General features: G+C 42.2%; 5 protein-coding genes across 5 annotated transcripts; 4 read left to right on the top strand and 1 right to left on the bottom strand.

Moving 5' to 3' along the window:
• The first annotated feature begins 7,047 nt into the window (after window positions 1–7,047).
• Window positions 7,048–19,023, top strand: LOC115170158 (zinc finger protein 2). The gene is made up of 2 exons (XM_029726500.1): window positions 7,048–7,421; window positions 16,665–19,023. Exons 1-2 carry the CDS (start codon window positions 7,256–7,258, stop codon window positions 17,981–17,983), a joined length of 1,485 nt encoding a protein of 494 aa, XP_029582360.1. The 5' UTR covers window positions 7,048–7,255; the 3' UTR covers window positions 17,984–19,023.
• Window positions 19,024–20,145: 1,122 nt separating this feature from the next.
• LOC115170157 (dnaJ homolog subfamily C member 1) lies at window positions 20,146–31,957 on the top strand. Its single transcript, XM_029726499.1, has 12 exons — window positions 20,146–20,436; window positions 21,289–21,390; window positions 27,010–27,056; window positions 27,278–27,443; window positions 27,968–28,065; window positions 28,399–28,492; window positions 28,728–28,827; window positions 29,338–29,510; window positions 29,908–30,027; window positions 30,205–30,253; window positions 30,657–31,144; window positions 31,456–31,957. The coding sequence occupies exons 1-12, from the start codon at window positions 20,281–20,283 to the stop codon at window positions 31,522–31,524; spliced, it is 1,662 nt and encodes a 553-aa protein (XP_029582359.1). The 5' UTR covers window positions 20,146–20,280; the 3' UTR covers window positions 31,525–31,957.
• Window positions 31,958–34,394: 2,437 nt separating this feature from the next.
• Window positions 34,395–45,741, bottom strand: riok1 (RIO kinase 1 (yeast)). The gene is made up of 17 exons (XM_029726498.1): window positions 45,593–45,741; window positions 44,454–44,676; window positions 44,111–44,201; window positions 43,241–43,310; window positions 43,087–43,129; window positions 41,014–41,106; window positions 40,553–40,665; window positions 39,997–40,077; window positions 38,760–38,846; window positions 38,146–38,283; window positions 37,723–37,826; window positions 37,120–37,226; window positions 36,872–36,937; window positions 36,616–36,735; window positions 36,318–36,371; window positions 35,926–36,045; window positions 34,395–35,539 (listed from the first exon to the last, which is right to left on the bottom strand). Exons 1-17 carry the CDS (start codon window positions 45,646–45,648, stop codon window positions 35,429–35,431), a joined length of 1,677 nt encoding a protein of 558 aa, XP_029582358.1. The 5' UTR covers window positions 45,649–45,741; the 3' UTR covers window positions 34,395–35,428.
• Window positions 45,742–51,651: 5,910 nt separating this feature from the next.
• Window positions 51,652–53,715, top strand: lyrm4a (LYR motif containing 4 a). Its single transcript, XM_029726497.1, has 3 exons — window positions 51,652–51,776; window positions 52,474–52,594; window positions 52,980–53,715. The coding sequence occupies exons 1-3, from the start codon at window positions 51,691–51,693 to the stop codon at window positions 53,049–53,051; spliced, it is 279 nt and encodes a 92-aa protein (XP_029582357.1). The 5' UTR covers window positions 51,652–51,690; the 3' UTR covers window positions 53,052–53,715.
• Window positions 53,716–59,237: 5,522 nt separating this feature from the next.
• On the top strand, window positions 59,238–67,328 carry rpp40 (ribonuclease P/MRP 40 subunit). The gene is made up of 8 exons (XM_029726496.1): window positions 59,238–59,481; window positions 59,626–59,770; window positions 59,890–59,958; window positions 61,000–61,095; window positions 61,253–61,378; window positions 61,713–61,911; window positions 66,435–66,569; window positions 66,962–67,328. Exons 1-8 carry the CDS (start codon window positions 59,365–59,367, stop codon window positions 67,158–67,160), a joined length of 1,086 nt encoding a protein of 361 aa, XP_029582356.1. The 5' UTR covers window positions 59,238–59,364; the 3' UTR covers window positions 67,161–67,328.
• Window positions 67,329–71,329: the final 4,001 nt, after the last annotated feature.

Genomic DNA, 71,329 nt, shown 5'->3' with positions numbered 1-71,329 from the left:
TTTATCTGCCAGCTCAGGGATAAGCTATACTATTCACAGCCCTGTGTAATGTTCAATGTAATTGCATTGCTGGACTTTATGAAAACATAATTTATTTGTATTGTTTTAAAAATGTACAAATAAAAGGAAATCTATGGTTTAAACATGTATTTAATGTTTATTTGTTTAGCTGTTAGTGATAATTCCTTAAGTGTTAATATATTTGTGTTTACATCACTAAGCCTTTTATGTATGTTATGAATGACCAAAGGTGTCTGACTTTATGGTAAGTACAGCGTCATATAACAGAAGGCATTTATGTATGCGTTATAATTCAGTGGTTCCCAACCAGGGGTACTAGGACACCTGGGGGTACTTGGCCTATCCACAGGGGGTACTTGAAAAAACTAATGAGGGCTACTGGTAAAATGCACATGAGGGGATACTTTATGGGTACCCCGGGCAGAGCAAAATTCAGGTGGTGGTATGATAACCAAAAAAGGTTAGGAACCACTGTTCTAAATTACCAAAGGGGTCTGGAGTTAAAACCTACAGGACAGTAGCTCTCCAGGAACAGGGTTGGAGTTAAAACCTACAGGACAGTAGCTCTCCAGGAACAGGGTTGGAGTTAAAACCTACAGGACAGTAGCTCTCCAGGAACAGGGTTGGAGAGCCCTGCACTAGTCCAGCTTCAGCCGCATCATTCGAGCTGTCACAATGTATCAACAATGTCATGTTGCTAACTAGTAGGCTGCTGTTAATCACAAATATATAAAATGAAAAATGTAATAGGAGCCGAACCACCGCTCCAGTAGAAAACGGATGAGCAGACCTGAGGGCGTTCCTAAATTATTTTAACAATTTATAAAAGGTAAAGTTCTGTTTTACTGTCCATTCAGAATGTTCTGTTGTCCTCCCACGGCAGAAACGCTCTGAAGGCTCCAATCCAGTGCCTGCAGTAGGCCTCTCCTGGGTCATATCGTACTGCGTGGAAGACAAATATTCTGTCAGCAGGTGGCGCTGTATAGCACAACAGTGCCATAGAGACAAATACAATAGATCTCAACCATAGGCCGTATATTTTAAAAGTACCTGACTCTCCAAATATGATTTTAAAAAAACATTGTAATGGAATGGAGAAGTACTTAACTTTTGTTAAGGCTACCTCTGTCTAAACTCTGGTCCCCGTTCGTTTAGAGTTGAACATGTCTGTCGTACCTTTCTAGAGGACAAATCATACAGTGTGTGAAATAGGGGGTAGGGTGGTTTCCAAAAGCAGGAATACAATAATGGAAAAGCAGGAATACAGTAATGGCAAAGCAGGAATACAGTAATGGCAAAGCAGGAATACAGTAATGGCAAAGCAGGAATACAGTAATGGCAAGGCAGGAATACAGTAATGGCAAGGCAGGAATACAGTAATGCCAAGGCAGGAATACAGTAATGGCAAGGCAGGAATACAGTAATGGATAATAGTAGATAAATCCACAACCCAAAAGGGAAAAACAACAAAGCGAGATCAGGTCATTCAAAATCAAAGGTCAAGGTTCTCTCCATTTCAGCTACAGCACGAGTGGTCTAGTTACCTCAACGATGTCGAGACCCCAACTCCAGTAGTACTTAAACACATAGATATATCTCTGAACCCACCGATGGGCCATACACCTTGAGACTCTTTGTTAAGGGTTGAAGATGAATGTAGTACTTTTATAGAGACCAAATCATACAGTGGGTGAAAGAAGGGGTGCGTTGCCTCGGGAACAGATTCTGTGGAAGGAGGAGGACATTTACAAAGCTCTGGTTGAAGAAGAGTTCATTGATGGCGGTGTCCTAATTGGTGGTGTCCTGATTGGTGGTGTCCTAATTGGTGTTATAAAAATGAACTGATTCAAGGACTGAAAAAATATGAGTTGTTAACATTTATATATAAAAAGTATTATAAAAATTAACTGATTCAAAATAAAAATGTACATAAGTATTCAGACCCTTTACTCTACTTTGTTGAAGCACCTTTGGCAGTGATTACAGCCTTGAGTCTTCTTGAGTATGACGCTACAAGCTTGGCATACCTGTATTTGGGGAGTTTCTCCCGTTCTTCTCTTCAGATCCTCCCAAGCTCTGTCAGGTTGGATGTGGAGTGTCGCTGCACAGCTATTTTCAGGTCTCTCCAGAGATGTTCGATCTAGTTCAAGTCTGGGCTCTGGCTGGGCCACTCAAGGATATTCAGAGACTTGTTTCGAAGCCACTCCTGCATTGTCTTGGCTGTGTGCTTAGGGTCATTGTCCTGTTGGAAGGTGAACCTTCACCCCAGTCTAAGGTCCTGAGCAGGTTTTCATCAAGGATCTCCCTGTACTTTGCTCTGTTCATCTTTCCCTCAATCCTGACTAGTCTCCCAGTCCCTGCCTCTGAAAAACATCCCCACAGCATGATGCTGCCACCACCATGCTTCACCGTAGGGATGGTGCCAGGTTTCCTCCAGATGTGACACTTGGCATTCAGACAAAAGACTTCAATATTGATTTCGTCAGATCATAGAATCTTGTTTGTCATGGTCTGAGTCCTTTAGGTGCCTTTTGGTAAACTTCAAGTGGGCCGTCATGTGCCTTTTACTGAGGATTGGCTTCCGTCTGGCCACTCTACCATAAAGGCCTGATTGGTGGAGGGCTGCAGAGATGGTTGTCCTTCTTGAAGGTTCTCCCATTTCCACAGAGGAACTCTGGAGCTCTGTCTGAGTGACAATCGGGTTCTTGGTCACCTCCCTGACCAAGGCCCTTCTCCCTGATTTCTCAGTTTGGCCGGACGGCCAGCTCGAGGAAGAGTTTTGGTGGGTCCAAAACTTCTTCCATTTAAGAATAATGGAGGCCACTGTGTTCTTGGGGACCTTCATTGCTGCAGAAATGTTTTGATACCCTTCCCCAGATTAGTGCATTGACACAATCCTGGTACTCGGCCCTCTACGGACAGTTCCTTCGACCTCATGGCTTGGTTTTCGCTCTGACATTCACTGTCAACTGTGGGACTTTATATAGACAGGTGTGTGCCTTTCAAAATCATGTCCAATCAATTGAATTTACCACAGGTGGACTCCAATCAAGTTGTAGAAACAGCTCAAGGATGATCAATGGAAACAGGATGCACCTGAGCTCAATTTCGAGTCTCATTAGTAAAGGGTCTGAATACTTATGTAAATAGGGTATTTCTGTTTTTAATTTTTCATAAGTGTACCAACATTTCTAAAAACCTGTTTTTGCTTTTTCATTATGTGGTATTGTGTGTAGATTGATGAGGTGAAAAAATAGTCATATTTTAAAAAAAAATTATGTTTATTGTTTTCTTTTTTTACCCCTTTTTCGTGGTATCCAATTGGTCGTTGCAGTCTTGTCCCATTGCCGCAACTCCCGTACTGACTCGAGAGAGAGGCGAAGGTCGAGAGCCGTGCATCCTCCGAAACACAACCCAGCCAAGCCGCACTGCTTCTTGACACAATGCCCACTTAACCCGGAAGCCAGCCACACCAATGTGTCAGAGGAAACACTGTGCACCTGGCGACCGTGTCAGTGTATACTGAACTTTTGAACTCCAAGAACAAAATATCTCCTAGAGGGAAATTGTTCTGGAATGCATATACTGTACAGTGCATTCCGAAAGTATTAAGACCCCTTGACTTTTTCCACATTTTGTTATGTTACAGCCTTATTCTAGAATTGATGAAATTATTTTTTCCCCTCATCAATCTACACACAATGACAAAGCGAAAAAACAGGTTTTTCGACATTTTTGTATGCATCTGAATACTTTCAGAATGCACTGTATTACTGAAATTGAATGGAAGAAAGCTTGGTTGCTCCCTCACAAATTCTGTATATTAAATAAAGTAAAATCTTGCACAAAATATACCCAATAACTTGTTGTCGAAATTCATGGACTTAGAGGACATATGCCTTTTCTGTGATAAAGAAGGGGAAACTATTATACACATTTTTTACGAGTGTGACTCTTAAGTTATTTTAGAGCGAGTTAAGTAATTACATTTTTAATTTCATTAAGACCCATGTATTTTTTCAATTAAAGATGTAATATGTTATTATTCAAATGAAAACAAAACTACTGAATTAGTCATTCATTTCTTCATTCTCTTTGGTAAATTTTATATACACGAGAAAACAAATATTTGAAATCTGTCCCCAAATACAATATATTTTTTCCTTGTATTCTAACAACTCTATCATACAATAGTCATTTACAACATTAACAATGTCTACGCTGGATTTCTGATCAATTTGATGTTATTTTAATGGACAAAAAATTGCTTTTCTTTCAAAAACAAGGGTATTTCTAAGTGACCCCAAACCTTTGAACGGTAGTGTATATATTTTTATTTGTTATTTTATGTTTCTTCAGAGAAAATATACGTGTAGTGCTGTGCTATGTTTTTTTTTTATTGTAATTTGAAATGTAATTTTTTTTAAATTAAATATTCAGTACCAGTCAAAAGTTTGGCCACACCTACTCATTCTTTATTTTTACTATTTTCTACATTGTAGAATAATAGTGAAGACATCAAAACTATGAAATAACACATATGGAATCATGCAGTAACCAAAAACAGTGTTAAACAAATCAAAATATATTTGAGATTCTTCAAAGTAGCCACCCTTTACCTTGACAGCTTTGCGCACTCTTGGCATTCTCTCAACCAGCTTCACCTGGAACCAGGGATTTGTCCCAAATACAATGCTTTTAGTTGTAGAAATATTGAGGGCTAACTTATTCCTTGCCACTCACTCTGAAACTAACTGCAATTCTTTGTTGAGTGTTGCAGTCATTTCAGTCGCTGTAGTAGCTGACTAGTGTATAGTGTTGAGTCATCCGCATACATAGACACTCTGGCTTTACTCAGTCAGTGGCATGTCGTTAGTAAAGATTTTAAAAAGCAAGGGGACTAAACAGCTACCCTGGGGAATTCTTGATTCTACCTGTGTTATGTTGGAGAGGCTTCCATTAAAGAACACCCTCTGTGTTCTATTAGACAAGTAACTCTTTATCCACATTATAGCAGGGGGTGTAAAGCCATAACACATATGTTTTTCTAGCAACAGACTATGATCTATAATGTCAAAAGCTGCACTGAAGTCTAACAAGACAGCTGTGAAATTGTTAGATATTACTTGTTAGATATTACTGCACTGTCGGAGCTAGAAACACAAGCATTTTGCTACACCCGCAATAACATCTGCTAAACACGTGTATGTGACCAATACAATGTGATTTGAACACCTTTTTATTGGTGCTTTGGTCCGAAAATCACAACTCTCCACTTCAGATCCTAATCATTTATAGAGCCAGGAAATCAAAACAAAACCACTCCTAGTCACTCTGGCTCTACCTTTCCTAATGCCTTAACTATATTTGTGACCACTAATAGATCTCCAAGAAATACATCATTGTTGATGAATCGCACTCTTACAAGAAACTGATGTTATTTTACAACTTTCCCTCTTTTGGCTCCATTTCCCTTTTGTCAGTGTCTTCCATTCATTCTCACCAACTTCACTCATCAATCAGCACTTCCACCATCTCCCTCCTCCACCATGCTGCTATTGTTGTCAGCTAGCCAGCATAAACTAGCTTGCTGGGAAATCAGAGTTGACTTGACTTGAAACAAATTCATTAGTCTCCACTTGACTCTGAGCTGCTCGTCCTGAGCTGCTCGTCATCAAAGGTGTGTTCGTATAGCTTCTCCCTATGAAAGGGGACAATCTAGTGATTTCAGCAATCGTGGTCTCATCCAAAGATTATGGATATACTGACAAGATACATGTCTCTCCGCCCTAACAATGAGAGTCGTTGTCCACAAAGCGGCACGGAGAAGCTGTCTAGCTCCAGCCTAATCTTTCTTTGGATTGCTGGATACATCTCATTATTGTAGTCCTTTTTTGAATACTCAATGAGGGTTGTTGACGTCAACCGCCTGTATTAAATGGAGAGAGATGCTATGCTACTAGCCTCATGTCATGAATATTATTATTATTGTTATTTCTCAAAGTTGCCGGGATGTCACATGTCCTACTTATATCAGCATGCTCGTAACAACTTAAGCATTACAAAACTTTTATTCGATCAAATAAACCTCACGTAGCAAATAAGCCATTAATTTTTTCATTGACCAAATTCGATGTTCTCAATGACATCCATACAAAAAACACCTTGCTTGGTGGGCGAAACAACGAAAATACGCCATCTGCTGGAGGGAGACAGATTTTCCACCGAGTTGGGCCTCTCTCTTCCTCTCATCTCGCTGTAATATTCTCAGATGGATTTAGAGCTCACAACATGGAAAAAAATACTAAATCCCTTTGGGCGTAAAGCTGAAGTTGTAAGGAGTCTGCAGACATTCGAATGGTGTCTCAGAAATGCTCAGAGGTTTGGCAGAAAATGGTCTGCTGTGAGTTATAGTAAATGGGGCCAAATTTGTACTGTCACTAAATATAATCATATTTATTTTACAGGTGAAATATTATAGTAAGTCGTTTATTTTATTGTAACTATATTTAGAAAGCATTAATATTATTATAATATTTGTATTATGCACTTGAGTTTGTGTCCTCAAAAGTGAGTACACCTCAGAAATGATTCCTATTTTTTTTACCAGGAAGGTGCGTTCCAGACCTTTCTAGAAGTGCCCTGTGAGGAAGCGACAGGTTGAAATTGCGAGAGTTCGAGCGGGGCAGAAAGTTTCCTATGCTGAGGCAGTGAAGAGAGTTTAAGATAGCCCAGGGGTGAGTGATTCGCCTGGCAGCCCCCCAGTGAGTAAACCCGAAGAGAGACATACAGGGAGGATACGTTTTAGTAAGGTTGAATTTGTTGCGTTTATAGCCATACGATCAACTTTACTGTACTGATGGAGCCGAAATCACAGAAGAAAGCTTTGTTAGTTTTAGCAGCAGAAATATTTGGGTGTGAGAGATTGTAGTGCAGAACATCTACAGGGAGTTTTGAGAAAAGCAATTCGAAAGTAGTTGGATGATGGGGTTAGATGTTGGTGCAATTTAAGATTTTCCCCTCATTTTTGTGACCAAACGCTTCATCCGCACTCCGACCAACGAAAGGCAGCAGCGCGCAGCACCGCGTCTAATCTACCGGCGGAAGAAAAAAAAAATCACACAAAGAAGACAAACACAGGATTGTGGGAAATCTCGCACCTTGCGAAATGTAGGCTACATGCACAAATTTGAACGGAATATTACATATTTATCGACTTTTAATTTCGATCAAAATGTCTAAACTACAGTTGTTCAATGCGTATCTGACTGAACGATTAACGGCAGCGGCTGCGGAGATATCAGCGGCAGTAGAGAGAACGATAACCGATTACCAGGAAGAGAACGAACGTCTGCGACGACTACTTGATTTGTTAACCAAACCAAAGTTTCATAGAGCAGGTCTGTATTGAATCAATGGGACAGCTAACTCCAATGTGATATCCTAACATTTGAAATAAGGCACACCGCCTAGGTAAGCTAACGTTAGCTAGCTAGACCCAATGATGCGTAATAACCCGGGATTGTTGATGCTGTGGAATTGGACAATGACGGGCTTTGAAGGGTAATGGCTAGAAGGGATCCAGGTTTTGTTGAAGGGTCATGGCTAGAAGGGATCCAGGTTTTGTTAAATGAACGTCCGATTTTCCTACCAGGTTAGGATAATTCACGTAGTGGGTTAGGATAATTGGGTTAAGGTTAGGGCTAGCCAAAATGAAAAAAAGAATTGAACGTTTGACCTTAATTTGTCAAAAGCTGGATCCCTTCTAGCGATCCATGCTGCTGGCTAGAAGGCCGCCGCTGTTCTTAATCCCAGAAGGAGCACTTCTCGAATGAATGGAATTCTACAGTATATCAATAAAAATACATGTATTTAAGTATTTATTTGTTGTAGTGGGGACAATAACATTACTACTCAAACTGTTTTAAAGAATAGGTTTTTATATATATATTTTTTTTAAATAACATTTTAATGTTCAGTTCAATTATGGCTCAGACACAACAATAGTATTTGCTGGCGGAGAGTACTTCGCAGCTCTGAACGTAACTTGCGAACCGAGTGCACACTGATTTTACATGTAGAATCGTGTGAAAATGTCGTCAGTCAGACGTCTACAGCCGGTGGTCCCTAAAACACAGCGCGCTGAACAACCGGCAGACGCCAGAATCGCGTTGGGTGCGATGTGTAACTGTTCCTAGCCTTTCATCCTAGTCTTTCATATCCTAGCCTGTCATATCCTAGTCTTTCATATCCTAGCCTGTCATATCCTAGCCTGTCATATCCTAGCCTGTCATATCCTAGCCTGTCATATCCTAGCCTGTCATATCCTAGCCTTTCATATCCTAGCCTTTCATATCCTAGCCTGTCATATCCTAGCCTTTCATATCCTAGCCTGTCATATCCTAGCCTGTCATATCCTAGCCTGTCATATCCTAGCCTGTCATATCCTAGCCTGTCATATCCTAGCCTTTCATATCCTAGCCTTTCATATCCTAGCCTGTCATATCCTAGCCTGTCATATCCTAGCCTGTCATATCCTAGCCTGTCATATCCTAGCCTGTCATATCCTAGCCTGTCATCTCCTAGCCTGTCATCTCCTAGCCTGTCATATCCTAGCCTTTCATATCCTAGCCTTTCATATCCTAGCCTGTCATATCCTAGCCTTTCATATCCTAGCCTGTCATATCCTAGCCTTTCATATCCTAGCCTGTCATATCCTAGCCTGTCATATCCTAGCCTGTCATATCCTAGCCTTTCAAGGCGACCACCAGAGAGGGCAATGCTCAAATCAAATTAGATGTGTCACATGCGACGAATACAACTCGTGTAGTAGACGTTACTGACAATCCCTTAACCAACAATGCTGTTTAAAGAAAAATACCACACAAGAAAGAAAGTAAGAAATAAAAGTAACCAATAATTAAAGAGCAGCAGTAAAATAACAATAACGAAGCTATACACAGGGGGTACAGGTACAGAGTCAGTGTGCAGAGGCATGGGTTAGTCGAGGTAATTGAAGTAATATGTACATGTAAGTAGAGTTTTATTAAAGTGACTGCATAGATAATAACAGAGTAGCAGCAGCAGTGTAAAAGGGGGGGGGGGGGGGGGGGGCAATGCAAATAGTATGGGGGTAGCCATTTGATTGGAGCCTTATGGCGTTGTGAGTAGAAGCTGTTTAGAAGCCTCTTGGACCTAGACTTGGTGCTCCGGTTCCGCTTGCCATGAGGTAGCAGAGAGAACAGTCTATGACTAGGGTGGCTGGAGTCTTTGACAATTTTCAGGGCCTTCCTCTGCCTGGTATAGAGGTCCTGAATGGTAGGAAGCTTGACCCCAGTAATGTACTGGGCCGTACGCACTACCCTCTATAGCGCCTTGCAGTCAGAGGCCGAGCAGTTGCCAAACCAGGCAGTGATGCAACCCGTCAGAATGCTCTCGATGGTGCAGCTGTAGAACCTTGGGGCAGCTGGTAGCCTAGTTGTTAGAGCATTGGGCCAGTAACCAAAAGATTGCTAGATCAAATTCCCGAGCTGACAAGTTAAAAATCTGTCGTTCTGCTCCTGAACAAGGCAGTTATAACCCATTGTTCCCCGGTAGGCCATCATTGTAAATAAGAATTTGTTCTTAACTGACTTGCCTAGTTAAATAAAGGTTAAATTAAAACAAAAAAACAAAAATGTTTTTGAGGATCTGAGGACCCATTCCAAGTATTTTCAGTCTCCGGAGGGGGAATAGGTTTTGTCGTGCCCTCTTCACAATTGTCTTGGTGTGCTTGGACCATGCTAGTTTGTTGGTGATGTTTCCTATTTTTCATACTTTTTAACCCAGGAACTTGAAACTCTGAACCCTGCTCCACTACATCCCCGTCGATGAGAATGGGGGCGTGCTCAGTCCTCCTTTTCCTGTAGTCCACAATTATCTCCTTTTGTCTTGATCATGTTGAGGGAGAGGTTGTTTTCTTTGCACCACACGGCCAGGTCTCTGACCACCTCCCTATAGGCTGTCTCATCGTTGTCGGTGATCAGGCCTGCCACTGTTGTGTCATCGGCAAACTTAATGATAATGTTGGAGTTGTGCCTGGCCGTGCAGTCATGAGTGAACAGGAAGTACAGGAGGGGACTGAGCACGCACCCCTGAGGGGCCCCGGTGTTGAGGATCAGTGTGGCGGATGTGTTGTTACTTACCCTTACCACCTGGGGGTGACCTGTCAGGAAGTCCAGGATCCAGTTTCAGAGATAGGTATTGAGTCCCAGGGTCCTTAGCTTAGTGATGGGCTTTGAGGGCACTATGGTGTTGAACGCTGAGCTGTAGCCAATGAATAGTATTCTCACATAGGTGTTCCTTTTGTCCAGGTACACTATTTCTGCCACTATTTCGAAGTAATTCCTGCTGTAGAGCGGAAATGCTTGTTTAGGGTCTACCTCCGAAGAATGACGGAGGCCAGTTATACATATTCGCAAATTGGGGGTGGGAAAGAACGTCATGGTGATTTCCACATTGAGTGGAGAAACATGAATAAATAGGGAACTGACAGCTGTCAGTGTAGCTAGCTAGAGTGCTAACCTTATCTAGCTAGAATGCTAACCTTATCTAGCTAGAATGCTAACCTTTTCTAGCTAGAATGCTAACCTTTTCTAGCTAGAATGCTAACCTTATCTAGCTAGAATGCTAACCTTATCTAGCTAGAATGCTAACCTTTTCTAGCTAGAATGCTAAGCTTTTCTAGCTAGAATGCTAAGCTTTTCTAGCTAGAATGCTAAGCTTTTCTAGCTAGAATGCTAAGCTTTTCTAGCTAGAATGCTAACCTTTTCTAGCTAGAATGCTAACCTTTTCTAGCTAGAATGCTAACCTTTTCTAGCTAGAATGCTAACCTTTTCTAGCTAGAATGCTAACCTTTTCTAGCTAGAACGCTAACCTTTTCTAGCTAGAACGCTAACCTTATCTAGCTAGAACGCTAACCTTATCTAGCTAGAACGCTAACCTTATCTAGCTAGAACGCTAACCTTATCTAGCTAGAACGCTAACCTTTTCTAGCTAGAATGCTAACCTTTTCTAGCTAGAATGCTAACCTTTTCTAGCTAGAATGCTAACCTTATCTAGCTAGAATGCTAACCTTATCTAGCTAGCTAATGTTGTCTTTTTTTTTTTACTACATCATATTCAAAAGATTAGCCAGCTGGTTCTGGAGCTGGATTTGTCATGAGCATTTCGTTTGCCAAAGACCAGTACCGGTACTTGTATGTAGTCTTGTTATTGTTATTTTATTGTGTTACTATTTCCTTGTTTATTTTCTGCCTACTTTTTAACTTTGCGTTGTTGGTAAAAAAGGGCTTGTAAGTAAGCATTTCACGGTAAAGTATACACCTGTTGGGGCTCCCGAGTGGCGCAGAGGTCTAAGGCACTGCATCTCAGTGCTAGAGGCGTCGCTACAGACCCTGGTTTGATTTCAGGCTGTATCACATCCGGCCGTGATTGGGAGTCTCATAGGGCGGCACACAATTGGCCCAGCATCGTCCGGGTTGGGGTTTGGCCGGGGTAGGCCATCATTGTAAATAAGAATTTGTTCTTAACTGACTTGCCTAGTTAAATAAAGATTAAATAAACCTGTTGTATTCAGCGCATGTGACAGATAAAATTTGATTTGATTTGAAATCAGTATCTTCGACTTCGCCATCTATTGTTATCTCCAAAGTTTTAGCATCTTCCATAAGAGACATGCGTTTTTCTACATTGTATTTGAGGCGACGGTCGGAGCAGGGTTGCAAAAATGCATTCATATCACGCAATTATAGTATTTTTAAAACGGTTGTGTGTGTGTGTGTGTGTGTGTGTGTGTGTATATGTATATACATACATACATACACTGAGTATACAAAACATTAAGAACACCTGCTCTTTCCATGACATAGACTGAATATGGTAGAAGCTATGATTAGAGTTGCACATATTGGGGAATATTCAGAGGTGGAAACTTTCCATCGGAATTAACGGAAATATATGAAAATGAATACCATTTAAATGTAGATGTTTTTTGCATTGGATATATTTACCATATCATATGGGGACATAAACCTTTTACCTTATCATAAGTAGACATAATTTCAAATGATTAAATCCTTCCAATATAAATTTAAAAAACAATTTAATGACTAATTGAACTTTAATTAAATGAGTTGACTCTTCACATGGGATGATTTCACTGAACAACGAAAGAAAGGGGAATATTGAATTATCCCCAATGATCCGTCGCATCTTCCAAAAAAAACGTTTTCAACATACATCTGTAAAATGATAGGAAGACAACCAAAGCTTTAGTTTCTAGACTATCAGGCTTCCATGTCTTCTGCCTGGACCTCCTCAATGTCCACATCTTGAACATCAGACTCTGAGGCCTCATCTTCACTGTCACTTTCCAACCTTGTTGAGGATGGCTTGTTGTCAGGCTCAAAAACCCTCAAATTTGCCCGGGTGGCCACCAATTTTTCAACCCTTGTATTGTTCAGCCTGTTGCGTGCTTTGGTGTGTGTGCTCCCAAACAAGGACCAGTTGCTCTCTGAGGCGGCTGATGTTGGTGGGATTTGGAGGATGATGGAGGCATCAGGGGAAAGAGCCTCAGATCCACAAAGTCCCTTCCACCAGGTGGCTGATGAGATATGTTAGCACGACTGCCATATTGCATCTCCATCTGGACAGGATGCTCTTGCCAGCATACTTGGGGTCCAACATGTACACTGTGGCGTGTATGGGCTTCAGGCAGAAGTCTTCACGATTTTTTATGTATTTCAGAACTGCAGTTTCCTCTGCTTGGAGAAACGGTGAAGTGGGCAGGGCAGTACGGATTTCTTCTCTTACATCTGCAAGCAGTCTGAACATCAGACAGGATGGCATTGTCTCCCTCAATCCGTGTAATGGCTACTTCTATAGGTTTCAGGAGTTTCAGGGTGCTTACCACTCTCTCCCCAAATACATCATCCAGGAGGATCCTCTTGATGGGGCTGTCCATATTGGCAGACAGTGATATGGCCATTTCTTGGAGAGACTCCTTCCCCTCCAGGAGACTGTCAAACATGATTACAACACCACCCTAATGGGTGTTGCTGGGCAGCTTCAATGTGGGGCTCTTATTCTTCTCACTTTGCTTGGTGAGGTAGATCGCTGCTATAACTTGATGACCCTTCACATACCTAACCAATTCCTTGGCTCTCTTGTAGAGGGACTTTTGTCAGAGGTTGCTTGTTGTGAGCGCTGATGGAACTTTATGCACTTGGCCAGATGATTCTGCATCTTTGTTGCATTCTTCACAAATGATTTGTCACAGTATTTGCAAATGTACACAGATTTCATTCTACATTAGCTGCAGTAAAATGTCTCCTCACGTCAGATAGTGCCCGTGGCATTTTCCTGTAAAGATTAGGGGAAAAAATACAATTCCATGTACAGATAAATACACTGCTCAAAAAAATAAAGGGAACACTAAGATAACACATCCTAGATCTGAATTAATTAAATAATCTTATTAAATACTTTTTTCTTTACATAGTTGAATGTGCTGGCAACAAAATCACACAAAAATAATCAATGGAAATCCAATTTATCAACCCATGGAGGTCTGGATTTGGAGTCACACTCAAAATTAAAGTGGAAAACCACACTACAGGCTGATCCAACTTTGATGTAATGTCCTTAAAACAAGTCAAAATGAGGCTCAGTAGTGTGTGGCCTCCACGTGCCTGTATGACCTCCCTACAACGCCTGGGCATGCTCCTGATGAGGTGGCGGATGGTCTCCTGAGGGATCTCCTCCCAGACCTGGACTAAAGCATCCGCCAACTCCTGGACAGTCTGTGGTGCAATGTTGGTGGATGGAGCGAGACATGATGTCCCAGATGTGCTCAATTGGATTCAGGGCTGGGGAACGGGCGGGCCAGTCCATAGCATCAATGCCTTCCTCTTGCAGGAACTGCTGACACACTCCAGCCACATGAGGTCTAGCATTGTCTTGCATTAGGAGGAACCCAGGGCCAACCGCACCAGCATATGGTCTCACAAGGGGTCTGAGGATCTCATCTCGGTACCTAATGGCAGTCAGGCTACCTCTGGCGAGCACATGGAGGGCTGTGCGGCCCCCCAAAGAAATGCCACCCACACCATGACTAACCCACCACCAAACCGGTCATGCTGGAGGATGTTGCAGGCAGCAGAACGTTCTCCACGGCGTCTCCAGACTCTGTCACGTCTGTCACGTGCTCAGTGTGAACCTGCTTTCATCTGTGAAGAGCACAGGGCGCCAGTGGCGAATTTGCCTATCTTGGTGTTCTCTGGCAAATGCCAAACGTCCTGCATGGTGTTGGGCTGTAAGCACAACCCCCACCTGTGGACGTCGGGCCCTCATACCACCCTCATGGAGTCTGTTTCTGACCGTTTGAGCAGACACATGCACATTTGTGGCCTGCTGGAGGTCATTTTGTAGGGCTCTGGCAGTGCTCCTCCTGCTCCTCCTTGCACAAAGGCGGAGGTAGCGGTCCTGCTGCTGGGTTGTTGCCCTCCTACGGCCTCCTCCACGTCTCCTGATGTACTGGCCTGTCTCCTGGTAGCGCCTCCATGCTCTGGACACTACGCTGACAGACACAGCAAACCTTCTTGCCACAGCTCGCATTGATGTGCCATCCTGGATGAGCTGCACCACCTGAGCCACTTGTGTGGGTTGTAGACTCCGTCTCATGCTACCACTAGAGTGAAAGCACCGCCAGCATTCAAAAGTGACCAAAACATCAGCCTGGAAGCATAGGAACTGAGAAGTGGTCTGTGGTCACCACCTGCAGAACCACTCCTTTATTGGGGGTGTCTTGCTAATTGCCTATAATTTCCACCTGTTGTCTATTCCATTTGCACAACAGCATGTGAAATTTATTGTCAATCAGTGTTGCTTCCTAAGTGGACAGTTTGATTTCACAGAAGTGTGATTGACTTGGAGTTACATTGTGTTGTTTAAATGTTCCCTTTATTTTTTTGAGCAGTATAGTTAAAAGTTAGATTAAACAACTCCTTTTGTAATAAATGTTTTAAAATGAGACATGTATGGAAACAGGTGAATTAACACTCAGTTAGCATGGCTCAAGCAAGCTAAAACCCACATGGTAGCAAAAACTAACTAGCAGAAATTGTTAACAAGTTAGAAATGATTTAAACACACTGCTGTAGACTACTATTTACTAGTTAACAAAAAGTCATATAAAATATATTCACCCCACCCAGTATTGTAATCAAAACTTACCAGAAAGCATGTAGTCCTTGGCTCAGACAGTGTAGTAGTGTGGGCTCAATAGCATCTCATTAGTGTGCAAGATCTTGAGAATCAGCTGCACACGTGATGGAAGAATGCACTGCACATGCAGAGGGTTGCAATTCCTTTGAATTTTGGATAGTTTAACCAAAATATGCCACAAGACCTAGAATTGCTTTATGTGTATCCCACAAAAAATGTTCACTGTTATAAGCTATTTTTTGGATGAATTTAAGCAAAATTCCCCAAATTCCCGGGTTTAACTTCCCATGGAAAAATTCTGGAACTTTACCGGAAAGTTTCCAAAGCTTTGCAACCTTAGCAACGATCTCTTATTGATGTCACCTGTTAAATTCACTTCAATCAGTGTATATGAAGTGGAGGAGACAGGTTAAAGAAGGATTTTTAAGCCTTGAGACAATTGAGACATGGATTGCGTATGTGTGCCATTCAGAGGGTGAATGGGCAAGACAAAAAATGTAAGTGCCTTTTGAACAGGCTATGGTGTAGGTGTCAGGCGCACTGGTTTGCGTGTGTCAAGAACTGCAACACTGCTGAGTTTTTCAAACAGTTTCCTGTGTGTATCAAGAATGGTCCACCCCCCAAAGGACATCCAGCCAACTTGGCACTACTGTGGGAAGCATTGGCGTCAACATGTTGCCAGCATCCCTGTGGAACGCTTTCGACACCTTGTAGAGTCCATGCCCATGTTAATAAACAATGCCATGCTGACGGGTGGTAACATTAAAATAAAACCCAGTCCTGAACAGAAACATTGACTGAAAAGTATTAGCGCGTCATATGATAAGGGAAACACCACATTGACACAAAAAAACAACAACAAAAAGTCCCCACTCGGATTTCCCACTTCAAACCAAGCTATATCATACTTTGACTAAAACAATTACTTATTGACGTCAATCTTTGTGCAACGTCATGGGTATGCTTTGGGGATCGTCTTTCAGTGGGGGGGAAAAAGTGAATTTCTGTTCTTGTGGTACTTTAATATAATTGTAATGTATGCATTAAGGTGTCTAGTAGAATACATCTGTCAAAAAAAGAAGGTAGACATTAATAAATGCATTTTAATAGCTTCCAAAATCTTTTTTTTACAATGGAGTACCTAAGAAGTTCTGAAAATGTATGCATTCACTACTGCTAAATGAAATGACAGCGTGGTGGCTGTCAGGTTAATACATAGCATTGGCTACACAACTAGCTAGCTTACAGTTAGCTGCAGACTGTAGTGATGGCAGTAGGACATTTCTTCTGCAGGGCATAAGGGAGCTGAATGATACACTTTTATTCTATTTTAAAATATGAAATTATACAGCAATATTTCCCGTCTGTTTTCTTTTCAGATCCCCAGCAACTCACTCTCCTTGTATCTGAAGAGGAGGAGCACTGTGAGCAGGAGTGGAGCCCAAGTCTGGAGCAGGAGGACCCAGAGCCCCTACACATTAAAGAGGAACACGAGGAGTTCAGGACCAGTCAGGAGGAAGAGCAGCTTCAAGGGCTGGAGGCTGACACCAAAGACTCCACATTCACTCCTGCCTGTATGAAAAGTGACTGCAATGATCAGGGCCCACCTCAGCTCTCACATCATTACCAAACTCAAACTGTGGAGAACAAGGAGAAGCACTCTATACCCACCAACACAATTGAAGAGATCAAAACAGAACCTAATGGACAGGACTATGGAGTACCAGAACCTACTGGTGACTCTCATCCCCTCTCTGCAGTAAATCCTGGTTGTTCTGCAGCTCAGAGTGAAGCCAATGACAATGGGATGGAAAGTGAAGAACAACTGCCAGGATCTACACTACTCGAATCAACTAGAACATGGGTAAAACAAGGACAAAGCTCCCATACCAGTACTGATGACAAGACAGCCACACAGTTGCCCCAATTTAAATCCCCCAATCAAAGACATTCTGTTCCTTTTTCTTGCAAGGTGTGTGGAGAGACTTTTGTTTTCATGGGGCATTTCGTCCATCACGTGCGAGAAACACACACAAATAACCAAGACTACATGTGTGGTGTGTGTGGAGAAGACTTTGAGTCCACAGAATGTATGATCGATCACCTACAAACTCACACTACAGAAATATATTATTGTGACATTTGTAGCAAACGCTTCACCTTTGAGTCTCATCTGAAACAACATATGTTGGTTCACACTGGGGAGAAACGATATCAATGCAAAGAATGTGGCAAATGCTTCATTCATAGTGGACAGCTGAATACACATATGAAGATTCACACACGGGAGAAATTGTATCAGTGCAAAGAATGTGAAAAATGTTTCCCCAGTAAGCATAACCTGGACAGACATATGGTGATTCACATATATTCTAATCTGAAAATGCATAAGACTCACACAGGAGAGAAACGATATCAATGCAAAGAATGTGGGAAATGCTTCCTTCATAAGGGACACCTGAATACCCATATAAGAATTCACACAGGAGAGAAACCATACCAATGCAACGAATGTGAGAAATGTTTTGGCCGGAAGGAAAACCTAACCGCACATATGAGGGTTCACACAGGGGAGAAACCATACAAGTGCCCAGTATGTGGAAAATGCTATAGCACTGCACAAGTTCTAAAATTGCATCAACTTCAAAGTCACTATCTAGGTTTCCATCCAATTGGTGATGGATTTTCATGTGAATAATCCATATAGAATGAATATGGCCATTTCAGCACCAGAGGTGTGTTTCCATCCAACTGAATTTTTAGCAGATAAAATGCTGTGTGTGATGTAGTTAACTTAAGCGCAAAAGTGCTTTTATGTTTTCATATACCAAATAAATGTTTCCATTGCATTTTTCAACTCTACGAATGTTTTTGTCACAAACTGTTGAGATAAATGGTATTACTTGCCCAATCTGGTTTTGGCACATGCTCTATAAACAACAGTCTGCTGATTTTAAAGTGGACGAGGTAGGTTATATGATGAGATATAGATAAAATCAATATCCTTTTTTGATTGTTATAATTGGCAGCCATCAAGTCACCAGCATCATTGGACATTTGCAATAGGCTACAGCATCATTGTGTGACTCGGAAGTTTAAGGCGTCATGGTGGTTTTTCCACCGTAATTGTTGCGTGATCAACTTAATCGACCCCCCCCCCCCCCCCCAAAAAAAAAAATATCCCACCTTGTCTAGCGTATTTAGTTTAGTTGACATTAGGAAGTTTTACTGACAAATTAGTGGTTTTCAAAAGGCCTGTCGTGACTTTTTTTATTTTTTTATGCATCAGGTCATTGTCCTGTAGATCACTTAATTATTCCTTTTTGTTTAAAAAGCTCTACTGTGCGAATTTCTGACTTACCCAACTTTTCTGTTTAAAATATAAAAACATGAGAAACCAAACCTGTTCACAAGGTTGGTTAACTCTTGAGGTTCCTCGGGTCTCCACCGAACTAGGTGAATCCGCTTTTAGTTTTAAAGCACCTCGTTGCTGGAACCAACTACAAAATATATTACAATTGGATGTTCTGGTGCCACTTGTGCAATTCAAAATATTGATTAGTGACTGTCTTATTGAGGAATGTAATGTTTTTTTTGTGAATATTTGTGTTGTGCTGTATTTTACTGGTTTTATATTGTATTTGATTTGTATTATAAATTGTATATGCAGGGCTCCTTTGGAAAGAGACCCTGGTCTCAGTGGTGACTCCCTGCTTAAATAAAGGTAAATAAGATTAATCAGCATGAAATGGTTGGTTGAAACCTGGTTACTGTGAGGAATGTTCACGTTAGTATGTAGTAGGAATACACATACTAGTGCCTTTTTGAGTAGTGCTTTAATCCCAAATGGTGACAATCGAAAACCATCACACTTTCCCAGCCTTGTGGTTAGAAGTATTTTTCTTTGGTGGTGCTAAGCACATACAATCTAAAATGAAATAGTCTGAATGTGGGGGGGTACTTCGTTTATTAATTTGTGTTAGTTTATAGCAAAAAGTGACCTGCCCAAATGTTACGTCATGGTCCCTTCTTTAGCTTGGAGGCTGCTGAGGCGAGGCGGCTCATAATAATGTCTGGAACGGAGCAGATGGAATGGCATCAAACATATAAATGTATTTGATAGCATTCCACTGATTCCGCTTCAATCATTACCATGAGCCCATCCTCCCCAATTAAGGTGCCACCAACCTCCTGTGTTGGAGTGTTTTTCAATCAGAAGGAATGAATGGTCTTTTCCAAATGAACACATCAGAAATGTGTTGATTCCTGTATATTTCATTTTTCCATGACGACCTACTCAGGGTTTACTCCAAAGTAGATATTTTAAGGAGATCCAAATAAAATAAAATCCATTAAACTTGTCATTACTTAAATGTCCCTCTGTTTTCCATAAACCTTCAAGATCCAGTATAACAGAATCACAGAAGTTCATATTCCAAAATTGAGTTTGTTGAAGTGTTGTCTTTCTCTAGGGTTGCAAACTTCCTGGTTATTTAACAAAGTTCCACGATTTGTTTTAGAAACTATGTTAATTAACGCGTACATTTGGAAATATCGAACGTTTGGGGAATTTATCATTTAATTATTACTTTTTAAAAAGTATATTTTTTTCAGATTATTTATTTCTGTGTCTGGTGTTTCCCATGAGCTCCAGTGGACAGACCACATGGTTCCTGAGAAAATAGCCTATTATAAAAACATCTAATCAACAAAGTAATTTCACTGGGTTCAAATCGGGGACACGCTGGATTGAAATCGGACTCGGAGGGATATCATGCGCATCAATTGGTGCTTTTATGTTGAAGGCAAAAACTACAAACCGGTGTGACACGTGTGGAAACCGGAAGAGGTGACAAACAGAGGATTGTGGGAAATGTAGTAAATCTTTAGCGCAAGCAGCCTGTTGTAAGGATAGTAGCCGCGCTAGGTGTATATCAGCAGGGTTTTACATTTTTAGCGGTACAATATTACCGCCAACATTGTCAAAGCCTGATAATGACCTCAGCTTCATGGCGCCTCTGGTTTATTGCTGCCGTCAGTTTTCTTATTGCCTGCCCAAGACCCTCTCATTCCTGGGATTCAGACATTGAGCTCTACGATCTGGTGGAGGAAATTCAACAAAACTTTTACGAATTTCTGTCTGTTGAGCAGGTAAGTCATAACTAGTTTTTGTAACCTGTAAATGTTTACTAACTAGCTTCTTTTTTTTTAAAGTCCTAAATAGAGATCTGTACCGATGATGGGGCCTGTTGTAGTTTTTATTTTAACTAGCTAGCGAACTAGCTACGTGTACCTAGACTACCGAGAGACGAGCAAACCATGACGTGTCAGGTCGCTTCCCCTTATTTTGTATTATAACCCCTGATGGAAGTTAAGGTAGGTAGTTAAATATCGTTAGTTGTTCATCTTGCAAGGAACAGTTGCTGGGACACTTGCTTCACCAGCCAAAGTTTACTGGTCTGGGGGCAGGCTTTTGCTCCAGCCCTGCTCTAACGCATACGATTTTTACTCATCTGATTCAGCTACGCATCAGTACCTTGATCAGCTGAATGAGGTGTGTTGAAATAGGGCTGGAACAAAAGCCTGCATGCCCGTCAGCTCTCCAGGAGGAGGGTGGCCATCATATGGACAAACTTAGTACAGGATAGTGTTGAATACAGTGCCGTCCTGCAATGGAGTCATCCGAGTGCCATGTCTTGTAGGATGTCGTTAGCCCTGGAGGTGATTACTGTCGTCTGGATAGGATGGGGAAGCGTAGGCCCCCGGTAACCTTGGGGTGGTTACTGTCCTCTGGATAGGATGGGGAAGCGTAGGCCCCTGGTACTGTGGGACATGTCAGGTAGAAGGAGAGCGTACAGACTGATTTAGTGCCATAGACTAGTTATTATGTTTGTGATAAACCATGTGTGATATATCACCACACACAATACCCTCTGAAATGTGTCATGTACATGTCGTTTTTCTGCTAATTTCTCTCTTTCTCTCTTTCTCTCTCTCGTGCAGGATGCCTCGTCGATGGACATCAGAAAGGCCTATCGCAGGCTGTCGCTCACGCTGCATCCTGACAAGAACAAAGATGCAAATGCTGAAACACAATTCAGACAGGTCAGCCCACTCACTTAACATTTTGTATTTATTATGGATCCCCATTAGCTGCTGCCAAAGCTCTTCTTAGGGTCCTGCAAAATTAAGGCAGTTCATACCATTTTAAAACATTACAATACATTCACACTGTGTACCCTCAGGCCCCTACTCCACCACTACCACATGTCTACAGTACTAAATCCATGTGTATGGATAGTGCGTCTATGTGTCTGCCAATGTGTGTTGCTTCACAGTCCCCTCTATTCCATAAGGTGTTTTTAAAAAAAAAACAAATTTAATCAAATTTTACTGCTTACGTCAGTTACTTGATGTGGAATACAGTTCCATGTTGTCATGGCTCTATGTAGTACTGTGCTCCTCCCATAGTCTGTTCTGGACTTGGGGACTGTTAAGAGACCTCTGGTGGCATGTCTTGTGGGGTATGCATGGGTGTCTGAGCTGTGTGCCAGTAGTTTAGACAGACAGCTCGGTGCATTCAACATGTCAATACCTCTCATAAATACAAGTAGTGATGAAGTCAATCTCTCCTCCACTTTCAGCCAGTAGAGAGTGACAGGCATGTTATTAATATTAGCTCTGTGTACATCCAAGGGCCAGCTGTCCTGTTCTGAGCTAATTGCAATTTTTCTAAGTCCTTTTTTGTGGCACCTGACCACACGACTGAACAGTAGTCAAGGTGCGACAAAACTTGGGCCCGTAGGACCTGCCTTGTTGATAGTGTTGTTAAGAAGGCAGAGCATCACTTTATTGTAAACAGACTTCTCCCCATCTTAGCTACTACTGCATCAATATGTTTTGACCATGACAGTTTACAATCTAGGGTTACTCCAAGCAGTTTAGTCACCTCAACTTGCTCAATTTCCACATTATTTATTACAAGATTTAGTTGAGGTTTAGGTAGTGTTTTGTTCCAAATACAATGCTTTTAGTTGTAGAAATATTGAGGGCTAACTTATTCCTTGCCACTCACTCTGAAACTAACTGCAATTCTTTGTTGAGTGTTGCAGTCATTTCAGTCGCTGTAGTAGCTGACTAGTGTATAGTGTTGAGTCATCCGCATACATAGACACTCTGGCTTTACTCAGTCAGTGGCATGTCGTTAGTAAAGATTTTAAAAAGCAAGGGGACTAAACAGCTACCCTGGGGAATTCCTGATTCTACCTGTATTATGTTTGAGAGGCTTCCATTAAAAAACACCCTCTGTGTTCTATTAGACAAGTAACTCTTTATCCACATTATAGCAGGGGGTGTAAAGCCATAACACATATGTTTTTCCAGCAGCAGACTATGATCGATAATGTCCAAAGTGGCACTGAAGTCTAACAATACATCTCCCACAATCATCAAGTGCTGTGCTTGTTGAGTGTCCTTCCCTATAAACATGCTGAAATTATGTTGTCAATTTGTTTACTATAAAATAGCATTGTATCTGGTCAAACACAATTTTTTCCAGAAGTTTACTAAGTGTTGGTAACAGGCTGATTGGTCGGCTATTTGAGCCAGTAAAGGGGGCTTTTACTATTCTTGGGTAGCGGAATGACTTTAGCTTCCCTCCAGGCCTGAGGGCACACGCTCTCTAGTAGGCTTAAATTTGAAGACGGGGCAATATCATCTGCTATTATCCTCAGTAATTTATATCCAGATTGTCAGACTGGTGGCTTGTCATTGTTGTTAGACAACAATAATTTTTTCACCTCTTCCACACTAACTTTACAGAATTCAAAAGTACAATTCTTGTCTTTTCATAATTTGGTCCGATATTCTTGGATATGTAGTGTCAGCATTTGTTGCTGGCATGTCAGCCCTAAGTTTGCTTATCTTGCCAATGAAAAAGTCATTCAAGTAGTTTGCAATATCAGTCCCTACTCCCCATGGGGTTTAACACTCCCTCCCTACTCCCCATGGGGTTTAACACTCCCTCCCTACTCCCCATGGGGTTTAACACTCCCTCCCTACTCCCCATGGGGTTTAACACTCCCTCCCTATTCCCCATGGGGTTTAACACTCCCTCCCTATTCCCCATGGGGTTTAACACTCCCTCCCTACTCCCCATGGGGTTTAACACTCCCTCCACTACTCCCCATGGGGTTTAACACTCCCTCCCTACTCCCCATGGGGTTTAACACTCCCTCCCTACTCCCCATGGGGTTTAACACTCCCTCCCTCCCTACTCCCCATGGGGTTTAACACTCCCTCCCTACTCCCCATGGGGTTTAACACTCCCTCCCTACTCCCCATGGGGTTTAACACTCCCTCCACTACTCCCCATGAGGTTTAACACTCCCTCCACTACTCCCCATGGGGTTTAACACTCCCTCCCTACTCCCCATGGGGGTTAACACTCCCTCCCTACTCCCCATGGAGTTAACACTCCCTCCCTACTCCCCATGGGGTTTAACACTCCCTCCCTACTCCCCCTCCCTCCCTACTTCCCATGGGGTTTAACACTCCCTCCCTACTTCCCATGGGGTTTAACACTCCCTCCCTACTCCCCATGGGGTTTAACACTCCCTCCCTACTCCCCATGGGGTTTAACACTCCCTCCAACACTCCCCATGGGGTTTAACACTCCCTCCACTACTCCCCATGGGGTTTAACACTCCCTCCACTGCTCCCCATGGGGTTTAACACTCCCTCCCTACTCCCCATGGGGTTTAACACTCCCTCCACTACTCCCCATGGGGTTTAACACTCCCTCCCTACTCCCCATGGGGTTTAACACTCCCTCCCTACTCCCCATGGGGTTTAACACTCCCTCCCTACTCCCCATGGGGTTTAACACTCCCTCCCTACTCCCCATGGGGTTTAACACTCCCTCCACTACTCCCCATGGGGTTTAACACTCCCTCCACTACTCCCCATGAGGTTTAACACTCCCTCCACTACTCCCCATGGGGTTTAACACTCCCTCCCTACTCCCCATGGGGGTTAACACTCCCTCCCTACTCCCCATGGAGTTAACACTCCCTCCCTACTCCCCATGGGGTTTAACACTCCCTCCCTACTCCCCCTCCCTCCCTACTTCCCATGGGGTTTAACACTCCCTCCCTACTTCCCATGGGGTTTAACACTCCCTCCCTACTCCCCATGGGGTTTAACACTCCCTCCACTACTCCCCATGGGGTTTAACACTCCCTCCCTACTCCCCATGGGGTTTAACACTCCCTCCCTACTCCCCATGGGGTTTAACACTCCCTCCCTACTCCCCATGGGGTTTAACACTCCCTCCACTACTCCCCATGGGGTTTAACACTCCCTCCCTACTCCCCATGGGGTTTAACACTCCCTCCCTACTCCCCATGGGGTTTAACACTCCCTCCCTACTCCCCATGGGGTTTAACACTCCCTCCCTACTCCCCATGGGGTTTAACACTCCCTCCCTACTCCCCATGGGGTTTAACACTCCCTCCAACACTCCCTCCCTACTCCCCATGGGGTTTAACACTCCCTCCCTACTCCCCATGGGGTTTAACACTCCACTACTCCCCATGGGGTTTAACACTCCCTCCACTGCTCCCCATGGGGTTTAACACTCCCTCCACTGCTCCCCATGGGGTTTAACACTCCCTCCACTGCTCCCCATGGGGTTTAACACTCCCTCCACTGCTCCCCATGGGGTTTAACACTCCCTCCCTACTCCCCATGGAGTTAACACTCCCTCCCTACTCCCCATGGGGTTTAACACTCCCTCCCTACTCCCCCTCCCTCCCTACTTCCCATGGGGTTTAACACTCCCTCCCTACTTCCCATGGGGTTTAACACTCCCTCCCTACTCCCCATGGGGTTTAACACTCCCTCCACTACTCCCCATGGGGTTTAACACTCCCTCCCTACTCCCCATGGGGTTTAACACTCCCTCCCTACTCCCCATGGGGTTTAACACTCCCTCCCTACTCCCCATGGGGTTTAACACTCCCTCCACTACTCCCCATGGGGTTTAACACTCCCTCCCTACTCCCCATGGGGTTTAACACTCCCTCCCTACTCCCCATGGGGTTTAACACTCCCTCCCTACTCCCCATGGGGTTTAACACTCCCTCCCTACTCCCCATGGGGTTTAACACTCCCTCCCTACTCCCCATGGGGTTTAACACTCCCTCCCTACTCCCCATGGGGTTTAACACTCCCTCCCTACTCCCCATGGGGTTTAACACTCCCTCCAACACTCCCTCCCTACTCCCCATGGGGTTTAACACTCCCTCCACTACTCCCCATGGGGTTTAACACTCCCTCCACTGCTCCCCATGGGGTTTAACACTCCCTCCACTGCTCCCCATGGGGTTTAACACTCCCTCCACTGCTCCCCATGGGGTTTAACACTCCCTCCACTGCTCCCCATGGGGTTTAACACTCCCTCCCTACTCCCCATGGGGTTTAACACTCCCTCCCTACTCCCCCTCCCTCCCTACTTCCCATGGGGTTTAACACTCCCTCCACACTCCCCATGGGGTTTAACACTCCCTCCACTACTCCCCATGGGGTTTAACACTCCCTCCCTACTCCCCATGGGGTTTAACACTCCCTCCCTACTCCCCATGGGGTTTAACACTCCCTCCACTACTCCCCATGGGGTTTAACACTCCCTCCACTACTCCCCATGGGGTTTAACACTCCCTCCCTACTCCCCATGGGGTTTAACACTCCCTCCCTACTCCCCATGGGGTTTAACACTCCCTCCCTACTCCCCATGGGGTTTAACACTCCCTCCCTACTCCCCATGGGGTTTAACACTCCCTCCCTACTCCCCATGGGGTTTAACACTCCCTCCCTACTCCCCATGGGGTTTAACACTCCCTCCACTACTCCCCATGGGGTTTAACACTCCCTCCACTACTCCCCATGGGGTTTAACACTCCCTACCTACTCTCCATGGGGTTTAACACTCCCTCCACTACTCCCCATGGGGTTTAACACTCCCTCCACTACTCCCCATGGGGTTTAACACTCCCTCCACTACTCCCCATGGGGTTTAACACTCCCTCCACTACTCCCCATGGGGTTTAACACTCCCTCCCTACTCCCCATGGGGTTTAACACTCCCTCCCTACTCCCCATGGGGTTTAACACTCCCTCCCTACTCCCCATGGGGTTTAACACTCCCTCCCTACTCCCCATGGGGTTTAACACTCCCTCCCTACTCCCCATGGGGTTTAACACTCCCTCCCTACTCCCCATGGGGTTTAACACTCTCTATGGGGGTTTTTTAAGCCCAACTTTGTCTTGTTTGATCTCCATCTTACAAGTAGTCTATGGACGGACACCTTACAGAGAAATTCCTGCAACAAGTAGAAAAGCTAACGTTTAAGTGGAACACTGTTTATATGCAGTGTTCTGTGGCAGTAAAAGTAGTTTGTGAGGTATAGTCATTTTCATACACTGCACTCTAACTGATTAGTTCAAATCAAATGTATTTATATAGCCCTTCTTACATCAGCTGATATATCAAAGTGCTGTACAGAAACCCAGCCTAAAACCCCAAACAGCAAGTAATGCAGGTGTAGAAGCACGGTGGCTAGGAAAAACTCCCTAGAAAGACCAAAACCTAGGAAGAAGTATTAGTTGAAGTATTGATTGCCATTTCTGTCTATTGCCTCACTGATTTATTTTTTTCTCCCATAGTTGGTGGGCATCTATGAAGTATTGAAAGATGAAGAGAGGAGACAGAGGTTAGCCCCGCCCCCCCCCCCCCAACCTTCTCTCACTTCTTCTGAAAGTGGGAGGAGTCTGTCACATTCACAATTTCATACACAATTTTGTGGAGAGAACATTACAGTATTCTGTCATTATTAGATATAAAAAATCCATCACAGTATGGTTTAGGTTGGCACGGTAGTAGTGAAACACCCCTAAAATCCTAAAACCACCCTTTCGTTCCTCTCAACTACAGGTACAATGATGTCCTGGTCAACGGGCTACCGGACTGGAGGCAGCCAGTGTTTTACTACAGGCGAGTGAGGAAGATGAGCAATGGGGAGCTGGGCTTCCTGCTCTTCCTCATCCTGACCGTGTGCCACTATGTAGTCATCTGGTCCGTCTACCTGGAGAAGCAGCTGGTGAGGGGACCGTGCATGACCTTTCACCCTTCTGTTTTTTTTTAACTGCCATGCTGTAATCCAAGTTTGCTGTAATCCAAGTTTGCTGTAATCCAAGTTTGCTGTAATCCAAGTTTGCTGTAATCCAAGTTTGCTGTAATCTGTTCCTCAGCTTCAATTCTATTAACTTAGTTTTCCCCCCCAATGGGCAGTTATTGCTGTGTTTGGAAAGTATAAATACACCGGTGCAATTTAAGACCGGGTTTCTCAGCCTCAGTGTATTCTGGATTTTATAATAACCAATTACTCCCATTTTAACAATGCTCAATTAAGTAGTCCAAAATGTAATTAATTGAATTATTCAAAGTGAATATGTAAGAGATGTCATATAATAAATGTAAGTGATTTGCAGTAAAATGTTTCCCCTTGAACCAAGTAGATTCTGCAAATAAAAAGTTTTTTTTTTTTGTGTGAGCAAAGTGGAGCCCATAGACTTCTAAAAGCCTGATCGACCTCTTCATTCCACATGGTGCTTCTCCTACTAGGATGAACTTCTGAGCAAGAAGAAAAAAGAGAAGAAGAAAAAAATGAGTAGCAAGAGTGCTGAAGAATCGCGTTTTGTCGGACAGGAAAAAATAGAGAGGTGAGTGTCACAAGGCGTTCCTAATTTCACAAGTAAATATCATATTGAATAATAATACAGCACTGCGTTTTTTTAGCTGTGAAAGAGAACGGCAACATTTGTCGCACCATGCCTAACTTCTCAAGCAGTGGAACTGTATATTGTAGAACATTTTGAAGTGCTCGTTGCACCAATTTGTAAGTTGCTCTGGATAAGAGCGTCTGCTAAATGACTTAAATGTGAAAATGTAATTGAAAACACATTGGAATATTGCTCCTTTGTTTAGCATGTAGTGTGTAGCCTATTCATGTGTGTGTACACTTCAGCATGGTCACATGTCCTTTTTCCTTTCAGGTCACATGACAAACCTCATTGGCAGGATATCCTGCCACTCAAGCTGAGCACCTGGCTGTATCTCTCTGTCAAGTCCCTCCCCCATGTCATACAGGTAGTCCTCCAACTAATTTACCCTAACCGAATTCTCTTACCTTCACAGTCTAGGAACAGCCTTTAGCCATGGTATATTGACCAATATATACAGAGCCTTGTGAAAGTATTCCCTCTCATTGCACAGTTTCTATCACTGTATTGGTGTACAATTATTTATTTTTTTAATGGCAATTGATAAGATCCTATCAACATCCCCAGCGAGCGACAATTATCTTCCAGTTTGTCTGTTGCAGGACGCCAAACAGTATTACGAAGATTATAAGGAGATGAAGATCAGAGAGAAAGAGGAAGTGGAAGCCATGGCACTGGCAGAACAGGAAGCTACTACAATAAGTAAGGACTTGTAGAAGATTGAAGTAGACAGTTGAATTATCTGCCTAATTATGACTGATTGTTCACTTTCGCCTGGTCTTTATTTAAAAGTAAGATTTATTTTATTAACCTGCCTGGATAAATAAAGGTTAGCTGGATCAAACAAGAAAATAGGAAAATAGGAAATCATAATTCATTTTATTTGTAGAGCAAAATCTTTTTTCTGAAATAATTCAGTAACTGGGATTGAATGTAAAAAATAAAAATTAATTATCCTTTAACAAGGCAAGTCAGTTAAGAACAAATTCTTATTTACAATGACTGCCTACACCGGCCAAACCCCGACGACGCTGGGCCGATTATATGCCGCCTTATGGGACTCCCAATCACGGCCGGTTGTGATACACCCTGGATTCGAACCAGGGTGTCTGTAGTGACACCTCATGCAGTGTCTTCCACCGCTGTGCCTCTCAGGAGCATCAGTTGTATTGTACCGTGCTCTTGTCTTATCACATTCCTCACTTCCCACAGAAGAGAAACGAACCAAAGTGAAGAAGCCGAAGTTTGAGTTCCCCGTTTATGAGCCTTCCCTTACGGTCGCAGACAGCGCAAACTCACTGGCGTACGACCAGGGAACGTCTATCGAGGAGATCGAAAACCAGCTGGATGACTGGCTCGAGGATAACAAGTCTCAGAAGAAAAAGGTGGGCCCACAATATTTTCCCTCTGTGGAAAGGTTTGTTCCCATGACATTAGTAAAGCTCTGCTTTTTTAATTCAGCCAAATATTGGATTATAAAGTTAGTTTTATTTGCCATTTGTAGGTATAGTTGGACAGTTACCAGAATTTGATCTGTCTAATAAGATCCTATTCTAGGATCAAGTAAGGTAAATTGCATGAATCTGGGGCAACAAGCGAGATGGAATAGATTTTGGATGGTCATTATAGCGTTATGTTCACCAAAATACCTCAAATTCCCGCTTTTTTTCCCCAATAGGGATTTGCGTAAAACCTGGGAATTTTGGGAACTTTTCTGGAATTTTGCAGCCCTAAGCCAAAATGGTCTGGTCTTTGATCTAATCTTGTTTGTCGTTTCCTCAGGCTCCGGAGTGGTCAGAAGAGGACATTACTCTTCTGACAAGGAGTATGGCCAAGTTCCCTGGGGGAACACCTGGACGCTGGGAGAAAATCGCCCACGAACTAGGAAGATCGGTGACCGATGTGAGTATACATTGGGAATGGGTGGTGCATGGAAAACTCTGGACTTAAATGGAGGGAATGTGAATGTTTTGTCAGTCTTAGAAAAAATATATAGCAAAATGAACATTTTTGTGTTTAGAAATTTAGAAGAATAGTATCTTGTCAAAGAAAAATTCCAAATATTGTGATCCTTTGCAGGTTACTGCAAAAGTCAAACAAGTTAAAGATGGTCAAACCAACACATCAGGTAAGTCAGTTTCTTTTTACTTTAACTTGTTTGACCTTTGTAGTAACCTGCGAAAGGACCACTTTATTGTTCAGTTTTTGCCTTATCATGCATGGTAAAATGTTTTATTTCTTCTACAATCATGCAATGTTTAATAAGAGATGAAAATGTAATGTATACAGCTGAATCCATGATATTACTCCCAATACTGAAGAAGCATTTGTATTTAATGTCCATGAGGAGACTAGGGACTATAATGTTTGGAATATAGCCATTCCAGTTTAAACTTGTTCTGAAATGAGTGCTGACAACTGCACCATTTTGTTTTGTTGTGTTTAGAAAAATGTCCCCTTTTTGAATTGAATACTTTATTCATCAGCAGAGAGACAGCATCTTAACTTGTACCTCTTTCTCTTTGATGCAGGGCTGGTGAAACTCTCTGAGCTCAAGGCCCAGGGCAGCAGCGCTCTCCCAGGAAAGGGCTCCAAAGCTGGGGCCGGAGCTGTACCTGACAGCCTAATGACCCAGCGTGAAGACCCCCAGCCTCCGGCAGCAGCCATGGCAGAGGGGACAGAATACAGCGGCGGAGGGGATGAAGAAGAAGGCATCCAATCAGGTGGTGTCAGGAGGAGAGGTAAAAAGACTGGGGGTGGAGGTGCGGGGGTGGAGGCCAAGGGACACAGACAGAGGGACTTTGACTCTACAGCTGCAGCCGACAAGGACAGCGAGGAGGAGCAGAGTCCGCCCCCCTCTTCAGTCCCACAACCGTCCAAGGAGAAGGCCACTGCGGTGACTGACGACGTCTGGACCCAGAACCAGCAGAAGCTTCTGGAGCTGGCCCTACAGCAGTACCCGCGAGGCACCACGGAACGCTGGGACTGGATCGCCAAGGTGGTCCCGGGGAAGAGAAAGGTGAGAGATTACCCCCCCCCACAATGCAACATTGCAAAGTGTGTCAAAATGTTTGGCCGACCCCAGTTTAAGTCGTGTGTACACAGTTTGCCTAATCTATATTGTCTGTAGTAATTGACATGATCCGTCAACTTTTTTTGTCCACTTATTTATAATTGAAATACTTTCCTGAAACCTGAAGCAATTTCGATGAGTGTTAGATGTAGGTAGGTAGAATAATATGGAAATAACCAAACTTAAATTGTCATGAATAGCTGAGATGGTAAACATGATTTAGTTTTGGATGGTGATGGACCTATACTGTTTTTCAGGAGGAGTGTATGATCCGTTACAAACTTTTGGCTGAGCTGGTGCTGAAAAGGAAGCAGGCCAAGAGCTGACTCCCCCCCCAAAGACCGCCATCTTGAAATCAGTTTTCTTTTGGTTCCCCCACAATGCAACATTGCAGGGTGTGTCAAAATGTTTGGCAGTTTTAAGTCATGTGTACACAGTTTATTGCCTAATCTAGCCCCTTTTCCTGGCTACTATACCCTTCAATGTCATCTAAAAGGATGGAAGAAGAGGACCTGGGAGAAGAGGACCTGGGAGAAGAGGACCTGGGAGAAGAGGACCTGGGAGAAGAGGACCTGGGAGAAGAGGACTAGGGCCCATCGTCTCATGTCTCTCATGTGCCTTAGCTCCGCCCAAAGCATGCCATCCAGCCTCCTCTCCATGGACTGTCAATAGTTTTTTTGCTGTGTCATTTTAAATCACACATGTACTGAATATAACTTGTTTGAGATGAGGAAATAAATGGTTTTATTTATTTATTTACTTGGATCCATTGATGCACTGCTTGAAATTTCAATTCGACTCAGAAAATATATATAAATAAATTAGCGGTCAAACAGCGAAATGGTTCCAATAGTATTTCCTACATAAGTGTTTTTAAAATTTAAGGGCTGTGTTTTGTGTAGGCTTACCCTGGCATGACGTTTTGAGAACCATGTAAATTCTAAGACAAGGTGATTTGAAAAAAATAAATGCAATCATCTTTATTTACTCTGATTTGAAAATGCTACTCAACATGGAAGTAGACGTCATGCAAGACTACAAATCTCTGCATGCTCCTGTACCTCATCTCTAGCTGACACCTTTGCTAACAGGTATTGTGTCAATTTAAAACTTGCACAAGACAGTTAACAATTGTCAATTTAAAAAATGTAGCCAATTTATTCATGACTAAATGTAGGTAACATTGCAAGAACTAGAGAGATTTACTTTTTCTTCGATGCAACAGTCTTGTCCAGGTCATCATGGCATTTGTATTTCTTTGCGATAGCCATATTAGTGTTTCATTTTTGGGGGGTAAATATATTGTCATCTTGTCCGAGAGAGATTTACAGTTATCAAAACGTCACGCCAGGGTAAGCCTACACAAAACACAGCCCTTTATTTTGTGTTTGTCATTTTTCCCGGTGGAAAAATGATTGGAACCATTTTTTTTTTTTTTTGATCGCTAGGTATTATGACTCATACTGTGGTACTCGTATGGAGACAGAGCTGCATGTAACAGTGTCGAGAAACATTTTAGCCTCAGGTGCTGACGAACAGACCATTTAATCAATAAGGTTGGCAAGGTTGACTCAGTTTTAAAGAGCTTTACTTTTGTCTACATAGGGAAATGTTTAGACAGTGTTCCCATAAAAACCTGCCCCTTTTTTTTCAATTTTTGCCTAAAATGACATACCCAAATCTAACTGCCTGTAACTCAGGCCCTGAAGCAAGGATATGCATATTCTTGGTACCATTTGAAAGGAAACACTTTGAAGTTTGTGGAAATGTGAAATTAATGTAGGAGAATATAGCACAATAGATCAGGTAAAAGGTAATACAAAGAAAAAAACAACTGTTTTGTATTTTTTTTGTACCGTCTTTGAAATGCAAGAGAAAGGCCATAATGTATTATTCCTGCCCAGCTGTAATTTAGATTTTGGCCACTAGATTGCGGCAGTATATGTGCAACATTTTAGACTGATCCAATGATTAACCATTGCATTTCTGTTAATTTTTCTATCAAGACTGTCCAAATATGCCTAATTTGTTTAACTTTTCATGTTCAGAATTGTGCACTCTCCTCAAACAATAGCATGGTATTCTTTCACTGTAATAGCTACTGTAAATTGGACAAACAAGAATTTAAGCTTTCTGCCAATATCAGATGTCTATGGCCTGGGAAATATTCTTGTTACTTACAACCTCATGCTAATCGCATTAGCTCAACCGCCCTGAAGAAGTTAAGAAAACCCTGAATTAAAGTGCATATTTAGATAATCTGACTTTCAAATGATATATTTTCCAAACTTTTAACCAAGGTTAATTGAGTTATCTTTCCTCAGATTGATAGCATGTAAACTTGCAGGCGAAATACCATAAGGAGTGAGGTGAAGGGGTCACACAGGGTGTGCGTACGCCTTACCAACTGCGCCCAAACAGGAAATACAGGGCATGAGTGTACAGGAGGTGGTCTGGTGTCACCAGTACATAGTGGAGATGGCCTAATGGGAGCCGTCATCCAAAAAGTTATACTTTTTACTCGTCTGTCCTTAGTCATCAAGACTCTTGGAAGACTGTTCTATCTAGGTGCTTTATGGCAAACTTAAGTCAACATTTTGGATGAGATGGGTTCCATTATGTCCAGCGAAAACCAATTACTGCTTTCCACAGAAAGAACCTCATACCATGGTGAAAGTGTGATGGTTTGCTGCCTGGACGACTGGCCTTAATAGAAGGAACCATGAATTCTACAGGAGAATGTCAGGCCATCCGTCTGTGAGCTAAAGCGCAGCAAAACAAGTCTACATGAAAATTGTTAAAAAGCAACAAATTTGAGATGTGGCAGGACTTTAAATGAGCGGTTCATGCTTGACAACTGAGTTAAAGCAGTTCTGTAGACAACTACAGACCAATCAACAACTACAGGAAGCTTTTGGTGGCAGTTATTGACGGCAGGTAGCCTAGTGGTTAGAGTGTTGGGCCAGTAACCAAAAGGTTGCTAGATCGAATCCCCGAGCTGATAAGGTAAAAATGTGTCGTTCTGCCCCTGAACAAGGCAGTTAACCCACTGTTCCTAGACCGTCATTGTAAATAAGAATTTGTTCTTAACCGACTTGCCTAGTTGAAAAGGTTAAATCAATAAATAGTGTAAGGGGGCAATTAGGTGATGCATAAATTAAATTAGTATAATTTATAAACTCAGGTTCCCTTTATCTAATATCAGGTTTTACTTGAAGATCTGATAACTTTCAGAAAAGGGGCAAATACATTTTCACGGCTCTGTACAACGCATTTTGCACAAAAGTAATTGCTCGAAGCATTGGAGACGCCACACACAATGGTTAAGCAAATAGTGTAGACAAACATTGTGTCAAATCAGTTGTACAACCTGAGCCTATACAGGGGCCTGAGAGGAATTTACATCAGAATAGGCAAGTGGTAATAACACCTGAAATAAAATGTTTGTAGAAATATTTAAAAAAATGAATGTATGCCACTTTGTGCTTATAGCATGTTGTATTCACAAAAGTGTGGCCACTACAATGAATTAGGTCATTTCAGTGTTCCATCGTCATTTCTGCTAATATAAAGTTAACGTGACAAAATGCCATTATGTAATGTCACACTACAGTATAACAACGGGGCACATTGCACTTCTTGGATTCAAATACAATTTTCCCTATGGGGACAAAATCAGTCAAATTAAGTATTTAATGGTAAATAAAATATACACTACAAACACGAGGTAAATAATGTTTCATTATTTCCATCCCTATAAAATGTGAGGACTGGCTGGCTGCAAGCCACAATTTTCATGTGGTTATTTTGGTTTCCAAATGACGAGCTTTAGTACAGACCATTAGGAGCATCTGCCCTGCAAGCTGTTGTAGTAACTGTACATATAAGAGCCTTGAAACCTCTTTAGTAAAATGTTTCAAGGTAAAGTACAACTTCATTTAGACTTATATGTATTTATATATTTTTTTTTACATTTAATTGAACTGCTTTTATATAGCGATTATCATGAAACACTAAAGCATTGTGCGTGACACCTGACATCGGCAACAATATTTTTCCCACATGTCATGTTTTTTCATGTGGCCTAATACCGCACTTCTGTTCACCAGTTTCATTACAGTGTTACTGAAGGCCTGTGTGTGTTGAGCACAGAGGTTTTCATCAGTTCATAAAGTCACTGGGATAAAAGTTCATGTTTAGGTCTGGTGTTTTCCCAATTACTGGGTCTACTCATTTGCCTTTCTTCATCTTTGAAACCCTCTCCTTTCTCTTCTTCACGTGTTTCGGTGTTTTGTTTTTTCTCTTTTCCCTCTGGGCCTCCTTGGCCAGTTTCTTCATCTCCTAAGAAATGCAGAAACAGGTTTGGGTATAGAATGTTAGATTAAAACATTGATGTAATTTTAGGTGACTTAAATTCAGACTGAAAGAAATCCAAATAGTTTGGGATATTTGCAGAACACGCTCCAGATTTAGTTTTGTATAGGCCATGTAATAACCTAAAAGTAGTGGGCACAGTTGCAGGGTTACAATAACCACAAGGTGCTCACTCCCTCTGGTGGTCAGTTTTGTAATTTCCTTATTTATTCATACCTCCAATGCAATAAGATTTTTTTTATAGCAGTTAAATATTATATATAGCAGTTAAATATTATAGCAGTTAATTATAGCAGTTAAATATTGCAAGATTACTTGACAAATTCACCTTCACAGCCTTAATAGAAACATACCTTCTTGTCAATCTGAGACTCCTCTCCCACAGACTCCTGTTTGCCACCATCCTCATCCTCATCTTCATCCTCTGAACTTGAGCTCTCCTCCACATCACAGTCCTGCAGCAGGGCAGGTACCTACAAATGGAGGGACGAGTTAACAGTCAACAATTAAACATTTACAACAATCAATAAACAATCATACTTACCATTCCTCAACTCATGCAGGGTCATGGTAAAAATATTCACAACCACACATTACTTTATTCTCAATAGAAGCCATTATTAAAATCTGTTTATTTCAGTTGACAGTCGCCACACCTCTAAAAAAAGATCAACCTCTCTTTAATGGAGACGTAACCTTTGCTGCTAATTCACAAGGGAAAATGGTGGCATTGAGTATGACTTACTGTCTGAACTCCAGACAGATCCTTCTTCAGGCCCGTCACTGTCTGGTAGAGGATCTATATCAGAAAGAGATCACAGCCATTAACACGGAAGAGCCAGATGAATAACCACACAGTGTAGGGGTTGGATCAATCACATTGCTACTGAAAAAAGTAACAATAAATATCAGGAAGTAGAGAAACCTGTAATTGTGCATACGTTAAAGTGAACCATGAGTTAGGGGGTTGTTGACAAAGTCGACTACTTTGGTATCAGAATGGTGTGTTTGAGCGGTTACGTCAGGGTTTTTAGTCAACTCACGTTGTCATTCAGCATGTTGCGTGAGGACTCGTCGTCTTTCATGTTTGTCATGGCATCCACGTCACGTTCGTAGTGGCTCACTTCTGTAAGCGTGCGTGGGATGTACGCGTTCTTAAACACCTGTCACAGTTCAACAATAAACCAAAACAGAGAGAAAGTTAGAATATCATGGAGGAGCCCAAAAACATTTCACCTCCATGTTATCAGATCTTAAGTATATATATATTTTTAATAAAATAAATAAATCTGCCTTTACCTCCTCATTCACACTATCCTGATTGGACCTCTCCTCTGCCGTCCTCTCGGAAGCAATGTCCATCGCCTACAATGAGAAGAGAGCCATCATGAACACAGGCATATCAAATGGCCACGCTCGCCGAGTACTGAGCGCCCACAGTGCAACTTTTGACTTGACAAAACAAATACAAGAAGACGGCATAAGGTTATGATTCAATCGTGTAGATAAGCAAGCTTCACATCAAATGAAACATGTCCCCCCCCTACCTTTTCCAAGTAGAGGTTGATGTTGCTGCTGGTGATGGAGGGATCGATGACAAACTCAAAGAGCTCGCGCAACGTCATCGCCGCTACACCTCGCTTCAGGAAAAAGTCTGAGGGACATAGAATGAAAGGCTCAATGAGATTTGGTCCTAACTCAGAGCCTCATACTTGAACAGAAACAATAGGCACTGGACACTCCTAGTATATGCACTGCCTCTTGTCCTATAACCTCTGTCTACATTAACCTCTACGGTTCACATATTACGTGCATGTCAGGTTGGAGTGACGGCAATCTCAGATCAAATGTAGCTACATTTGACGATATTAAACGAAACAGAACTTTCATACATGTTTTGTTGCGAAAACCTTTTAGAATATTAGAATGATATGGCTAAAGGACACTTTGGTCAAATCATAAAGAAAGAATCTGCGCTACAGAAATGCAATGCTCTATTACCCACAAGCATTAAGGCTGTCACAGAGCGCTGATCTAGGATCAGGTCTCCCCCTAGCCATATGTATTATGACGGTAAAAAGGCTAAACTTATCCGGTATCAGAACTCTTTCTCTAGCGACTATGTGAATACGGGCCTGGGCCACACGTACCGTTGACATTGGTACAGTCTTTGCGCAGGAACTCCAGAGCGTGGGGGTGGTCGTGCTCCACAGACTGAGACACGTCGATGATGTAGGCGTCGCCGTCGTTGTACCTTGAAAGATAAGCAATAATATATTTTTTTTAAGAAAGATATATATTCAAATGAATACAATTGAATGCATCAATTTAGTAAACCAGTATCTGACAAAATTGCACTTGCAGCGAATGAAACTTCCATAATTGCACCAATGGAAGGGTTTTTACTTAAAGGCACAAATCAGTAATATTTCCTGTCGTTCAATTCAAATGGTAATTTCAATGTATGACACAACACCATTGATTCTCTATGAATATATAACGAACAAGAAACGCCTTATGAATATAACTAATAAGCTTAGTTCACACACGTCAGATAACAGGAGGGAACTTACAGCATGTTGAACTCACTGAGGTCTGAATGGACCAACCGGGCCTCCTGGTACATAACCCTCATGTTTTGTATCACCTGGAGGTACAGCTCACGGGCTTTGGACTCAGACAGGGAAGCGTTCTTCAACAGAGGAGCAGGCCTGGGACCAGAGATACAGATTAAAACAGATCTTTAAAGCCCGGAGAAGCATCCACGTTTATCAATTTTCTATAGTAAACGTAGATTTGTGTGCAGACCTGTGTAGAATGTATCTCAAACACCACACACACTGCTATAACACAACACAGCAGCAAAAACAACAATGTTCAACATTGACATAGTCAAAGTATCGAAAAACATAGCCTTAACAGTAGTTACCAGAAGTTCCAGAACAAACCCCCTATTGAACCTATTTGCTCTAAATTCATCACATTAGCAATGACTACAGTTGAATAAGTTAATTGTTTATTGTCCTTTTTGAGAGAATTGATTTGGACCACAACTTCACTACACACATACAAGCTAGATAGAACCAGAACTTACACATAGAACTGGGAAACAACCTTTAAGCCAGACATACAAACCGGTATATAATATTGCCGTGTTAAAACAGAAACGAAGCCTGATCATACTTACATGTCATCCTTGCCGATGAAACTCATAAGGAGCACGTGGCTACGCAGCATGATTGGCTCCGGACTCGGGATGCCGGCCGTCTGCAACCTGGAGACAGGCAGTAGGGAGAGACAAGCAAAAACGCACGGTCGTATTCTTTCGTGTTGCAACTGAAAACCGGCGTTTCTTATTGGACAAGTCCAAGTAGTCCCTCCCTTTTTCAGTCAGTTTTCAAAACCAATTAAAACTTGTTAATTTAGGGTCAAAGGTTATTCATTGACACAAGCGTAGGCTTGTACCATTTGGTGCCAAGTAGTTACCCAATGGTGTTGAATTATTTGACGTTCCAGAAGGTATCTAGTATAGGTTCTTAACCATTTACACTAAATTAAAATGTTTCTTTACAGAAGGAATATGAAAAGTACATGCATAAGCATGGTAGCAATTGAAACAGTTTGGAGATTATGGAAACATTATTAGACCAAATTTGAGGACAACAGCTCACCTGACAAGACTGAATTCAAACATTACACTTGATTTTATGCGCATTTTACATTTACTGTACTTTTCACTGCATTTGTTGATAGCGAAATCTGAAAATCCTCTGGATACATTCAGTAACATGAGAAAATTCCTGGACAATGTGTTGCAGGTGCAACATAAGACAAGAGAATGACAAGGGTTTGAGACAGAGGACTAACTGGTGTCTCCAAGTGGATACACACACACACACACACACACCTCTCCAAAATGTGCATATTTCCTAAGAATATTGAACAACAATATAAAAGCAACATGTTAAAAAAAAAAAAAAAGTGTTGATCCCATGTTCATGAGCTGAAATAAAAGATGACAGAAAGCCCATATGCATAACATTATTTTTTTTAATCTTTCAAAATACATAAAGTTCTCTTAAATTTACAGTATTTCCCTCACTCAGACAAAACATTTTGCAAAAGCCCAATTATAGCGGGAGGGACGGGCGCAACATCTCATCGCACGCAGTGCTCAAGTTCAGATTGTCTGTCAGTCAAAACCCATACAGAGCTGTGAAGCGCAGTCTGAGCTCTGACGTCATGTACAGCATGTTACTGTACAGCCACTGCGTTCCAATATAGGCTCTTATTAGTGCCCAAATCTGACATGTTCAACCAGTATACGGGTATGAGTGTAAAGGGGTAAATACCACCTTAAACCAGGCGTAAAATAAAGCGTAACCAAGGTTACTTTTACCATGGCTCATCTTGGGGAAGCTCACCTGATGAGGTTTCTCATCTCCTTCTCGGCCCAGGTTCGCACCATCTTCCTGGGGTTTCCTTTACAGTAGCCATGGCGGAACCTGGAGGGCAGACGACAGACTTCATCAGCTTTAAACATGGCTGATGCAATCCAAGTCTACTGTACGCTAGGGATGGGGGTGAGTACTCGATTAGTTTCTATTGGATTAATAATCGCATACAGGTACTCAATATAAAATTGCAATTATTTAGCAGGTTATATTTCTAAGCACTGACAAAATCAACTAATATGCGTTTGTTTGTAGAATAGGTAAAGTGCAGTAAAAAATAAATCAATTTTAAAAAAAAGTTTTGCTTTCAGCCCTATTTCACATTTTAAAAAACTAACATGCGAGTACTCAATTTTTTTTCTCAATGCGAGTAAATCCAACACAGAATCTTTCAAATGCCCATTCCTACTGTACACAACAGACTGCACCAAATGGTTACTTCCACATTGACCCCTTCTGAAATATGGTTACTTTTAGGTCTTGGTTTTATAACACCATCTTAGACAAGCCAGGAAATGCTGTTTACCTGAATTCTCCACTAACATATTTGTCACGGTCCTTGAACAGTAAGATGGAGGTCTTGTAGATCTTGATGGCTCTGCTCTCACCATTGGCAGTGGTTGCGTGGTAAACATTTGCCTGTTGGTAAAAAGCACTTTGAAATAATGAAACTGAATATGCCAGTCGTAAGACGATAAGTTGCCCACATTTTTTTTTATATAACTAGGCAAGTTGGTTAAGAACAAATTATTATTTACAATGACGGCCTACCCCAGCCAAACCCTGACGACGCTGGGCCAATTGCGCCGCCCTATAGGGACTCCTGATCACGGCCAGGTTGTGATACAGCCCGGGATCGAACCAGGGTCTGTAGTGATGCCTCTGGCAATGAGATGCATTGCCTTATCCCGCTGCGCTACTCGGGGAGGCCTGAGTGTTCCACAGTGGTGGATACGTTTGCCTCATGACGTTGTGGGATCAACTTGCCTCTTTGCCTGTGCTGATGCATCCATTGATCTCTGAAATGACACCCCTGCTGAGCATCTTAAACAGAATCATTCTCGTCCGTGGGTCCAACACCTTTCAAACAAACAATACAAGGAAATCAATTCACTGTTGATTTTCTGTTACTCAGGCTTACACTGAAATCAGGTATGAAATCCAAACAGAATGCCATCACCACATAAAATAACATGTCATTTTCATCTCTGATTTAGTACTATTGATTCAATTGTTTTTTTCTCCTCATCAATCTACACACAACACCCATAATGACAAACCAAAAACAGGTTAAGAAATGTTTACTAAAAATAAAAAATAGAAATATCACATTTACATAATTATTCAGACCCTTTACTCAGAACTTTGTTGAAGCATCTTTGGCAGCAAATACAATCTTAAGTCTTCTTGGGTATGACGCTACAAGCTTAGCACATGTATTTGGGGAGTTTCTCCCATTCCTCTCTGCAGATCCTCTCAAGCTCTGTCAGGTTGGATAGGGAGCATTGCTGCACAGCTCTTTTCAGGTCTCTCCAGAGATGTTCGATTGGGTTCAAGTCCGGGTTCTGGCTGGGCCACACAAGGACATTCAGAGACTTGTCCCGAAGCCACTCCTGCGTTGTCTTGGCTGAGTGCTTAGGGTCATTGTCCTGTTGGAAGGTGAACCTTCACCCCAGTCTGAGGTCCTGAGCGCTCTGTAGCAGGTTTTCATCAAGGATCTCTCTGTACTTGGCTCCATTCATCTTTGCCTCAATCCTGACTAGCCTCCCAGTTCCCTGTGGCTCAGTTGGTAGAGCATGGTGCTTGCAACCCCAGCATGTCTGCTAAATGACTTAAATGTAAAATGTAAATGCAACGCCAGGGTTGTGGGTTCGATTCCCACGGGCGGCCAGTACAAAAAAGGGAAAAAAAGGCATGAAATGAAATGTATGCATTCACTACTGTAAGTCGCTCTGGATAAGAGCGTCTGCTAAATGACTAAAATGTAAATGTACCTCTGAAAAACACCCTCACAGCATGATGCTGCCACCGCCATGCTTCACCGTAGGGATGGTGCCAGGTTTCCGTCAGATGTGACGCTTGGCATTCAGGTCAAAGAGTTCAATCTTGGTTTCATCAGACCAGAGAATCTTGTTTCTCATGGTCTGAGTCCTTTAGGTGCCTTTTGGCAAACTCCAAGCAGGCTGTCATGTGCCTTTTACTGAGTGGCGGCTTCCGTCTGGCCACTCTACCATTATGCTCTGATTGGTGGAGTCCTAGAGAGATGGTTGTCCTTCTGGAAGGTTCTCCCATCTCCACAGAGGAACTCTAGAGGTCTGTCAAGAGTGACCATCGGCTTCTTGGTCACCTCCCTGACCAAGACCCTTGTCACCAGATTGCTCAGTTTGGCCGGGTGGCCAGCTCTAAGAAGAGTCTTGGTGGTTCCAAAATTCTTCCATTTAAGAATGATGGACGCCACTGTGTTCTTGGGGACCTTCAATGCTTCAGAATGTTTTGGTACTCTTCCCCAGATCTGTGCCTCGACACAATCATGTCTTGGTGCTCTACGAACAACTCCTTTGACCTCATCGCTTGGTTTCTGCTCTGACATGCACTGTCAACTGTGGGACCTTAGACAGGTGGGTGCCTTTCCAAATCATGTCCAATCAATTGAATTTACCACAGGTGGACTCCAATCAAGTTGAAGAAACAGCTCAAGGATGATCAATGGAAGCAGGATGCACCTGAGCTTAATTCCGAGTCTCATAACAAAGGTTCTGAATACTTATGTAAATAAGGTATCTGTTTGTTTGTTTTTATACATTTGAAGAAAATAAAAAAACATTTCACTTTGTCATTATGGGGTATTTTGTGTAGATTGATGAGGGGGAAAAAATGATTTTATCAATTTTTTAATAAGGCTGTAACGTAACAAAATGTGGAAAAAGTCAAGGGGTCTGAATACTTCCCGAAGGCACTGTATGCATGTATTTATGTGTAAAATATGTATTTATGTGTAAAATATATACACACACACACAGTAAAACTCCAACGGGAATAAAACTATTTTTAAAAGCACACCTGCTCAACTGTAGCCCGATCAGATTTGTCTTTCACTCGAAACCTAGCGGAAGTAACCACAACAGCCAACAAAATTATTTTTATACTCTAACAGAATTCAAAGTACTCTTTATTCCAAGCAGTGCAATGTCATGTTCAGTGACAGGTTACGTACGTGTCAGCATTTTGTTGTTTCTGCATCACGGTCACTTTGTTGATCACAGAGTCAGCATAGTTGAGCTTATCTACAGTAAAACAAAATAACACATTCAGCGCTCTATACAGTTAATTCTCACATTGTATTATCCATCTACCCAGCTAAAATACTTGGTGCTGAGCGATTGGTGCTTTGAGTACGGTTCGATTCCGGTTCGATTATCAAAAAGAAATACCACGGTTTGCGATTACTTGCGTTGAACGCTGTAACGCAGAATAAAACAATTAATTAAAGTCCTATGACAGTATTAACCATAATTTATCCACATTACTTTAATAAAATATTTCAGTTGTTGTGTATATTATTTGATTACTTTTATTATTTCACTCCAAGTCATCTCTATAGAGCTACTGCCTATGCTGTCTGACGAAAATCAATATTTTGTAGTAAATAAGGCATGCTGAACACCAACTATCAATCACTTTCATCATTTTAGGTAGAGACGTCGCTAAGCAACAGCTGCTCTCTATATGACCTCACAATCGCACATGCTTGTTGTCTTTTCCGTAGCAGGCGTAAAAGAAACAGACCGTACAAGTAGATGTGCAATGGATTATGGTCATTGTAGTTAATTACTATGTTTTAAGCACTAAAATGTGTAGATTATTGGCATGTAGGAAACTACAATTCCCTACTACGGCGCACAGTTCAGGGTGGATCTTGATTTATCTCTAGAGAAACTGAAATGTGCTCATTGAGCTCAGAAAGAAACACAGAACGAAATTGAATTAAAATAATTGAACAGTCATCAATTAGTTGTTTAAAAAAATGAAAAATTGCCAAAATTTCAGTTAATCGCTCAGCACTAAAAATTCTACTTGAACTCACCTAAATTAATTTTGTGTTCAAATTTCCTCAGAGCTTTGTCAGTGGGGGTTGACAGTTTCTGTGATTTGTTACTAAGATTTTGTTTATTTGCCTGAAAAAAAAACAACAAAAAACAGATGACATCAGTTTGCTTCATCGTCTCAAATACCCAATATTGGCTCCTGCTATGGGAGCAGATTATTATCAACCTCCACTAGCACATGTACATTTTGAAATAATGATTGATTTGCTGATAGTCTATAAAAGTTCAGTTTTGGGCTGCCTGGGACTCAACACCACATCAGCCTGGGACATGGCCCAGAATAGGACGACGTGGAGATCTATGTCGAGGTTCTGAACTTACCTGGTGATTCATTCCTGTTCTATTTGCCATGTATCTTTTTGTCAAGTCCCCAGTATCATTCCAGTCCCAATCATCCTCCTCATCATCATCCTCCTCCTCCTCCTCTTCCTCCTCCTCCTCTTCATCATATTCACACAAATCATGATATGGTGTGTCCAGGCTAACTCCACTGACCTGGCCCTCTATCGCAAGCATCTCCTCAGCTGGAAGGGTGACGGCAACACTATTTAAAAGAAACATAGCTAGTGGTCAGGCTCGGTACATTGAGACACTGACAGAATGGGAAACAAATAATTGACTTAGCTAGCTACATGAACAAAGGGAGAGTGCTGTTTGTCTTGAGTCATTACATACGTTCCTTGAATAAGCTCTGCTAGATTTGCCATGCTAAATGCAATGTAAAGAGACATGGGCTACCTTGTTTTATACTAGCTAGCCAGCCCAAAGGCCGGCAGATGGCGATATTCTGGCGCATGATTGTGGGAATTTGTGTTTCATAAGGAAAGTATACATATTTTCCCATTTTTTTTTTTCAGCCTTCTCGCCATTAAATTGAGTTAGGGAGGAAATCAACGCAATTTGTAACCTGAATGGAGTTTGTTATGTACGAACCGGTCCACAAGTGGATATGAACGTATAAGCTGGCTGCGTAGAACAGTATCGCCATCTGCCGGCCTTTTGGATACTAACTAGCACTTGAGTAGGCACAGGACACGGGCACAACTCTACTAGGGTTATTTAACTAGGCAAGTCAGTTAAGAACAAAGTCTTATTTACACTGACAGCCTAACCCGGACTACGCTGTGCCAATTATGCACCGGCCTATGGGACTCCCAATCACCACGGTTGTGATACAGTTAGCTGGTTAAAGTAGCTAGCTAGAGCATTTTGTCAAAATTCATGTTGTGAAATACAAATTCAACACGCTTTTTTTTTTTTTTTTTACATATCCAATAAGTTGTTCAAACAATGAAATAGCTAAATACTTAGCTATAGCTAGCTATATGCCTGTGTTGTTGGTAGCTAACGTTAGCTAGAAAACGTTAATGACAATGCCACGCATGCTAGCAACAACAACAAACAAGGAGATAAGTACGACTAGCAGTAAAGGGATACAAATAAAGGATACTTGTCGACACCTGTTTGATTCCTCCGCATCATCAAACTGTCCTGGTACAATCTGGGCCATGGACATTTCAATTCAGTATTTCACTCCAATGTGAGTCGCAACTCGTGTAAGAAGTTCGTCTGTTTCTACACACTTCCTTCTATTTTTCTAATTCTTCGATGAGGTTAAACAGCGGTTGGCATCCAATAAATGTTGCATTACCGCCACCTGCTTGACTGGAGTATAACTACCTTATACTTTGCTTGGAAAAAAAACAAAACCTACCATCTAACACTACACTCACCAAAACCAACAAAAATAACACTACCCTACTCCACTATTCAAATATATTAGTCCTACCTCAGTCCAATAACCTGAAAGGATGAGACACCACCCCTTAATACACCCTGTGACTCTTCTGATGTCAAGTCTCGCACACCCAAATACTTCTCTGCAGCTGCCACCACAACCTCAATATTCTGCGATTATTCGGAACTCTGACATTTCTGACTTGTTAACTCATTGAAAGTGGAACGCATTATGTATATAACTACAACCAGTTAGCAAGTTGGACATGTAGACATTTAAATCCAACTGAAGGAGTACAGGTTTTTTGGGTAGTAGAGGGAATTTTGGTTAGTGTTTCTTGTTTTTGGTCATTAATATGAATTTTTTCAACCAAAACAGCTTTTGTTTTTTGGGATGTTTTTATTTGTTTACTACCTCATACAGTAGGTGATGGCAATACACCTTATGAGTGTAGTCTGCCTACAAATCTAAAAAAATATGTCCAAAATGTCAGAGTTTCCTCGTTCGGACTGGTACGTGAATGTGGCATTACCCCTGGTTGAATGCAGGGTGCATTTTCAGGAAGTAGCATTAGCCACTGTAGCATGGTGGTGGAAAATTGTGTTTTATTAAGACAGCATGCATATTTTTTCCTTTTTTTGTTGTTGGGCGGCACGCCATTAAAGTTAGTGAAGGAGGAAAGTGATGGCTTTGCAGCCTGAATGGAGGATGTTTTATGTAAGAACCGGTCACTGGGGGACTCTAGTGTATTACCGGCTAGGCACAAGCCCAGACGATAGTGGGGACCCATAGCGCCCACAATGACCCGACACACCTCAAAGCTGTGTTAGGGCTATTTGACTAAGAAGGAGAGTGATTGAGTGCTGCATCAGATGACCTGGCCTCCACAATCACCCGACCTCAACCCAATTGAGATGGTTTGGGATGAGTTGGACCACAGAGTGAAGGAAAAGCAGCCAACAAGTGCTCAGCATATGTGGGAACTCCTTCAAGACTGTTGGGAAAGCATTCCAGGTGAAGCTGGTTGAGAGAATGCCAAGAGTGTGCAAAGCTGTCATCAAGGCAAAGGGTGGCTACTAAGACGAATTTGTTTAACACTTTTTTGGTTACTACATGATTCCATATGTGTTATTTCATAGTTTTGACGTCTTCACTATTATTTTACAATGTAGAAAATATTTTTACAAATAAAGAAAAACTAATGAATGAGTAGGTGTGTTCAAACTTTTGACTGGTACTGTATATATATATATATACATATTATATACACATTCTAATTGTTTTTCTTTCTTTAAAACAACAATACAGTACACAGTCAATACAAATGGCCGCTCCCATCAATGGGTGCTCTTGTCAGTGAGTGCTCTGGTCAGTGGGTGCTCTGATCAGTGGGTGCTCTGGTCAGTGAGTGCTCTGATCAGTGGGTGCTCTGATCAGTGGGTGCTCCGGTCAGTGGGTGCTCCGGTCAGTGGGTCGCCCCAAAAGGGATTTTCCAAGGGTGGGAAAAACCAAGCTCTGCCTGACGCCCGGGCAGGCATGGAAGCGAGCGCACCTATAACTACCAGGACCAGCACACACACAGCTTACAGCACGAAACCAAACCACAAAACATAAATAACGAAACGCAAAACATAAAATAATCACATCCCCCACCCTCACCCCTGATTGGAGGACCTCGAACATTTATACTGTACATTTGTGTATATAATTATTCCAACACTTATCAATTCCACCCTTCAGACAGCCACAGATCAACCCATCTTTCCCAATTAATCATCATTTTTATTTTATTTAACCTTTATTTAACTAGGCAAGTCAGTTAAGAACAAATTCTTATTTACAATGACGGCCTACCGAAAGGCTCCATTGGGGACAGAGGCTGGGATTAAAATAAATAAATAATATAAATATAGGACAAAACACATCATGACAAGAGAGACAACACAACACTACATAAAGAGAGACCTAAGACAACAACATAGCAAGGCAGCAACACAATATGACAACAACATGGTAGCAACACAACATGGTAGCAGCACAAAACATGGTACAAACATTATTGGGCACAGACAACAGCACAAAGGGCAAGAAGGTAGAGACAACAATACATCACGCAAAGCAGCCACAACTGTCAGTAAGAGTGTCCATGATTGAGTCTTTGAATGAAGAGATTGAGATAAAACTGTCCAGTTTGAGTGTTTGTTGCAGCTCGTTCCAGTCGCTAGGTGCAGCGAACTGAAAAGACAAGCGACCCAGGGATGTGTTTGCTTTGGGGACCTTTAACAGAATGTGACTGGCAGAACAGGTGTTGTATGTGGAGGATGAGGGCTGCAGTAGATATCTCAGATAGGGGGGAGTGAGGCATAAGATGGTTTTATAAATAAGCATCAACCAGTGGGTCTTGCGACGGGTATACAGAGATGACCAGTTTACAGAGGAGTATAGAATGCAGTGATGTGTCCTATAAGGAGCATTGGTGGCAAATCTGATGGCCGAATGGTAAAGAACATCTAGTCACTCAAGAGCTCCCTTACCTGCTGATCTATAAATGATGTCTCCATAATCTAGCATGGGTAGGATGGTCATCTGAATCAGGGTTAGTTTGGCAGCTGGGGTGAAAGAGGAACAATTACGATAGAGGAAATTAACTTTAGCCTGCAGCTTTGATATGTGCTGAGAGAAGGACAGTGTACTGTCTAGCCATACTCCCAAGTATGAGGTGTGAGGTGACTACCTCAAGCTCTAAACCCTCAGAGGTAGTAATCACACCTGTGGGGAGAGGGGCATTCTTCTTACAAAACCACATTACCTTTGCTTTGGAGGTGTTCAGAACAAGGTTAAGGGTAGAGAAAGCTTGTTGAACACTAAGAAAGCTTTTTTGTAGAGCATTTAACAGAAAATCCGGGGAGGGGCCAGCTGAGTATAAGACTGTATCATCCGCATATAAATGGATGAGAGAGCTTTATTGTTGATGTAAATTGAGAAGAATGTGGGGCCTAGGATTGTGCCTTGGGGTACTCCATTGGTGACAGGTAGTGGCTGAGTCAGCAGATTTTCTGACTTTATACACTGCCATCTTGGAGAAAGGTAGTTAGCAAACCAGGCCAAAGACCCCTCAGAGACACCAATACTCTTTAGCCGGCCCGCCAGAATGGAATGGTCTACCGTATCAAAAGCTTTGGCCAAGTCAATAAAAATAGCAGCACAACATTGCTTAGAATCAAGGGCAATGGTGACATCATTGAGGACCTTTAAGGTTGCAGTGACTCATCCATAACCTGAGCGGAAACCAGATTGCATACCAGAGAGAATACTATAGACATCAAGAAAACCAGTCAGTTGATTATTGACAAGTTTTCCAACACTTTTGATAAACAGGGCAAAATAGAAATAGGCCTATAACAGTTAGGATCAGCTTGATCTCCCCCTTTAAATAAAGGACAAACGATGGCTGCCTTCCAAGCAATGGGAACCTCCCCAGAAAGGACAGACAGATTAAAAAGGTTGGAGGTAGGCTTGAGTCTAAACCATCTGACCCAGATGGTTTTTTGGGGTCATGTTTCAGGAGCTCCTCTAGCACCTCGGACTCAGTGACTGCCTGCAGGGAGAAACTTTGTCGCGGGGCAGGGGAAAAAGAGGGAGAAGCATCGGGGATAGTCGCATTAGAAGGGGTGGGAGATGAGGAAATGTTGGACGGGCAAGGAGGCATGGCTGAGTCACATAGGAATCCTGACTTAATGAAGTGGTGATTAAAGAGCTCAGCCATGTGCTTCTTGTCAGTAACAACCACATCATCAACTTTAAGGGACATGGGCAGCTGTGAGGAGGAGGGTTTATTCTCCAGGTCTTTAACCGTTTTCTAGAACTTCTTGGGGTTAGACCCACAGAGAGAGAACTGCTCCATAAAGTAACTAACTTTGGCCTTCCGGATAGCCTGAGTGCACTTATTTCTCATTTGCCTGAACGAGAGCTAGTCAGCCTGAGTGTAAGTGTGCCAAACCTTTCCTCAAATGTAATTCTTGAGGTGGAGTAACTCTGCAAGATCACTGTCGAACCAGGGGCTGTCCAGGGCAGCCAGTGAACAGATCGCCAGGTGGAATCCAAGCAGCAGTGCAGCAGGCAATGGGAGTAGGTGTCACACCAACTTGGGAGAAGCTTTTATTTCTGGAGGCAGATTTCTTGTGGAAAATGCCAGTGGATGGTCTTTGAACAGCAGGAGGAAGCTTCAAGGCCTCTGGATCTGGATGGGGTAGCCTGCCATTTGTTGGGCTCAAAGGCTTCGACACCTCTCACTTCACACATCGTTGCTAATTGAAGTTGTAACTTTTTGTCCTAGCAAAGCTTGGTAGCCTGAGCATTCAGTCCTTATTAAATAAAATATGTATTTTTCTTCTTGGCTTTTGAAAGTTAAAAATAATTTGTTCAGACTAAGCATTACTCACTCAGCTCCAGGTTGGATGGGGTTTTCAGGTCTCTGCTTGTTTGCCAGAGCATTTGATGTATAGTTTGGGAATAATAATCCTTGAATTTAGGAAGCCTTCCAAGTAATTCCATCCAAAATCAGGTTGTAGGTTTGGAGTTTCGATTTGGAGTGAAGGTTATGTTGTTTAGGGTAGCATCCTGTATATGTCCTGGTGACATAGTGAAGGTTATGTTGTGGAGGGTAGCATCCTGTATATGTCCTGGTGACATAGTGAAGGTTATGTTGTTTAGGGTAGAATCCTGTATATGTCCATCCCCCAAAAATCTAAGTTTGTCTAACTCTAAATCTATCCTCCCAATTAATCTCTCTATTCTCCCATGGTGTCTCACTAGGGACTTGAACCTCCCAATTCATCCCGCCATTCTCCCATGGTGTCTCACTAGGGACTTGAACCTCTCCCAATTCATCCCTCCATTCTCCCATGGTGTCACACTAGGGACTTGAACCTCTCCCAATTCATCCCTCCATTCTGCCATCTTGTCTCACCAGGGACTTGAATCTCTCCCAATTCATCCCTCCATTATCCCATGGTGTCACACTAGGGACTTGAATCTCTCCCAATTCATCCCTCCATTCTCCCATGGTGTCTAACCAGGGACTTGAACCTCTCCCAATTCATCCCTCCATTATCCCATGGTGTCACACTAGGGACTTGAACCTACCCATCTGCAACATTTTACCCAAGAGCACAATGGTATTTCCTATTGACTGACTGTTGTCCTTCAAATCCCCCAGCAATACAGTTTACAGGTCCAACAGCACCCTGACATTATGGCATAACAACCATTCCTGGACCAGACTCCAAAAACAAGCCACTGATGGACAGTACTAAAAGAGATGCTCTATTGATTCTGTTTCTGTATTCTCCAGAGACTCCACTGGTCTGACTGTTGAAGACCTCATATACTGAGCATTCCTTTTGTAGTGAGAATGTTATTTAATAGCATAAATTGAAAAGAATGAATTGATGCATCAATTGTTGTTTTGTATATCAGTTCATAAACCCGATGCCATGGTATTGGGACATCAAAAAATCTGTTCCCAACTATCTCGAATTTTACGTGGCATAGTTGTCACTCCTCTTCACCTTAAGTGAAACTGATACGATACATTTTGCGATTTATATTAGTCATTTTAAACCATTTATGATTTTTAATTGGTGGCAGACAAACTAATTCATTCGTTTCTCTTTTGAGAAAACATCCTGTCGGATACTTCTCAAAACCGATTGGAGGAGAAGGTCAGAGGGGCAGGACATCTGACTTTCTTATCCAATGGGTTTTGAGAAGGAGGCGAGGAGTCAAGGGAACGTAATCATAGTGTTTACATTAACCAACATGGCGGCATGCAGCAGAACGCAGGTGATCTCCTTATACAGGATGCTTATAAAAGAGAGCAAGAAATTCCCCTCTTACAATTACAGGTAAGGGATTTAATGTAGCTACACTGTTCAATCTAATGTTGATATAGCTAGCTTACAGTAAATTCGAAATGTCTTTCACAACGTCGTTAGCCAGTCATTAACAAATCTCCATTGCTAGAAGTTGTGGAAAGCACAATTTCTTAGTGTGAATTTCTAGTACCACCTTCTTATATAATATATATACTTAAAAAAATGGTATTGTGCTGTAACGTTACAGGTAGCTAGCTAACTAGTTTTCTTAATGAGGTGTAACGTTGCTAGCTAGCTCACGCTGGCGAAAGTAGTGAACGTATTCAAACAAAACACTTTGGGCTTTGCAAAGATCTGGCACCAATGATATGATCGCTAACTATCTAGTGGTTGCCCTGACAGGATCTAGCTATGTGGACCAAACAATTAAAATAACCTCGATAAACTACTAGTGGTCGCAGTTTTGCCTGTCTTTTCCACTTGCATAAGTCAAGATCGGAACAACAGCGTCCTCATGAGCCCTCTCAAGGCTATAATCAAATGTAGGTATGAGTCGCATGATTTTTATACTGCACAAAAACAAGCCTGCAAGGCGAGCATACAGTAGGCTTTTCTTTATTACCGTCTGAAATGTTTGTTGAATTGCAATGTAAGTAACGCAACTTGTATAACATTTTTCTCCTGCAGATTTAAGATGTATTTACTTTTTGCTCCTGCCTTCTTTCAGAACATATGCCCTGCGCAGGGTAAAGGATAGCTTCAGGGAGAATCTCCATGTTGACAACCCAAAAACTCTGGATATGCTGCTCAACCAGGCCAGAGAGAACCTTGCTGTCATCAGGAGACAGGTGAGTGACTCTTCAGTAGTGTTGATTTACATGTGCATATTGTGGATGTTAATTGTTAGTAGAATAACCTATTCAAATATTCAGTTAGGCAATGCCTTGTGGATTGTGAAATAGTAGCATATCAATATTCAGAAGAAATTGTCTCAAACGCAAGGGTTCAGTGAGTACAAAAACATTTCTCTGCCTGACGATGGCCCAACGAATGCTATTGTTGCCTCTAAATTAAATCTAATAAATAGCATAAAAAAAACGTTAAATCTAATTTGAGTGCAGGCCTTACACAAATCCATCTACTCCAGTCCATACAACCAACTACAGGCTATAAAAAGTCAGAAAACACCTGTGCATTCTCATGTAGACACTGATTGTTCTCTTTCTATTGCAGGTGTCCATTGGCCAAATGTACACTGCTCAGAGGACCATTGTGGAGGAAACTGGAGTCCACAGGGACCTCTGAGTTTATAGTGGTGTTGTTGTGATTGTTGTTATCATAGGATGTCTTGGACCACATTTTGGACAGTTAAAGTCATGTTTTGCTATGGTAACAGCACTGAGGAAAGGCTTTACTCCCAGAAAGCACTTACACCAGACAACATTTCTCCGATGTATTGAAATGTATGACCTCTTTTTAAAACTCTTAACTCATGTTATCATTTATATGTATTTGTAACAGCTTGTAGTGATATGTAATACCCTTTTGTTGCAATGATGGCAGCATCTCAATTAAACAGTAATATATGAAGTATGTGGTTTTTAGAGTTTGGTTGGATGTTTTTATAATACTATTTAATAATTTCACATGATTTACTCTCACTGTTTAAATTTCACTAGTTCTGGTGTCTAAGCCACAGATTCTTATAAATTCATGCTCTGCTTGTTGAGTCAAGCCTTGATCACAGAAGACACCGTTTGTGTATGTACTATGCAGATGTTTAACTTGTGCAGAAAAGCTTTTTCCAACCCGCTGTTGAAGCTCAGATTAGAGAAACTAATTCACGACTGAACAGGTGATAAACATGAGCGCAAATCTGGCCAAGTGGCTGAAAATTATGCGGATATCAATGAATATAAAATGTATCATTAGCTTTGTATCTAATGAAATAAAATAACTAAAGCTTAAAGGGGTAATCTATGTTTCAAACACCAATGCGTCACAGCTGAGGGACGGGGCTTGAGAAATCGAACCACTCTCAAATTCATAGACGGGGCTATGGAGGCAAGGACTGACCATTCATGAAATCAAAATGAAAGTTTGTAAACTGACACTGTATAGCTTCAGAACATGATGCGGTAAGACGGTTGAACTAAACACATTGGACATTTATAAATATTCTTCAAGAATCAATGGCAACAGTAAGTCAATTGATGCAGAACTTGCTGATTGTCCCTTTTAATAATACATTTTAACGTGACAAATTATCAATATGGAACTGATAGACTCTGACAAGATCTGCGGTAAAGCGCTCTACTCTTAACGCTGCTCAACCCTTGCAGTATTCGTCAGTCTGTTATTGTTTTGTTCTCGCAGAAATTACCACAATCTAATACAAAATAAATGGGAGAGTGCTCTGATGAGATATTCAGGTAAGGCACAATGAATGTGAACCTCCTCTCCTACCAGATACATTTTCCCTATCCATCACAAGCTGTGGGGGCTGCTGAGGGGAGGACGGCACGAATGGAATGGCATTGATACCTTTCCACTAATACCACTCCAGCCATTACCACATGCCCATCCCCAATTAAGCTGCCACCAACCTCCTGTGATTTACAAGTACATCTTGTGTATCCGGAAATGTCTGCTATAAATGACTAGTCGTGGCTTCACCCGCATGCAGTACTAATTTCCATTTCATACATCATGATCTTTCAGCAGATATACCAGGCGGTGGAAATTAAAGCTTATATCATGTAGAACTCACGAGGGTCTTCCCTAAAGGTGCAATCTGTAAGATTTTCTGCTGCTCGTTGGTCATTTCAACTATGCTGAGCAAAAATATAAACAGACCATTTAACAATTTCATTGATTTTACTAAGTTACAGTTCATATGAGGAAATCAGTCAATTTAAATAAATGCATCAGGTCCAAATCTATGGATTTCACATGACTGGGAATACAGATACAGTGAGAGAAAAAAGTATTTGATCCCCTGCTGATTTTGTACGTTTGCCCACTGACAAAGAAATTGTCAGTCTATAATTTTAATGGTAGGTTTATTTGAACAGTGAGAGACTAACAACAAAAATATCCAGAAAAACGCATGTCAAAAATTATAAAATGAGGGAAAATTTTATTTTTTTGCATTTTAATGAGGGAAATAAGTATTTGACCCCCTCTCAATCAGAAAGATTTCTGGCTCCCAGGTGTCTTTTATACAGGTAACGAGCTGAGATTAGGAGCACACTCTTAAAGGGAGTGCTCCGAATCTCAGTTTGTTACCTGTATAAAAGACACCTGTCCACAGAAGCAATCAATCAATCAGATTCCAAACTCTCCACCATGACCAAGACCAAAGAGCTCTCCAAGGATGTCAGGGACAATATCTTGGCAAATGAGAAATGCTCACTAATAGGGATGTAAACAAATTTCTGCACAACATTTGAGAGAAATAAGCCTTTTGTGCATATTGAACATTTCTGGGATCTTTTATTTCAGCTCATGAAACATGGGGCCAACACAACATGTGTTTAGATTTTTTGCTCAATGTAATTGAAGCTCCTTCATATTTTATTCATGTGGATACATTGATTGGTATTTTTTTAATGTGAATTTTTGTATTACCATCACATCACATTTTAGGGCTCCCGAGTGGCGCAGCGGTCTAAGGCACTGCATCTCAGTGCTAGAGGCGTCACTACAGTCCCTGGTTCGATTCCAGGCTGTATCACATCTGGCCGTGATTTGGAGTTCCATAGGACAGCGCACAATTGACCAAGCATCGTCCGGGTTTGGCCGGGGTAGGCCGTCATTGTACATAAGAATATGTTATTAACTGACTTGCCTAGTTTAATAAAGTTTTTTTTTTTTAAAGAAGCTTTTAAACAAATGTGTAACTTCAACTGCACAGAGTCTCCGCACCTTAGAACACATGCACTCACACACACACACATCACAACTGCTGCTACAAGACTCGTATTTACTATTGCTAAATAGTAAAGCCTTCCCTGTAGCTCAGTTGGTAGAGCATGGTGTTTACAACGCCAGGGTTGTGGGTTCGATTCCCACGGGGCCAGCACAGAAAAAAAAATTATGAAATGAAATGTATGCATTCACTACTGTAAGTCGCTCTGGATAAGAGCATCTGCTAAATGACTAAAAATGTAAATACTCCACAATTTAAACACTTGCCCCCCAATCCCAAAATGTGTAATTATTAGACTATAAATTGTGTATTCTACTGAGCCATTTACTTTACATCGTATTCTTGTCTTTTATTATTTCTTATTGTCGAGAAGGAACCTGCAAGTAAGCATTTGGTTGGACAGTGTATACCATGTGTATCCGGTACATACGACTAATAAAACTTGAAACTGATGTTTCAGAATAAATGTTGCTCTCATGAAATGTAATTCCTTGATCACTACAGATCTTACGTATGGGACATCTCATCAAATGCACATTTCTGTTGGCAGGCCAGGGCCACGTTTGGTTGCCAAACATTCTCGAACGTTGCAGATAGAAATGCTGTCAATAGAGATCATGTGATTCCTTATACTACATGCAAGAGAGATGTAGAGGTGAATCCAGGCCCTACAGTGCCTAGCTCTACTCCTATTCCCCAGGCGCTCTCTTTTGATGACTTCTGTAACCATAATAGGCCTTGGTTTCATGCATGTTAACATTAGAAGCCTCCTCCCTAAGTTTGTTTTATTCACTGCTTTAGCACACTCTGCCAACCCGGATGTCCTAGCCGTGTCTGAATCCTGGCTTAGGAAGTCCACCAAAAACTCTTCATCCCTAACTACAACATTTTCAGACAAGATAGAACGGCCAAAGGGGGCGGTGTTGCAATCTACTGCAGAGATAGCCTGCAGAGTTCTGTCCTACTATCCAGGTCTGTACCCAAACAATTTGAACTTCTACTTTTAAAAATCCATCTCTCTAAAAACAAGTCTCTCATCGTTGCCGTCTGCTATAGACCACCCTCTGCCCCCAGCTGTGCTCTGGACACCATATGTGAACTGATTGCCCCCATCTATCTTCAGAGCGCGTGCTGCTAGGTGACCTAAACTGGGACATGCTTAACACCCCAGCCATCCTACAATCTAAGCTTGATGCCCTCAGTCTCACACAAATTATCAATGAACCTACCAGGTACAACCCCAAAGCCGTAAACACGGGCACCCTCATAGATATCATCCTAACCAACTTGCCCTCTAAATACACCTCTGCTGTTTTCAACCAAGATCTCAGCGATCACTGCCTCATTGCCTGCATTCATAATGGGTCAGCGGTCAAACGACCTCCACTCATCACTGTCAAACGCTCCCTGAAACACTTCAGCAAGCAAGCCTTTCTAATCGACCTGGCCCGGGTATCCTGGAAGGATATTGACCTCATCCCGTCAGTAGAGGATGCCTGGTTATTTTTTTTAAATGCCTTCCTCACCATCTTAAATAAGCATGTCCCATTCAAGAAATTTAGAACCAGGAACAGATATAGCCCTTGGTTCTCTCCAGACCTGACTGCCCTTAACCAACACAAAAACATCCTGTGGCGTTCTGCATTAGCATCGAACAGCCCCTGTGATATGCAACTTTTCAGGGAAGTTAGAAACCAATATACACAGGCAGTTAGAAAAGCCAAGGCTAGCTTTTTCACGCAGAAATTTGCTTCCTGCAACACAAACTCAAAAAAGTTCTGGGACACTGTAAAGTCCATGGAGAATAAGAACACCTCCTCCCAGCTGCCCACTGCACTGAGGATAGGAAACTCTGTCACCACCGATAAATCCACTATAGTTGAGAATTTCAATAAGGATTTTTCTACGGCTGGCCATGCTTTCCATCTGGCTACCCCTACTCCGGTCAACAGCACTGCACCCCCCACAGCTACTCGCCCAAGCCTTCCCCATTTCTCCTTCTCCCAAATCCAGTCAGCTGATGTTCTGAAAGAGCGGCAAAATCTGGACCCCTACAAATCAGCCAGGCTAGACAATCTGGACCCTTTCTTTCTTAAATTATCTGCAGAAATTGTTGCAACCCCTATTACTAGCTTGTTCAACCTCTCTTTTGTGTCGTCTGAGATTCCCAAAGATTGGAAAGCAGCTGCTGTCATCCCCCTCTTCAAAGGGGGGGACACTCTTGACCCAAACTGCTACAGACCTATATCTATCCTACCCTGCCTTTCTAAGGTCTTCGAAAGCCAAGTCAACAAACAGATTACCGACCATTTCGAATCCCACCGCACCTTCTCCGCTACGCAATCTGGTTTCAGAGCTGGTCATGGGTGCACCTCAGCCACGCTCAAGGTCCTAAACGATATCGTAACCGCCATCGATAAGAAACAATACTGTGCTGCCGTATTCATTGACCTGGCCAAGGCTTTCGACTTTGTCAATCACCACATCCTCATCGGCAGACTCAATAGCCTTCGTTTCTCAAATGATTGCCTCGCCTGGTTCACCAACTACTTCTCTGATAGAGTTCAATGTGTCAAATCGGATGGCCTGTTGTCCGGACCTCTGGTAGTCTCTATGGGGGTGCCACAGGGTTCAATTCTTGGGCCAACTCTTTTCTCTGTATACATCAATGATGTCGCTCTTGCTGCTGGTGAGTCTCTGATCCACCTCTACGCAGACAACACCATTCTGTATACTTCTTTGGACACTGTGTTAACAACCCTCCAGACGAGCTTCAATGCCATACAACTCTCCTTCCGTGTCCTCCAACTGCTCATAAATACAAGTAAAACTAAATGCATGCTCTTCAACCGATCGCTGCCTGCACCTGCTCGCCCGTCCAGCATCACTACTCTGGACGGTTCTGATTTAGAATATGTGGACAACTACAAATACCTAGGTGTCTGGTTAGACTGTAAACTCTCCTTCCAGACTCACATCAAACATCTCCAATCCAAAGTTAAATCTAGAATTGGCTTCCTATTTCGCAAAATAAAGCATCCTTCACTCATGCTGCCAAACATACCCTCGTAAAACTCACCATCCTGCCGATCCTCGACTTCGGCGATGTCATTTACAAAATAGCCTCCATTACCCTACTCAATAAACTGGATGCAGTCTATCACAGTGCCATCCGTTTTGTCACCGAAGCCCCATATACTACCCACCACTGTGACCTGTACGCTCTCGTTGGATGGCCCTCGCTTCATACTCGTCGCCAAACCCACTGGCTCCAGGTCATCTACAAGACCCTGCTAGGTAAAGTTCCCCCTTATCTCCGCTCACTGGTCAGCATAGCAGCACCCACCTGTAAATAAAGGTGAAATAAAAAAAGAGAGGTATGTTTGTTCTACATAGCACATTTCTATCTGAACGTTCCAAAACGTTGCGTCCTTCTGAACGCGCCCAATGCATATTTGATGGTTTGGACAAAGACTGTACAGGTTTCTGAACTATGGTTTGGATTTTTGCTATGGTCACGATTGGCTACTTTAAACACGTGACAAGCAAGCACGCTGGCTCTCTAGCCGGAAGTAGTTTACACGTTCAGAGAGGGACATAATGTATTTCACATGTTTGGTTCACAAGTGTGTGCAAAGCTAAATGTCTTTGGTTTATATTTGTTGCTGTTGATACAAGTCTAATAAAATGTACCCGGAGCTAGCCAAGTGTCCAAGAAGTTTACTTGTTTGCGAGAAATCGAACTTTGAGCATGAAAAGTCTAGACACGACACTCACGTGTCAAAACATTATTTTAACCACAAGGTAAGCAATTTTATGGTTCTGTGGTAGCTAATTGTTTGCTAACTAGCCAGTCTCTGGATTAAGCAAATTACCAATGTAATGTGTGACACTATTGATGCATGTGATGTGAACTAAAAACAGTAGGTAATTAATGAATCCTCTCAGGTGTCGGTTGTAATACCGGAATGTGGTGCCCTTTCTTCTCGGCTGGCCAGTGTCATAAACAATTTCAGCAAGTATTTTCTGGTGAAGAATTTACCAGTCTATGAGTTTTTGGATAAAGACTTCTTGAAGAATGTTGTGTGGAATGGTAAGTGCATAGAAGGAGAACACTATTGCATGCACTATTAAATTGGGTAAATGGAACAATTACCTTACATAAAGTGTTATTTTCATGCTAGTTTAAAGTATGCCTATTTGTTTTCCCAGGCGCTCTCTATGCTCTTTCCTACAAGACAAGCATTGACCAGGATAACACCATTGCACTTCTCCCTAGTAGTGAGTTCCCCCTTACCACTGAGTTCCCCCTTACCACTGAGTTCCCCCTTACCACTGAGTTCCCTTACCACTGTGTTCCCCCTTACCACTGAGTTCTACCTATTATCATATTATTACAGGACATGACTCACACTGTAGTCCTATCGCTGTAGTCTTAATAAAAGACCACTGGCAACTTTAAGCCTGTGTGTAGAGTAGTAGCCATGGTCCAAAACAGGCTAGAAAGTACACTACCGGTCAAAAGTTTTAGAACACCTACTCATTCAAGGGTTTTAATGTATTTTTACTGTTTTCTACATTGTAGAATAATAGTTAAGACATAAAAACTATTAAATAATACATATGGAATCATGTAGTAACCAAAAAAGTGTTAAACAAATCAAAATATATTTAAGATTCTTCAAATAGCCACCCTTTGACTTGATGTCAGCTTTGCACACTCTTGGCATTCTCTCAACCAGCTTCATGAGGTAGTCACCTGGAATGCATTTCAAGTAACAGGTGTGTCTTCTTAAAAGTTAATTTGTGGAATTTCTTTCCTTCTTAATAGAATCAATGGAAAAGCTAATTTGCCAGGCGTGTATTCACTAGGAAGCAAAGTGGCTGAAAACGGGGAGGGACTAACCTACATTAGTTCAATAAGAAACGCTCATTTTTTGTTGCAACCGTTTTGCTACAGTGTACACTAATGAATACACCCTAGAGCTCCCCTGCCAGGCTGCCACATTGGTCAGTGGAGATTATTTATTTTATTTAACCTTTAACTAGGCAAGTCAGTTAAGAACAAATTCTTATTTACAATGTCGGCCTACACCGGCCAACCCCAGATGACGCTGGGCCAATTGTGTGCCGCCCTATGGGACTCCCAATCACGGCCGGTTGTGATACAGCCAGGAATCAATGCTAGTTCTATTAAACTAACTCCACTACCATCAAAACTGGTTGTATTTTGACTTCCAATAGTAGCACAATGTACTAAAAGAAAGGAGGCCCCGTGTTACATTGGTCAGTAAATAAACCTCTGCTCTGTCTGAATCCAAGGTCAGCTGATCCTCTCTGTGGATAAGGACACGTATGAACAGCTGGGTTTGGAGGGAAAGCCGTCACAGTACAATCACAGACAGCCCATGAGATATGGTGAGAAAGGATCATGTATCTTTTAATATTATGTTTTGATATTTCATTGCTCCACACCTCACCTGGTTTCTTAGCCGCAATTTGTGTTGTTGTTGTGCTGTTCGAAATGAAATCTAACCTGGTTGAATTTAATAACAATGATGATGATGTTCTGCAGTCGTGACCATTGACCTGACGGATAAATCCATGGATCCGGAAGGGAAACGCTACCAGCGAGTTCTCTCCTGCCTTAAAGAAAGGGTGCCTCTGAAAAGCGACTTCCTGCTAGGACGGCACAATTCAGGTAGGAGAACCTTTTTATGTTTGTTCGCACTGTTGAGTCTGAGGCATGTAATGTCTAGTCTGTCCAAGTCCTGGGTTGTTTTCACTAGACTAAATGGAAGAAAACAGACTGAAACAGAGAGGGGACCACCCATCTGAACTTGTTCAATAAGAAATTTTCGTTTTTTGTTGGCTACAGTATGCTCTTATGAATACGACCCTGAACTTGTCCAATAAGAAACTCTCTCGTTTTTTGTTGGCTACAGTATGCTCTTATACATACGACCCTGAACTTCTGTAAGCTGACCAATGTTTTCTTTCAAAGCATTTCTAAAATTGCGTCTGTCGACTTCAAGGGGCGGATGGGGATAAAGCGCTGCAGAGTCTCCTGTCCCGTTACCAGTGGAAAGAGCACAGACCAGTGGTCAGTAGCCACACCCTGAAGGATCTGCCATGTCCATCCCTGCACGCTTTGGACCTGCGCGGGGACCAGCGGTCTTGTGACCCCCACAGCTTTCTGGAGTGGCTTGGAGCAGTGAGCGCTGGTGTCAGTTGGTACGTGCAGAACCATATAGTTCTAATGGATATAAATACAGTGCTTTCAGAAAGTATTCTCACACCCTTTGACTTGTCCACATTTTGTTGTTACAGCCTGAATTTAAAATGGATTAAATAATAGGTGGCATGCACTCACTGCAATAAGTGTTTAACATGATTTTTGAATGACTACCTTAATCGCTGTACCCCACACATACAATTATCTGTAAGGTCCCTCAAACGGACACTCATTTTTTACATTTTAGTCATTTAGCAGACGCTCTTATCCAGAGCAACTTACAGTAGTGAATACATACATTTCATGTATTTTTTGTTGTTGTTTGTACTGTCCTCCCGTGGGAATCGAACCCACAACCCTGGCGTTGCAAACACCATGCTCTACCAACTGAGCCACAGGGAAGGCGATTTCAAATAAAGATTCAACTACAAAGACCAGGGAGGTTTTCCAATGCCTCGCAAATAAGGGCACCTATTGGTAGATGGGTATAGAAAAAACAAAGCAAACATTGAATATCCCTTTGAGCATGGTGAAGTTATTAATTACACTATCAATACACCCAGTGACTACAAAGATACAAGCGTCCTTCCTAACTCAGTTGCCGGAGAGGAAGGAAACCGCTCAGGGATTTCACCATGAGGCCAATGGTGACTTTAAAACAGTTTGATTTTAATGGCTGTGTTAGGAGAAAACTGAGGATGGATCAACAACATTGTAGTTACTCCACAATACTAACCTAATTGACAGAGTGAAAATAAATAAGCCTGTAAAGAACACAAATATTCCAAAACATGCATCCTGTTTGCAAAAGGGAACTAAAGTAATACTGCAAAAAATGTGGCAAAGAAATTAACTTTTTGTCCTGAATACAAAGTGTCATGTTTGGGGAAAATACAACACATTACTGAGAACCCCTCTCCATATTTTCAAGCATAGTGGTGGCTGCATCATGTTATGGGTATGCTTGTAATTGTTAAGGACTGGGGAGTTTTTCAGGATAAAAAAATGTATGAAATGGAGCTAAGCACAGGTAAAATCCTAGAGGAAAACCTGGTTCAGTCTGCTTTCCACCACACACTGGGATATGAATTCACCTTTCAGCAGGAGAATAACCTAAAACACAAGACCAATCTATACTGCAGTTGCTTACCAAGAAGACAGTGAATGTTCCTGAGTAGCCGAGTTACAGTTTTGACTTAAATCTACTTGAAAATCTATAGCAAGACGTGAAAATTGTTGCCAGGCAATGATCAACCAATTTGAATAATACAAAAAAAAAAGGCAAATGTTGCACAATCCAGGTGTGGAAAGCTCTTAGAGACTTACCCAGAAAGACTCAAATCAATCGCTGCCAAAGGTGCTTCTACAAAGTACTGACTCAGGGGTGGGAATACTTAGGAGGAAGGAAAGCACTGCTAAGGTTCACAATAGTAGATTTTGGTAGACAGAAGGTGCTCTTTGGTAAAAGGGGTAAATTGGTTATCAAAAAGAACATGCCACACAAATAAAGGCATTTTAATTAATTATATGAAGAGTGCTGTGGTCCTCCTTTCTTTTTGAAATTAGATTTTTCTATTTAATTTTCAATAAATGTACAAAAATGTCTAAACATTTTCACTTTGTCATTATCAAATCAAACTTTGTCACATGTGCCGAATACAACAAGTGTAGACCTTCCCATGAAATGCTTAACCAACAGTGCAGTTCAAGAAGAGTTAAGAAAAATATTTACCAAATAAACTACAGTAAAAAATAATAAAAAGTAACATAACAATAACGAGGCTATATACAGGGGGTACCGGTACTGAGTCAGTGTGCGGGGGTACAGGTTAGAGGTCATTTGAACATGTAGGTAGGGGTGAAGTGACTATGCATGGATAATAAACAGCGAGTAGCTGCAGTGTACAAAACAAATGGGAGGGTCAATGTAATAGTCCAGTGGCCATTTGATTAATTGTTCAGCAGTCTTATGGCTTGGGGGTAGAAGCTGTTAAGGAGCCTCTTGGTCCTAGACTTGGTGCTCCGGTACCGCATGCCGTGCGGTAGCAGAGAAAACAGTCGATGACTTGGGTGACTGGAGTCTCTGACAATTTTATGCGCTTCCCTCTGACACTGCATATTATATAGGTCCTGGATTGCAGGAAGCTTGGCCCCAGTGACTTACTGGGCCGTACACACTACCCTCTGTAGTGCCTTACGGTCAGATGCCGAGCAGTTGCCATACCAGGCGGTGATGCAACCGGTCAGGATGCTCTCGATGGTGCAGCTGTAGAACTTTTTGAGGATCTGGGGACCCATGCCAAATCTTTTCAGTCTCCTGAGGGGGAAAATGTTATGTTGTGCCCTCTTCACAACTGTCTTGGTGTGTTTGGACCATGATAGATAGTTGATGTGGACACCAAGGAACTTGAAGCTCTCAACCTGCTCCACAACAGCCCGTTGATGTTAATGGGGTTTTGTTCGGCTCGCCTTTTCATGTAGTCCACGATCAGCTCCTTTGTCTTGCTCACATTGAGGGAGAGGTTGTTGTCCTGGCACCACACTGCCAGTTCTCTGACCTCCTCCCTATTGGCTGTTTCATTGTTGTAGGTGATCAGGCCTACCACTGTTGTGTCGCCAGCAAACTTAATGATGGTGTTGGAGTCGTGTTTGGCCACGCAATCATGGGTGAACAGGGAGTACAGGAGGGGTCTAAGTACACACCCCTGAGGGGCTCCAGTGTTGAGGATCAGCGTGGCAGACATGTTTTTGCATACCTTTACCACCTGGGGGCGGCCCATCGGGAAGTCCAGGATCCAGTTGCACCTCCTATGGGAGGTGTTTAGTCTCAGGGTCCTTAGCTTGGTGAGGAGCTTTGTGGGCACTATGGTGTTGAACGCTGCGCTATAGTCAATGAACATTATTCTCACATAGGTGTTCCTTTTGTCCAGGTGGGAAAGGGCAGTGTGAAGTAGAATTGAGATTGCATCATCTGTAGATCTGTATGTGAATTGGAGTGGGTCTAGGGTATTTGGGAGGATGCTGTTGATGTGAGCAGTGACCAGCCTTTCAAAGCTACCGACGTGACTGCTACGGGGTGGCAATCTTTTAGGCAGGTTAATTTCACTTCTTTGGGCACAGAGACTATGGTGGTCAGCTTGAAACATGTAGGTATTACAGACTCAGTCAGGGAGAGGTTGAAAATGTCAGTGAAGACACTTGCCTGCTTTGAGTACACGTCCTGGTAATCCATCTGGCCCTGCGGCTTTGTGAATGTTGACCTGTTTAAAGGTCTTGCTCACAACGGCAACCGAGAGCGTTATCACACTGTCATCCAGAACAGCTGGTGCTCTCATGCATACTTCAGTGTTGCTTGCCTCGAAGCGAGCATAAAAGGCATTTAGCTTGTCTGGTAGGCTCGTGTCACTGGGCAGCTCGTGTCTGGGTTTCCCTTTGTAGTCCGTAATAGTTTTCAAGCCCTGCCACATCCGACGAGTGTCAGAGCCAGTGTATTAGGATTCAATCTTAGTCCTATATTGACGCTTTGCTTGTTTGATGGTTCGTTGGAGGGCATAGCGGGATTTCTTATAGGCTTCCGGATTAGTGTCCCGCTCCTTGAAAGCGGCAGTTCTAGCCTTTAGCTCGATGCGGATGTTGCCTGTAATCCATGGCTTCTGGTTGGGATATGTACGTATGGTCACTGTGGGGACGAAGTCATCGATACACTTATTGATGAAGCCGATGACTGAGGTGGTATACTCCTCAATGCCATTGGATGAATCCTGGAACATATTCCAGTCTGTGCTAGCAAAACAGTCCTGTAGCGTAGCATCCACACCATCTGACCACTTCCGTATTGAGCGAGTCACTGGTACTTCCTGCTTTAGTTTAGCAGGAATCAGGAGGATAGAATTATGGTCAGATTTGCCAAAATGGAGGGCGGGGGAGAGCTTTGTATGCATCTCTGTGTGTAGAGTAAAGGTGGTCAAGAGTTTTGTTTTTTTTCTCCTCTAGTTGCACATGTGACATGCTGGTAAAAATGTGGTAACTGATTTAAGTTTTCCTGCATTAAAGTCCCCGGCCACTAGGAGCACCACTTCTGGGTGAGCATTTTCTTCTTTGTTTATGGCCTTATAGAGTTGGTTGAGAGTGGTCTTAGTGCATCGGTTTGTGGTGGTAAATAGACGGCTACGAATAATATAGATAGTGTGGTCTACAGCTTATCATAAGGTACTGTACCTCAGGCGAGCAGTAACTCTAGACTTCTTTAATATTAGACATGGCACACCAGCTGTTATGGGGTATTGTGTGTAGATGGGTGAGAAAGAAAAAACAATTCAGGCTGTAATCAGGCTGTAACACAACAAAATGTGGAACAAGTCAAGGGGTATGAATACTTTCTGAAGGCACTGTACGTGGCACTGGGTACTAAGAGAGTGAAATCTGTCATGGTATTATTAACGTCTCCCTTGTGGCAAATCTCTCTCTCATAACACATATACACTCATGCAGAAAGCTAGTGAATATGTTGTTTGTTGTTTAGTGACAATACAGCAGCCAGCTTCCTTTCGACATACGTCTGTCCAGAGCCCCAAACACTGGTGAGCCAAGCCCTGCATTGCACAGTGTCCGGCCTGCTGCTGCCCGAAGACATCTACTCTCTGCTGCAGGAACTGCGGTAAGTTCACCTTCTGCAACATATGACTGTATCGGTCCTTCTGAACACCAAAGAACGTGCGATCTTTATACAGTTGACTCCTATGACACTTAGTTCTACCATCTTAATTATCTGGTTTAGTGAAGGCATTTACCAAAGACCAGGTCATCATATACAGCTGTTACAGAGAGCCTGCAGAGCCGCGCGGTCTACAGTGACATGCGATCCACAGTGACACGCGACTCGATAAAAGCTGAGGACTCCGAATTGAGCTTGTCAACTGTATTGCCCAAAAAATTGCTCACCTTTTTGATTTTGTTCGTTGTTTGGAAATTCACTCATGAAATAAGTTATAAAAAAAATCAAGTCTTAAATATATACTCATTTACTATGTGGTCTTCTCTTAAACCCAGGCGGTACTTTGACGAACCCAAATTCACATCCTGGCTGTCACTGACTGTACACGGCTTCATGGACAGTCCCGTTTCCTGGGGAGACGCAGAACACGGGTTTCACAAGGGTGGCGAAAACTTCTACAACTTCGTCCTCTTCAAGAACCAGGACTACTGGTTGCACATGGGCACTGGCTCCCATGATAGATGCCCCCCATGATGACCACATGCCAAAACGTTTTTTTTTTGTTCAGCTTGGTTTTAGGAAATAAGGTATTATGTGTACAAAATTGACTGCTTATCAATTGTGACTTTTGTAAAGAAATCTACTAATTTGCTAAATCTTAATTTGTCTTTGCCATCTTCAATAAAATTATTAAGTCCAACAGAAGTGCTCATAGTAAGTTATTCTGTGTTTTTATACATTTCAGGAAACATGAAATTCATTTCATCCAGTCATTTCAAGGGATTAAATAGAAATTCAAGTGAAGGTGCTATACAGGATAAAAAAAAATTAAGAAATCTGGATAAAAAAAATGTGCATTGTCATTTCAAAACATTTCCATAATATACTGAACATAAATATAAAAGCAACATGTAAAGTGTTGGTCTCATGTTTCATGAGCTGAAATAAAAGATCCCAGAAATGTAACATACGCACAAAAAACTTATTTCTGAAACATGTTTTGTTTACATCCTTGTTAGTGAGCATTTCTCCTTTGCCAAGATAATCCATCCACTTGACAGGTGTGGCATATTAAGAAGCATGATCATTGCACAGGTGCACCTTGTGCTGGGGACAATAAAAGACCACTCAAAAATGTATAGTTTTGTCACACAACACAATGCCACAGATGTCTCAAGTTTTGAAGGAGCATGCAATTGGCATGCTGACTGCAGGAATGTCCACCAGAACTGTTGCCAGAGAATTTAATGTTAATTTCTCTACCATAAGCTGCCTCCATTGTTTTAGAGAATTTGGCAGTACGTCATACTGACCTCACAACCGCAGACCACCAGTATGACCTCATGCTGTGTTAGCCGTTTGCTGATGTCAACATTGTGAACAGAGTGCCCCATGGTGGCGTTGGGGTTATGGTATGGGCAGGCATAAGCTACGGACAACGAACACAATTGCATTTTATCAATGGCCATTTTAATGCACAGAAATACCGTGATGAGATCTTGAGGCCCATTTCTTAAGGTATCTGTGACCAACAGATGCATATCTGTATTCTCAGTTATGTGAAATCCATAGATTAGGGCCTAATTAATTTATTTCAATTTACTGATTTACTCATGAACTGTAACTCAGTAAAATATTATAAATGATTGCATTTATTTTTGTTCAGTATACAGTACCATTCAACAGTTTGGAGACCTACTCATTCAAGGGTTTTTCTTTATTTGTACAATAATGGTGAAGACATCAAAACAATGAAATAACACACATGGAATCATGTAGTAACCAAAAAAGTGTTAAAAAAAGCAAAATATATTTTATATGGTTCAAAGTAGCCACCCTTTGCCTTGATGACAGCTTTGCACAGGCTTGGCATTCTCTCAACCAGATTCACGAGGTAGTCACCTGGAATGCATTTCAATTAACAGGTGTGCCTTGTTAAAAGTGAATTTGTGGAATTTTTCTTAATGCGTTTGAGCCAATCAGTTGTGTTGTGACAAGGTGGGGTGGAGGGGGGTATAAAGAAGATAGCCCTATTTGGTAAAAGACCAAGTCTAAATTATGTCAAGGACAGCTGAAATAAGCAGAGAAACAAGAGTCCATCATTACTTTAAAGACATGAAGGTCAGTCAATAAAGAACTTTAAATCATACTTTCAAAACCTTAGCTAGCAGTCATCATGAATCAAGTCGACTATCTACTGGCAAATCCTTTTTAATCCTTGTCATATGAAGAGAAATTATAGATAAAATGTATTTGGTGCTCATCGGCCATTGGACATTACACAACAAGTTGGAAATCACAAATTCAACTGAGAGGTTTGGAAGGAATCAGTGGCTAACTCTTCAGTGGAGTGGATGTGTGGTCCCAAGTCTGGGTTAAGGGTCTCTTTTCCAAGCTTAAAAGGATAAACATTCAACATTGGCCATGGTGTCAATCCAGCATGACTTCTGCAACGCTCAAAACAACTGGAAACTCAGAACTGGAATATCTGATACCTGAAGATCACTGACATCGTCATGATTCTACCTTGTTTTTTCCGAGTTCCCAGTTGTCTTGAAAGCACCATAAATCCAGAAAATGCCGACTTTGATGAAATTTGCCCACGAAAGACCGCCGCGCCACCTTCCTGTTCAAGTGAGCACATGGTGAGTCCAAAAATGTCTTGTATGCTGCTGTATAAATGATGTAATATGCCAGGGAGATATGTATACTGTAGCTAAGAAAGTAATACTAAGTGTATGTTGTGTAGTAAGCTGTTAGTGGCCCATGTGCCTCACCCTAATAATTTGGTCCCGTTTCCCCTCCTAATTTCACCTACAGTTCTGACTTGGTGGTGCACATGTAGCCTGTTTAAGAGAAATGTAATCATCGAATATTGTAAGAGCTTTCATTGTCTGCTTATACCCCCCCTTTAATTTATCCTACGGTTCTGACTTGGTGTACAGGGAGAATACTGTAAGAACGGCCCATGTTCTGAATTGTCGCTGTACATTTCAAAATTGCTGAACAAATAGTTATTGACTATGTCCGTCCTAGCTCGCTCATAATGTCTTAATCAAAATTATGGATTGCCTCTTATCCGCTCGTTGTCCCCTTATGCCATAGTTTGTACATCTCAATTGTCAGTAAAAAACACTTTTTTAAGCAAGTCAGCTGTCATTCAGTAAATGAGGCTGAATGAACTGTTTCGCTGCCAGACAAGCCTCCACTGATAGACAGGTGTAGCAGTGGTAAGATGTTGGGACAGCTTTATGTAAGCCCCAACAGTGTGTGGGCACCGTTTGTCACTTTTATAGTGCAATTCATGTATTATTTAGTGTTGTGTAGTGGGTTTTCTGGAATGAATCAACATATTTTTTCATATTTTTTGGGGGGCCCACCAAGATTTACATGCTAAAATCCCCACTGCTTATGTAAATATTCAGACCCTTTGCTATGAGACTCGAAATTGAGCTCAGGTGCATCCTGTTTCCATTGATCATCCTTGATGTTTCTACAACGGAGTCCACCTGTGGTAAATTCAATTGATTGGACATGATTTGGAAAGGCACACCAGTCTATATAAGGTCCCACAGTTGACAGTGCATATCAGAGCAAAAACCAAGCCATAAGGTCAAAGGAATTGTCCTTAGAGCTCCGAGCCAGGATTGTGTCGAGGCACAAATCTGGGGAAGGGTACCAAAACATTTCTGCAGCATTGAAGGTCCCCAAGAACATAGTGACCATCATTCTTAAAATGGAAGAAGTTTGGAACCACCTCTTCCTAGAGCTGGCCGACTAGCCAAACTGAGCAAATGGGGGAGAAGGGCCTTTGGTCAGGGAGGTGACCAAGAACCTAATGGTCACTCTGACAGAGCTCCTCTGTGGAGATGGGAGCAACTTCCAGAAAGACAACCATCTCTGCAGTACACCAAATCAGGCCTTTATGGTAGAGTGGCCAGATGGAAACCACTCCTCAGTAAAAGGCACGACAGCCCACTTGAAGTTTGCCAAAAGGCACTTAAAGGACTCTCAAGAGTCAAGATTCTCTGGTCTGATGGAACCATGTGGGAGGAAACCTGGCACCATCCTTATGATGAAGCATGGTGGTGGAAACATCATGCTGTGGGGATGTTTTTCAGTGGCAGGGAGACTAGTCAGGATAGAGGGAAAGATGAACAGAGAGATCCTTAATGAAAACCTGCTCCAGAGCACTCAGGACCTCAGACTGGGTGAAGGTTCACCTTCCAACAGGACAACGACCCTAAGCACACAGCCAAGACAACGCAAAGAATGGCTTCGGTACAAGTCTCTGAATGTCCTTGAGTGGCCCAGCCAGAGCCCGGACTTGAACATCTCTGGAGAGACCTAAAAATAACTGTGCAGCAACGCTCCCTATCCAACCTGACAGAGCTTGAGAGGATCTGCAGAGAAGAATGGGAGAAACTCCCCAAATACAGGTGTGCCAAGAAGACTCTGTAATCGCTGCCAAAGGTGCATCAAAGTACTGAGTAAAGAGTCTGAATACTTATGTACATGTGATAGTTTATTTTTATAAATGTGCAAACATAAAAATAAAAAGTTACCTTTTCATTATGGGGTACTGTGTGTAGATTGAGGGGGGAAAACGATTTAATACATTTTAGAATAAGGCTGTAGCATAACAAAATGTGGAAAAAGTCCAGCGGTCTGAAAAACTTTCCGAATGTACTGTATAACCTAAC

The sequence above is a fragment of the Salmo trutta genome, chromosome 31 (genome assembly GCF_901001165.1).
Source record: "Salmo trutta chromosome 31, fSalTru1.1, whole genome shotgun sequence".
NCBI classification, from domain to species: Eukaryota; Metazoa; Chordata; class Actinopteri; order Salmoniformes; family Salmonidae; genus Salmo; species Salmo trutta.
The sequence above is the reverse complement of the archived record's forward strand: the minus strand, read 5'-3'. Positions and strand labels throughout refer to the sequence as shown.

Coding starts and splice junctions, on each gene's coding strand:
- riok1 (XM_029726498.1), bottom strand. CDS start 45,648: ATGTCCATGGCCCAGATTGTACCAGGACAGTTTGATGATGCGGAGGAA. Junction 44,202..44,453: donor GAACAGGAATGAATCACCAG/GTAAGTTCAGAA, acceptor TTTTTTTTTCAG/GCAAATAAACAAAATCTTAG. Junction 36,736..36,871: donor AGGATAGTGTGAATGAGGAG/GTAAAGGCAGAT, acceptor GAACTGTGACAG/GTGTTTAAGAACGCGTACAT.
- LOC115170157 (XM_029726499.1), top strand. CDS start 20,281: ATGACCTCAGCTTCATGGCGCCTCTGGTTTATTGCTGCCGTCAGTTTT. Junction 27,057..27,277: donor GATGAAGAGAGGAGACAGAG/GTTAGCCCCGCC, acceptor TCTCAACTACAG/GTACAATGATGTCCTGGTCA. Junction 27,444..27,967: donor TCTACCTGGAGAAGCAGCTG/GTGAGGGGACCG, acceptor TTCTCCTACTAG/GATGAACTTCTGAGCAAGAA.
- rpp40 (XM_029726496.1), top strand. CDS start 59,365: ATGTACCCGGAGCTAGCCAAGTGTCCAAGAAGTTTACTTGTTTGCGAG. Junction 59,771..59,889: donor GAAGAATGTTGTGTGGAATG/GTAAGTGCATAG, acceptor TTGTTTTCCCAG/GCGCTCTCTATGCTCTTTCC. Junction 59,959..60,999: donor CATTGCACTTCTCCCTAGTA/GTGAGTTCCCCC, acceptor TCTGAATCCAAG/GTCAGCTGATCCTCTCTGTG.
- lyrm4a (XM_029726497.1), top strand. CDS start 51,691: ATGGCGGCATGCAGCAGAACGCAGGTGATCTCCTTATACAGGATGCTT. Junction 51,777..52,473: donor TTCCCCTCTTACAATTACAG/GTAAGGGATTTA, acceptor GCCTTCTTTCAG/AACATATGCCCTGCGCAGGG. Junction 52,595..52,979: donor TTGCTGTCATCAGGAGACAG/GTGAGTGACTCT, acceptor TTTCTATTGCAG/GTGTCCATTGGCCAAATGTA.
- LOC115170158 (XM_029726500.1), top strand. CDS start 7,256: ATGTCTAAACTACAGTTGTTCAATGCGTATCTGACTGAACGATTAACG. Junction 7,422..16,664: donor ACCAAAGTTTCATAGAGCAG/GTCTGTATTGAA, acceptor TTTTCTTTTCAG/ATCCCCAGCAACTCACTCTC.